The sequence below is a fragment of the Gossypium raimondii genome, chromosome 6, assembly GCF_025698545.1.
Source record: "Gossypium raimondii isolate GPD5lz chromosome 6, ASM2569854v1, whole genome shotgun sequence".
Taxonomy (NCBI): domain Eukaryota; kingdom Viridiplantae; phylum Streptophyta; class Magnoliopsida; order Malvales; family Malvaceae; genus Gossypium; species Gossypium raimondii.
The window spans coordinates 4,494,800-4,566,888 of NC_068570.1; the positions used below are offsets into that span (position 1 = coordinate 4,494,800).

Sequence of the window (72,089 nt, forward strand, 5' to 3'; positions counted from 1 at the left end):
TATATTAAGCAAATCCTTTAAATGTCAAGGACAACATGTAAATTTTGCAGAAAAATGACTAATTCCCCCTCATTCATCTCATTCTCAGAAAGGAAAAAGTAAATGGTACTTCGTTTCGGTTCCCATAATTAGACGACTGCTTGCAGTTTTTTCTTGTGTATAGTTTGTTTTAACAATTGATTTTTTGAATCAAAGGATTAAATGTTCAGAATAGCTGATGAAATATATGATTCCCTTAAAATAAATTATTCCTAAAATATGTGAGAATTGTTGAGTGTTTTTCTGTGTGTCTTTTCTGATGGATTAATTTTGCACATTTATATGATACGGTTATTGTTCATAGATATAATATACTAGGTAAGTCTCAATGCTTGATGACACATACACTACCTTAAGGTTAACACGTGTATACTCAAAGTAGATTGGCATATACAAGGTTCGCACCATGTGTAGGCGAACTCATATTACGAGTCCTTTTCTTGAGTTCGCTCACACTACGCATGTGTGAATACTATGCATGTACAAATCCATACAGAATGCAGGTCAAAACTCAATGGACTAACGGGGTGATGGGTCAATAATATCATAACAAGAATTATTTTCGTTCAACAACCGTACCAAGAACGAATTGTTGGATTGTTTATCTTAAAACGATACGTGCTTCCCTTCAAGTAAATTATATTCATGCTCATTTGTTGCCTTTCGATTTACCTTATATGCTTATTGTATAAGATGCAAATTTGATAATTGTAATGGATCTTAATAAAACTAAAATAAATATTATGAAATGTACTTCAATCAATCCAATAATACAAACAAGTTGAAGTCTAATTTAAAATATCTTTCGATATATTTATATCTATAATGGTGCACGTATATAGACCACTATATTTTCAGATTTTCTAGATATTCGTTTCTTATTTATACATGATGTATGGAGGATGTACTAATTGCAGTTGTCACCCAATTTTAATTTGTACACATTGATGATCAGCATAATTTCAATAACTTGGTAACCTTTTATCTTTTATTTTTAAAAGATTTTATCTTTGTTCTATTAGTTAAAAGGATGGTTTAAGTAGTGCTGATCATAGGGGACTTGTTCCTATGTAATTGGCATGTTCATTTGAACATTTACAAAATTTATACTATGATCAATTCCATTACTATTTCTATACCATATCTCTCCTTTGAACATTAAGAAATCAAGCTCTTTCCCATACACTTTAAACTTAATTATTCAAACTGGTTTGTCTTAATTCCTTTTGTCGAAACCGCTTTTTGAAAAAAAAAATTAGTTTCGACTTAAAAATGAAAATTGGAGTCACCACCAATCCTTTATTGAGGTGTGATCGGATCACCGGAAAACGACTTTGGTCTATGAGCTTTAGAAAAAAATAGGTTCGAGAGTCAGTTACGTACGAGGAAGGATTAGCACCCTCGTAACGCCCAAAATTGGTACCAAATTACTTATTTAATGTCTTAAGGTCAAATGAATAATTTGCTTTTGTTTAAAAACCTCGTCTCGAGATAACAAAATGTCACATCCAATGAGTTAGGACACAACCCTTTGAAGTCTCGAGAGTAAATTTAAATCTTGAAATGTTTCCAAATTTATTGAAAAAAGATATTCGGCTATTTAAATTCAACGAAAAAACTGAAACCCAGTAAGTTAGGGCACAATCTTCTTGAGAATTTCGAACGCCGAATATTTTAAAAACTCACGTATAAAACAATTTCAGTAGTTTAAACAAATCAGTAATACATCTAAAGAATAAAAATATTTTAATATAAATTGTACACGATATATAAAACAATATTATATAAAACTTTCATATAAATCCTTAAAACATAAAAATATATATAGCATGGAAAAAAACATACGCTGCAAAATAAACACATCAAAATATATGCATTATCTTGGATAAAAAATAATATATTGTAAGATAATATAATAATATATGACAATGATATAAATAGAATAAAATTATGCATGCAAAAGTTAGATAAATAGTTATAAAAATATAATAACAACAGTAATAATAATAATAGTAATATTAATAATAATAATAGTAGTAATGAAGATAACAACGATAATAATAGCAGCGAATTTTTCGAAGCTAAATATACATATATTAAATAATGTAAGAAAATAAAATAATGCAATAATAAATATATTAATAATATTTAAATCAATAAATAAATAAGATGACATAAAGAAATTTAAAAAATAAAAATAAAAACGCACCATGAGTATAAAAATGTTTTAAAGTTTATTTTTAATGCAAAGATTGAAGGAATAATAATAAATAAATAATAAATGAAAATAAGTATAGGTAAATAAATAAAATAATAAGTAAATAAAAAGGAAAAAATGCCTTGGATTAAATTGCAATTTGAATAATACTTTGGGGCTAATTTAAAAAAAAATAAATGATAGTGTCGATTGGGGGATTAAAATAAAACATGCGGAAAAGTGGGGGACTGAAAAGAACATTATTCCCATCACCCATGCGCTTCGTTTCACACAGGGATCTGATTGAAAACTAAACAAGATTCTGGGGCCAAATTTAAAAAGAATTAAAAAATAAGGAGGGAGTAAATTAAAAAAAGAACAAACGCGGAAGGACTGAGGTTGTAACTAACCCATCTATTGAAAACACACGGATCCTCCCCTCGGGTCGGGTCACCGCGTGGGTCAAGGCCTAAACGGCGCCGTTTTGGTGCCTGGGAGGCTTGCCCAAACAACGTCATTTCGGGGGCCTATAAAAGTCAAGTTTTAGACAAAAAATTCATTTAGCCCTTGGTTTCAAAAAAAAAAAAAGGTTGAGAGCTCTCCCCTTCCCCTTCAAAGGGTTTCCAGAATCCGGCCAGCTCCGACGCCGGACCACCGTGGCGGTCGCCGGCGATGGTGCCGCCGTCCGCGATGGCCGAAAAATTTAAAAAATATTTTTTTTTGTTTTTTCGACTCCTGGACTCCAAAAACACCGATTTTCATCGGAATCGGCACCTCTCTCTCAAAAAGGTATGATTTTTCCCTTTGTTTTAATTTTCTTTCGAAATAAAAAATAAACTGAAAAACTACCTTTGAAAAAGGTTTGTACTTGAATCGATTTTGCTCTATATTCTTGTCATTCATTCGTGTCCTCCTTTTCAATATACATAGATTCGGGGTTTTTATAGCCCAAAATTTCCTATTTTCTCTATTTTTTACATTGTTTGAGTTGTTGTTGGACTTTCCTAGTCCTTTTGCAGGTACACACATGGCGGCTTGTGCGAAATGGCGGCGCGCGTAGAGGCCGGCTCCGAGTTGTGCGGTGGTTGGAGTTAGGGGTGGCGGCTGCTGATTTCTTTAGGGTTTCTTGCTTTTCTTTTTTTGTTTCTTTTTGGACTAAGGTTTAGTTAGGTTAGTTGGGCTGTTTGGGTTGTTTGGGTATTGGGCCTGCTGATGTAATTTGAGTTTATTAATTGGGTTTGTAAAAAAAACTGGACTGGGCATTTATTTTATTTTGGTCTTTGTATTTTAATTAGGTTTAGGCAAAATAGGCCTATTACAGCTGCCCCTCTTTGCTCTTTCTCGTGTAACGGGAACAGAGTAAAGAAGGAAAGGCCAATTTTGCCTGGTCTGGCTGACTCTTGACTTTTTTGTGCTTCTTCAAGTTGCTTCTTTCTGACTCAAGGCTCACTTCTTTCAACCTACTCCACTTTAACTTCAGGGAGATAAGACTTGGCTTTGGTCAATTTTAAATGCCAGGGAGATGAGATTCGTTGCCTTCAACTTTAATCTGTTCCGTTACAATGCCGGGGAAATAAGATTTGTTGCCTTCAGCTTTAATCTGTTCCACTACAACGCCAGGGAAATAAAATTCGCTGTCCTCGATCCGCTCTACTACTGCTCAAGGAGACATGATCTGCAATCTTCAACCTACTCCACTACTGCTCAAGGAGATAGGATTGGTGGCTTAAATCTGCTTCCCTACTACCTTGGGAAGATAAGATTCACCATTTTTTATCTACTTCACTACTGCTTAGGGAGACAAGATCTACATTCTTCAACCTACTCCACTGCTGCTCAGGGAGATGAGATTAGTAGCCTAAATCTGCTTCCCTACTACATTGGAAAGATAAGATTCACCGTCTTCGATCTGCTCCGCTATTGCTTAGGGAGACCAGATCTACATTCTTCAACCTACTCCACTTATGCTCAGGGAGATATGATTAGTGGCTTAAATCTGCTTCCCTACTACCTTGGGAAGATAAGATTCACCGTCTTCGATCTACTCCGCTACTGCTTAGGGAGACCAGATCTACATTCTTCAGCCTACTCCACTGTTGTTCAGAGAGATAGGATTAGTGGCTTAAATCTGCTTCCCTACTACCTTGGGAAGATAAGATTCACCGTCTTCGATCTGCTCCACTACTGCTTAGGAAAACAAGATCTACATTCTTCAACCTACTCCACTACTGCTCAGGGAGATAGGACTTGTTATCTTCACTGATCTGTTCTCTGGGGAACATGACCTATATGATCCATTTTATGAACCTAATTATGCCTAATTATTGGGATGCCATGATCAAAATGAATCAAATGCTCCTAACTAGCCATGTATGAGTGATGTTTGCATGAATGCAGAATTTTTTTTTTAGAATGATCCTTCTTTATCGCTTATGTTGCCATCACTCAAAGTTTATTAAGGTCTTATCACTGACATGCTATAACGCCTTCTTGCTCAACCAGCATCTAAAAACTTACAGATTGCCGCATTATAAACTTCAAAGTTCAATCCACTAGGACACAAAATTTGTACCATCTTTCTCCCGCTGTAACCCAAGGGTAGAAAAAAATATGTTTTTTTAATCTCCTCCTATCGCAATCCAAGGATATGGAATGTGAAACTCTTTGACTCCTTTACACCATTCCCAGGATGTCAAACCAGATGCCTATACACAAATGAATGATTCTCTTCTCCAAAGAAACCCCTTTTTATTGCTTGGTGATTGAAGCTTTATGACATCTTGTCATTTTGTTCAATCAATACCTTTGACAACAAGATCTGAAGGGATATCTGAAGGGATAGTCTCAATTTAGACTTTTCCTTCTTAGATATTTCAACATTTACGCTTGGTGTATTCTAAACAATAGTCCTGTTTCAGATTACTGTATTATTTAGAAACTGCCAGAGTAATATGCAAAACTTCCCTCGTGAAAGTTTGATTAGTCCATTAATCATTATTCTAATGCAACATGCTTGTAAAAGATTATAACACTGGAGAAGAATAGGATATCTCGAAGTGAATAAATTATCAAGAAGTATATATATATATATAAACTAATTGAGAACAAATTTCTTGAAAAAAATAAAGCATTCCAAGAATAGCAAAGAATAAAGTATTCCAGGGATAACAAGTTCAATATAAATAGTATTAAGACTAGGTGCCCCAGATATCGCAGCTTGAGATTATCTGTTCAAACTTTCTGCAGACATGTGTTTAGAAGATCTACAGTACTCTGTCGATGCCCTAAACGTCGCATACCCCTTTCCTGTTAATTCAGGTATAGCAAGATCACCACATGCCCCAATCAAAATTTTGTGTTGCTCTAATCACCTCATGTCCCCTTCTGATCAAAATTTAAGCCGCCCTTTTCAGGTTTTCAACTCAAATCCCCTTTGGCCTCAAAGCGCCCTTTGCGGGTTTTCACCTTAGCCTCTCATTTGGTCTCTTTTTTTTTAAGGACTCAAAGTGCCCTTTGCGGGTTTTCACCTTGATCCCTTCCTCTTTTAGGTAAAGTACCTCTTGACTGCATCTGAGTTTACAGGGTTTGGCAAGTTTTTACCATCCATCTCACCCAAGATTAAAGCTCCTCCGGAAAAGGCCTTCTTTACAATATATGGGCCTTCCCAATTTGGCATCCATTTCCCTCTAAAGTCCTTTTATATAGGAAGGATCTTTTTCAATACTAGGTCCCCCTCATGGAATTCTCTTGGATGAACCTTTTTGTTGTAGGCCCGCATCATTCGCCTTTGATACAGCTGACTATGTTGGATAGCTTTTAGCCTTTTTCCCTCTATTAAGTTCAACTGATCGTATCGAGACTGGACCCATTCTGCCTCATCCAACTTTAGCTCAGCCAATACCCGAAGAGAAGGAATTTCAACTTCAACGGGTAAAACTGCCTCCATACCATAAACCAAGGAGAAAGGCGTTGCCCCGGTGGAAGTCCTGATTGATGTTCGATAAGCAAAGAGGGCAAATGGTAGTTTCTCATGCCAGTCCTTGTAAGTCTCAACCATTTTCCCCATAATTTTCTTGATATTCTTATTGGCAGCTTCCACTGCACCATTCATTTTTGGGCGATACGGTGACGAATTATGGTGCTTAATCTTAAATTGACTGTAGACCTCCGCTATTGAACTGTTGTTCAAGTTCAATGCATTGTCAGATATGATTCTCTCGGGCATTCCATATCGACATATAATCTCCTTTTTCAAGAACTTGCTGACTGCTGACTTTGTGACATTAGCATACGAAGCAGCTTCTACCTATTTGGTAAAGTAATCGATAACCGCAAAGATGAAACGATGCCCATTAGAAGCCTTTAGTGATATTGGCCAATTGACATCCATACCCCACATGGAGAAAGGCCATGGATAAGTCATAACATGAAGAGGTGAAGGAGGTGCATGCACTTTATCACCGTAAATTTGGCATTTATGGCACTTTTTAGCATAATTGATGCAATCTCCTTCTATGGTGGACCAATAGTACTCGAATCTCATAATCTGTCTAGCCATTGTGAAACCACTGGCATGCGTTCCACAAATACCCTCTTGGACCTCCTCCAATATTTTCTTAGCCTCCACAGCGTCCACACATCTTAATAGTGCCTGATCTTTTCCCTTTTTATATAAGATATCCCCATCTAGTACATAATCAATGGCTAGTCTTCTCAGAGTCCTCTTATCATTCTCAGCTACCTGGTCAGGATATTCACGATTCTTCACATATCGCAATATATCTTGATACCCAGGGCTATCATCATTTTCTCCTTCTTTGATATTGTAACACTGAGCTGGGGCTTCATAGATGCTCATATGGATAGGCTTCATGTTTTCCTGTCTGTTCACTTTAATCATGGAGGCTAAAGTAGCTAACGCGTCAACCATCTGGTTTTCGTCTCGTGGGAGATAGCAGAAAGTAATGTCATCAAACTCTTCAATCAATTCGAGAACTAGCTTTTGATAACTAATTAATTTGGGATCTCTCATTTCCCATTCACCTTTGAGTTGGTATATCACCAATGCAGAATCTCCATATACCTCTAGTACTTTGATGTCACGTTCTATAGCCGCACGAATGCCCATGATGCATGCTTCATATTCTGCTATATTGTTTCTGCAATTAAAATTCAACTTGCAAGTAAAAGGATAGTGATCCCCATCTGGGGATACTAAGACTGCCGCAATTCCACTCCCACATGGTTCGAGGCTCCATCAAAGTTTAGCTTCCAAATGTGACCCACTTAGGAATCTTCTTTATCAGTTGCCACATACATCAAATCCTCATTCGAGAAATCAAAATTCAAGGGCTCGTAATCTTCTAAGGCTCTACCAGCTAGAAAGTCAGCTATTGCACTCCCTTTCATGGCCTTCTGACTCACATAAACTATGTCAAATTCGGAAAACAAAACTTGCCATCTAGCCATCCTCCCATTCAAAGCAATCGCCTCCATCATATACTTTAGAGGATCTAATTTTGAAATTAGCCAAGTCGTATGGTACAACATGTACTGCCTCAGTCTCTGAGTCGTCCAGATCAAAGCGCAACACAATTTCTCAACAGGTGAGTATCTCATTTCACAATCAGTGAATTTTTTACTGAGATAGTATATCGCCTTTTCTTTCTTTCCTGTCTCATCATGTTGGCCTAGCACACATCCCATGGAATTGTCAAACACTGTCAAATACAATATCAGTGGCCTATCGGGGCTAGGTGGTGATAGTACTGGAGTATTGGTCAAGTACTGTTTTACCCTGTCAAAAGCTTCCTGGCATTCCTCATCCCATGCACCTGGATTATGTTTCTTCAAAAGACAAAATACGGGGTCACATTTCACAGTTAGTTGTGAAATAAACCGAGCAATGTAATTCAATCTCCCTAAGAAACCTCAAACTTCCTTCTGAGTACGTGGTGAAGGTAAATCTCGTATCGCATTGACTTTATCTGGATCGATCTCGATTCCTTTTTCACTGATTATAAAACCCAACAATTTTCCTGACCTAGCTCCGAAAGTACATTTCGTTGGGTTAAGCTTGAGCTGGAATTTCCCCAGTCTTAAGAACAGCTTCCTCAGGACCTGTACATGTTCCTCTTCTATTCTAGATTTCGCAATCATATCGTCAAGGTAAACCTCGATTTCCTTATGCATCATGTCATGGAACAAGGCTATCATAGCTCTTTGATATGTTGCCCCAACATTCTTTAAACCAAACGCCATCACCTTATAGCAAAACGTTCCCCACAGGGTGATGAATTTGGTCTTTCCCATATCTTCGAGATGTATCTTTATCTGGTTGTATCCCGAGAAGCCATCCATAAAGGAAAACAGAGAATACCCCACTATATTATCCATCAGAGTGTCAACATGAGGTAATGGGAAATTATCTTTTGGGCTGGCCTTGTTCAGGTCCCTGTAATCCACGCACATTCTTACTTTCCCATCTTTTTTAGGGACTGGGACAATGTTGGCTACCCATTCGGAGTACTTGATCACCTGTAAGAACCCAGCATCAAACTATTTTTTGACTTCCTCTATTTTTAGCACAATATCAGGCATCATCCTTCGGAGTTTCTGCTGAACTGGCTTACAATCCTCTCTTATAGGAAGGCGATGCACTACGATGTCAGTGCTTAATCTTGACATATCCTGGTATGACCATGCAAAGATATCTTTGAATTCCTGGAGAAATTCAATGAGGTCTTGCCTCGTCTCTGTGGTAATGTCAGTTCCAATATTCACCTCTTTTCCCTCCTCCAATCTCACAATTTCTATTGACTCCTTGTGAGGTAGGATTTGTTTCTCTTCCTGTTCTACGATCCTTAACAAGTCCGGAGATAATCCACAGTCTAGGTCATATTCAAAGTCATGCGATCCCTCTAATCACATGTCTCGTTCAAAATGAAATTCTGAGTTTGTAGCAGCGTCACTCATGTCATTGATATCTGGGGACCTATGGTGGGTACCAAAGAATATACAAAGAATATATGAATTTATGAATGATTATTTGTACAATATGATTATAAATGTAATGAAAGAATGATTTGGAAGACAATCTGAAACAAATGAAAGAATAAAAGAATACTTGCTTGAAGTGAGTGCAAAAATGTATTTTATTAGAATGATAACGTTCAGACATTAGCCTATTTCACAAAGGAATTCCTATCATTTTTAGGCTGAAAACAACAAGAATGTTCTGAACATTACTCTAAATAAGCTCTAAAGACTACAGGGATTTCTTCCGCAGTCTAATTATTTAGCTCGCTCCCCTGTTCGTAAGGGCGAACTTCCAACAATGTTCTTCTTTCAGCCAGGTCTATGGCATTGATTTGAACACTTCTCAACATCTCTTCAATACCTTCTCTCATTGGCGTCTCTCATTCGGAATGAATAATCCCTCCTGATACAAAAGTTTTTGATATATGAGGGAATATCATCGGTTCCCACTTGATTTCCTCCCCACTTATGCGTGCCCTTCTTCTTTCTTGCCTCTTCTCCATCTCCTTCTTTCTTTGTCTTGTACTTGGCTTGTACCCTAAGCCAAAATGGTCATACTTGTCCTTCAACATTGGAGCCTCAACTCTTTCCTGAAGATGTCTTCCCAGTCCTTTTCTCGGCAAGGCTCCTCCTCTTACCATCAACTGTAGACCCATTCTTGTAGCCTTGGACATTTTTGGTACCGGCATCCTGCTCCCTTCGGTAATAAATGTGGCATTCACAAATTCTAAGGACCGAAAAGAACATTCGACTACCTCTTCATTTGTCTTCAAGTACGGCGCATTACTAGTTATGGCCGCAATAATATCTTCCTCAGCATTTATCGTCATCAATCGACCCTCTGATATCAACTTCAGTTTTTGATGCAATGACGAAGGTACAACCCCTGCTGAATGTATCCATGGCCTTCCTAACAAACAATTGTAGGAAGGTTTGATGTCCATCACAAGGAAATCTACCTCATAAACAGTTGGACCAATTAATAATGGTATTTCAATTCTCCCCATAACCTTCCTCTCAGTGCCATCAAATGCTCTCACTATGTTCTGGCACGACTTCATATGCGAGCTATCCACTGGCAACTTGTTGAGGGTGGACAATGGTAGTACATTTAATGTTGATCCATTATCAATCAGAATCCCAGGTAAAGTGTACCCTTAGCATCGGGTAGTGATGTGCAAAGCTTTAGTAGACCCCATACTTCCAGGTGGTATTTCATCGTCATTGACAAAGATGAAGTTATCGGCACTTATATTGCTAACCAACCGATCTAATTTGTTGACAGAGATATCATTGGCCACGTAGCTTTCATTCAACGTTTTTATTAACGCGTTTCGATGTACTTCCGAACTCAATAGCAAAGCTAGCACAGATATGCGAGTTGGTTGTTTATGCAACTATTCTACCACACTGTATTCACTATGCTTTAAGAATTTAAGGAATTCTTTAGCTTATTCCTCCTCTACTGGCTCATAGATTGGCTCGACTGCCTTCTCTTTCCTTTGTTCTGTCATCTTCTGTCCTTTTATGTGCTCTACTTGGGGACTTACCACGTCGTAACATCTCCCACTACGTGTACCTTGATCTTCTTTTGAAGTACTAACTGAAGTGTCCCTTCCTGGGATGGTTACATTGCACTCATAGTTCCACGGGACCTTCTTGCTGTCCTTGTAGGAAAAGGTTGCGGTTTTCTGAATTACAATTTTCGGTGCTACTAGTACCCCTACGTCATTTTTTTTTGGTTTTGAAATGATAACCACAAGATGATTCACCTTTGAAGCCTTCATTGTAGACTCGGACGCACATATACTTCCCTCCTCTTGGATTTCTTCATAGAATTCCACTTCCTTGTCATCCATCATACCTTGAACTAGGGCTTTAAACCATTTGCACTCCTGAATTTTGTGCCCCTCTTCGTGGTGGAACTCACAGTAATTCATCGTCTCTTCACATCTTTCCCCTAAATCCAAAACAATTAACCCCCTTTTGGCCATCTCCTTCCAGACCCTTCTCAGAGGAGTTTTTATTTTTGCAACGTCCGCCTTGATTCTTCTCCCAATAGCCTCACTTATCATGTTTATCCCATTAACATCATGATTGGGTAGCGGGTTCTCTGTACTAGATGAATCGTCAAATTTGACAATACCCATGCTGATAAACCTTTCAATCAATTTCTTAAAAGCGGTACAATTTTCTGTGGAATGCCCCGTAATTCTTGCATGGTAATCGCACTGTGCATTTTCATCATACCATTTAGGGTACAGAGGTTGCAAGGGCTTTAAATAGTAAGGGGCAACAACGTGTGCATCGAACAACCTTTTATATAGCTCCTTATACGACCTTGGAATCGACGTAAACTGGGGTCTCTCATTGTTTTATCTTGTACCCGATTCTTACCTTGATGAGCTTTGCTGATTGGCAACCCCCTTTCCTGGTTGATTTACCGTAATCAACTTCAAGAAACCTTTGTTGTATGTACTCGTGTTGTTTATCTCGTTTTCTTTTTTCCTTGAGGCTGACCTTTTATTACTTTCTCCGGCATCTATCATTCCACATCTTATGGCGTTCTCAATTATCTCGCCATTCATGATTGTATCTGCAAAACTCTTTGTGGCACTCCCCAGCATGTGTGTGATGAATGGGGCTTTTAACGTGTTAATAAAGAGCATCGTGGTTTCCGTTTCTAGGAGCGGTGGCTGAACTTGGATGGCAACCTCCCTCCATCTCTGTGCATATTGCCTAAAACTCTCACTAGGCTTCTTCTCCATGTTTTGTAATGTAATTCTATCAGGAGTCATATCTGTGACATGGCTATACTCCTTCATGAACGCTTGTGCTAGGTCCCTCCAAGACTAATCCTGGTACAGCTCAATTGGTTATACCACTTGGACGCTACCCCCACCAAGCTCTCCTGGAAGCAGTGTATTAGTAGCTGGTCATTGTCAACATATCCAGCCATTCTTCTGCAAAACATAGTGATGTGAGCTTCAGGACAACTGGTCTCGTTGTATTTTTTGTAATAGCCCGAATTTGGGCCTAGTCGAAACAATGGTTTCGGGACCACAAATGTAATATTTTGAAAATTTCTACAATAAGATATTATCCTTGGTATAGTAAAATAAGGAAATAAAGTAACAAAAAGGGAAATTTTGAGTTATGTCAACATTGAGAAGTATATTATGACATATTAATGCAAGGAATGATTAAATCGCAACAGTAAGAAAAGTATTGTTGCCCAAGAGTAAATACTCAAAATTTGAGGGGTTAAAGTGTAAATATGAAAAAGTTGAAGGACCAAAGGTGTAAATATTTTAAGGGTGGAATGATCTAGAATCTAAGGAAAATGGATGAATTAGGACCAAATTGAATAAGATAAGAATTATGAGGGACTAATTCGTAATTTTACCAAATTAAGTGTGACTGAATGATGGAATTTTAAAAGATTATGAAGGGCAAAATGGTCAATTAGAAGAGAGAGAAATCTAGAAGGCAATGATGATGTTGGTGATATTTTAGATTAATTAATTAAATAAATATTAGTTTATTAATATTTTAATATGATTTTTAAATGATATTTTATTAATTTATTATTATTCTATTTAGTATATATATGAAAGGAAAGATGAGGAATTATCATCTTCTTCCCCATGCAACCAACGTATGAAGAAGACAGAAAGAAAGAAACTTTCTTTTCTTTACAATTTGGTCCTTTTATAAAAAATTCACCATTTTCACTTTGAAATCAAAAGAATTTCCATATCCATCAAGAGAGAAAGATAATAAGGAGACTATGGGGAGCTAGAATATCAAGTTAGATTCAAGAAATAGAAGCTGGAGGAGAGAGAAAATCAAGTTAAAGATTGAAATCAATTGAGCAATGTAAGAACATCAAGATTTCAATATATTTTTGAGTTTGATATTATTGAAAAGGTATGAAATTGATGTTAATGTAGAGTTTTATTATATAATTTTTATGTTCTTGGTATGTTAGTGAAGAGAAAATAAGAGAAAGTGATGAGAAATAGTGTAGAGAAAGAAAATAAGAGTCTTATAAACTTAGTAATCACTATTTTGCACGAAAACAGTTTGGACAGCAACAGTAGGTTAACTTTGAAAAATCACCAAAATTGTGGGAATTGAATTAGAAGATGAATAAAATATGAACTTAAATATTATTAAGTCTAGTTTCTCATAGAAGAAACTCTGTAAGCAATAGAATTGTAAATCATGAGATATAATAAAATTTGTGAGACAATGTCAGAATGATTTCGGGTTCCCCTGTTCTGAATTTGAAAAATCATAAAAATTGAATAAAAATAATTATGAGTTATAATTTATATGATTATAATCCTTAATTAATCTATTTTCAAATGAAATAAACAGAAACATTATCCAAATTCTGTACAATTAGATAATTCATTTTTAGTGAAGAGTAGTCGGAACTGTCAGACAATAAAATAGGGGAAACTTTAAAGAATAAACTGTACTATTTGGCAAAACCAAAAATTCTAAAAACTTTATGTCAAGAAGATATGTGAGTCTAGTTTCAGGCAAAATTAACGGATCTTAATTTAGATTTCTGTAGCTCAAGATATAAATGATTTAGTGACTATGACTCAAATGGACAGCTTTGAATAAATTTACAAGAAAATAGTGAAATTATAGATAATGTTACTTATAAGCATGTTATGTAAATTAAGGATGTGGAATGGAGAGGAGGAGGAGGAAAATAAATTTATGAATATTATGCTAGCATGGATTTGCATTTCAAATGATTAATTTGCATGATTTGGACTCGATGACTAAATTGAATAAAAGTAAAACTTTAGGGACAATTTTGGAAAAATGTCAAAAATGACCAAATTGCATGAAATGAATTTTTTTATTATTTAAATTACTAAATTGAATGAAATATTAATTTAGACCAAGATTGGGTGGAAATTCGAGAAGAAAAATAGAAATTTTTCAAAATGTCCCTGAATTTTGGTATTTCTGCAATTTAGCCTGGTAAGTTCGTATGAACTATATTTTGTATAATTTTAATTGAATTGAATGCTATTTGGAAATGAATATTATATATATGTGTGTGCTTGGAATTGAATTATTATTGGATGTTTTGAAATGATTATCGGAAGCTCGATTGGGTTGGAAGCTTGTTGGAGATATATCACATTATCCATTGGTTCTATCGGAAATTTTGGAATGATTTGATTCTGGTTATTGTATAAGTTAAATTGGTTAATGTTAGCTCATAAATGTTTTGATTTTGATTGGTTATAAATATGAATGTTTGATGAAATGAAATGTCTGAAAATTAATTTGTAAACTCCGGTAATGCTCTATAACCCTATTCTGGGGAAGGATACGGGTTAGGGGTGTTACATTTAGTGGTATCAGAGCCAGGTTTAGTCGATTCTCGGACCGAACGAAGCATATGTGAAGTTTGGAAAAGTTATAAAATATGCCATAAATGTGTGAATAAGTGAAAATTTTGGATTGAAATTGTCATAAAATGGTTCAGCTAGTCCTAAAATGCTAGGAAATTGAATAAAAATTATTTTACGAGCCTAGGGGCAAAATTGTAATTTTGTGAAACTTTAGGGGCAAAAATGTAATTTTTCAAAGTATGGTTTTTGGACTGGAATGAATAGTGTGGATGTTAAATAAGTCAAATGTGTTATTATAGATCAAGAAAGAAGTGGAATCGACCTTGATCGGAGAAAAGAAAAGAAAAGATTTATGACTATATTGCAAAATTTTTATATTATTGCACCAAAGTAAGTTGTATGTAATTAATACATTGTTATAATTATTTCATTATATTTCGTGACAATATATGTGAAAGGGTTGATACTGAAATAGTTATATTAAAGTTAGAAATTTGAAATCAATAATTGATTTGTTTAAAATCAGATTGATATATGGATATACCAACTGCAAGTAATGGTTGAAGTGATTCAAATCGAATTATTAAATTGGTTATGGAATTGAGTGGAAAGATTGATATTATAATGTGCTATGGAGAAATTGTAAATTATTGGGAAGTAAGAATCTTCGTGGAACTGTTGGAATGGTAAAGATTTGAATAAGGTATCGATGAACACATGTGTAGTACTAAGTGAAGGCTACTATGTGTACCGAGAAGCTTTGGTCACGTGTGTAGTACTGTGTGAAGGCTACTACGTGTACCGATAAATGATGGTCATGTGTGTAGTACTATGCACAGGCTACTACATGTATCGGAATGATGGGTCGCATGTGTAGTACTATGTGCAGGCTACTATGCGTACCAAATAGCTTTGATCACGTGTGTAGTACTATGTGTAGGCTACTACGTGTATCAGATGGAAATGGTCACATGTGTAGTACTACGTGTAGGCTACTATGTGAACCGGTTACCATTGACTATAAAGGTGATTGCTAAGTGCTAATCCCATTGTATCTTAAATGTGAAAGGGGTTGCTAAGTGCTGATTCCCCGATTCATTAGTGGTTGCTAAGTGTTGAATCCACCGATAACAGATAACATTCCGAGTGTTCAACGGGAAAATTAGAAAGGTAAATATTTATATATGGTGGACAAGGTTATGTGAGGAATATTGGGGTTGATACTTAATCAACCCATGTGTAAGGTGAAAGGAAATACCAAAACCTCAAAAGAGCAAATTTAAATACAAAACTGTTGTGAACAACAACAGTTGGGAAAATTTGAAAAATCACTATAAATGGTGGAAAATGAATTAAAAGTTGAGTAATATATAAAATTGAAGCTGAATGAGTCTATTTTCATGTGGAAGAAAAATAGGAAGCAAAAGAGTTGTATATTTGGGGATATTTGAATTTTACTGAGACAGGGTTGAATTGATTTCGAAATCCCCTGTTCCAAATTTTTAAAATCACCAAATATTGTACAAAAATAATTATGGCTTGGAATTTACATGCTTGGATTCCTTAATGAGTTTATTTTTAAGATAAAGAAACGAGAACATTGTTTGAATTCTGTACAGGGAGTTAAGTAAATTTTAGTAAGGAGAGGCCAGGACTGTCAGGCAGTGAAACAGGGGAAGGTTTAATGAATAAAATGTACTAATGGACTAAACCAAAAATTCTGAAAATTTTATGGTGGAAAGTTATATGAGTCTAGATTCATGGGAAATTTATGGAATTCAATTTGGAGCCCTATAACTCCAGATAAAAATAAATTAGTGACTGTGACACAGAAAATTAGATTGCTGGAAATTGAATTGGAAGATTAAATTGTGTAGAACGCCGGAATGAGTACTTTCGTTCAGTGATATGTGATGAATTGACGGAAAAGACCATGGTTTGACCATGGAAACATGTGAACATGTGATTATATGATTCCGTATAAGACCATAGCTGGGCTATGGCATCGGTAAGTGATATGTGATTCCGTGTAAGACCATAACTGGGCTATGGCATCGGTATGTGATTTGTGATTACGTGTAAGACCATAGTTGGGCTATGGCATCGATCTGTGATTTGTGATTACGTGTAAGACCATAGTTGGACTATGGCATCAAGAAAACGAAGTACTCAATTCCGTAAGACGTTCTCTAATTTGACAAATGTCGGTAGGTAAAATAGAAGCCAAGTATTGGAATTTAATTAGATATTAATATTGAGCTCGAGTAAGTAAATCTGTTGTGTGAAATTGTGAGTGACAGAAAACATTCGTAATAAATAGATGTGTTAATTTGCTTGGAATGAACTATGTGGTTATGATGGTATTACATTGATGATGAAAGCTAAGTTATATATATATGTATTTATGAGAGTAAGTTAGAGGTTTTACGACCTCACCATCACCCCCTTATCAGTATTGCTTTATGACGAAATTTTTACGAGAATCATGTTGAATAAGCTCATAAATGTGAACTAAATAAGAAGTTAAATTTGATGAGACAAAATATTAAGGTGTGATAACTAAAGAATGTATGTATTAACTGGAAGTTCTTTTGAATTGATTTTTGTTAGTGAATGGAATAATGTGAGGTTCATGATAACAAAATTTTTAGAGAAATGATAATTAAGTGGTAAAGATGTCTGTGTATGACGGTTACAATTAAAATGAACACGATAATCTTTCCGGATATTTTATATATTCTTTTATCCTCAGAGATATGTGTATAATTTTTCAGTTTCTAATGGAGTTCTTATGCTATGAGAATGTTAGCTAATTATGATGTCAGAAGAAAGCCCTATTGGATTTCTGTACAATTAGATAATTCATTTTTAGTGAAGAGTGGTCGGAACTGTCAGACAGTAAAATAGGGGAAACTTTAAAGAATAAACTGTACTATTTGGCAGAACCAAAAATTCTAAAAACTTTATGTCAAGAAGATATGTGAGTCTAGTTTCAGGGAAAATTAACGGATCTTAATTTGGATTTCTGTAGCTCAAGATATAAATGATTTAGTGACTATGACTCAAATGGACAGCTTTGAATAAATTTACAAGAAAATAGTGAAATTATAGATAATGTTACTTATAAGCATGTTATGTAAATTAAGGATGTGGAATGGAGAGGAGGAGGAGGAAAATAAATTTATGAATATTATGCTAGCATGGATTTGCATTTCAAATGGTTAATTTGCATGATTTGGACTCGAGGACTAAATTGAATAAAAGTAAAACTTTAGGGACAATTTTGGAAAAATGTCAAAAATGACCAAATTGCATGAAATGAATTGTTTTATTATTTAAATTACTAAATTGAATGAAATATTAATTTAGACCAAGATTGGGTGGAAATTCGAGAAGAAAAATAGAAATTTTTCAAAATGTCCCTGAATTTTGGTATTTCTACAATTTAGCCTGGTAAGTTCGTATGAACTATATTTTGTATAATTTTAATTGAATTGAATGCTATTTGGAAATGAATATTATATATATGTGTGTGCTTGGAATTGAATTATTATTGGATGTTTTGAAATGATTATCGGAAGCTCGATTGGGTTGGAAGCTTGTTGGAGATATATCACATTATCCATTGGTTCTATCGGAAATTTTGGAATGATTTGATTCTGGTTATTGTATAAGTTAAATTGGTTAATGTTAGCTCATAAATGTTTTGATTTTGATTGGTTATAAATATGAATGTTTGATGAAATGAAATGTCTGAAAATTAATTTGTAAACTCCGGTAATGCTCTATAACCCTATTCTGGGGAAGGATACGGGTTAGGGGTGTTACATTTTTCAAATTCTGGCATTTTGAACTTGTACGGGAGAACTAAATCTAGAACCAAGCTCAGATCCTTAGCGTCAATTCCCTGATGACTATCAACACTTTCCATCGCTTTGAATTTTTCCTCCAGCCATCTACACCAGTCCTCTAGCTGTTTCTGCAGTTCCGCCTTAGCTTTCTCCTTTTCTGCCACCTCATCAAAATTGGGGATCACTGGATTAGCCGGGTTATTTCCTGGATTTTAATCTGACCCAGTTTGAAAGTTCACTGGCATTGAAGCACCAGCCTGAGGCCTAATTGTGAAGGATGGTCTCTGCGGGTACATCTCAGCTTGGACTTGTACCTTAGGCGGAGTAAAACCTGGAGGATATAGTGGCTCATCCATATCCTCACTGGGGTTGGTCATAGGGCCTTTCACTTTATCTTTTCCCCCAGTCAGTAATTGGGTGAACTCGGTCATCATGCTTTTTTGAGATTCTATTATTTTGTCCGTTATTTCTTGTTGGATCCTATCCAACCGCTCTTGCATTTGTGCTTGTAGCTGGTCTTGCATCTCCTTTTGCAGTTGTTCAAAATTTTCTAATCTTTGGTCCATGTCTTTTGTCTTAGCTCGGGTACCGTAACGATGTTTGGTTGATAGGTTTTTTGCCGGTTGCCAAATAAACTGAAACGATTTTAACTAATTAGGACCTTTTGGTGGACTTTTTAATGCATATAATGTAATGTAATGCAAATGCATGATGTGAATGCAAAAAAGGAGTCAATTTAAATTCAATTCCATTTAGAAAACTTTATCAGAAAACAAAAATTCTTTACATAAAACAAATTACATATATGGCTCAGCCCTAACACTTAAGGCCTTAATTTTTCTAAGCAGCGAAGCTAACTCTTGCCCCCGGTCTGATTCCAGCGCGTACTTTATACTCAGCATATCAGCTTGTACTGCCAAAGTCTGTAAGTAATCTGCTACCTCTCGAATCTGAGTTACAGCCTCTCCCATAATGTGATCTCTGCTTCTGACTTGGTTCTGACAACAAAGGAGCTGTTCTTTTTGTCGCTCTTCACTGGCTTCAAGGAATTCAATCCGCATTTCACAGCTTTGTAATGCCACTTCTAATTCTTTCACTATTCTTTTCATTTGCTCAATCTTGTCTAAGCTCGCTCTTAGCTCCATCATAGAATTACGGTTTCGATACTGATAAAGAGTTTTCTTGAGTTAGCCACTCTAACTTTTAGCTCACCCTTTTCATTTCGACTTTCTAACAAACTCCTCTCTAAGGTCTCGTTTCGCATCTAGGCCTCCTGGAACTTCTTTTCCCATCTATCAGCCTTGCTCTTTTCCTTTTGAATTTCTTGATACTATTGCTCTGAAGTTTTTCCCAACCCGGTAGCTTTCATCGAACAACGCAACCTCTTATAGTCTGTTTTCAAATTATTCAAATCTCCCTCAGCCTTATTCTTCCCTTTTCTTAATTTCTCGGTTTCTAGCTTCTGAACATCCATGTCTAGTCTCAAATTCATTTTCTCTTCTTCCATTTGTTCTATCTTCTTTTCTAACTCTGCATTCTTTCTTTTAAAATCCTGCTTTATAATTTCTAACTCGGATAGGACAACTTGCGGATGTTTTGTTACCGGCTGACTGTCTCCCTAACTTGGCCTAGAGATGTTATCATTAATCCTTCTACCCCTGCACTCGATATATTCCAGGGTCATTATCAAACCTACTGCCAATCTCTTCATCTGTCGAGTCTGATTCCAGGAATTGGACATCTCCTGAATCTTCTTCTTGTAACCATCACCTTTATATGAAAATTCACACTGAGCTAGTCCTTGAGTTGCAGGTACGAACTGCCTTGACCTATACTGTCTTAGTACTAGCAATGGTGCATAGCCAACAGCTCCCCAAATCCCAAGTAGTGGAACCCAATCAAAATTACTGCATATAATATCTCGTCTGGAAGCATCCAATGAGCTCTCCATTCGATATCCTCTTCTCCAAGATTCTAAAGAATTTACATCCATTTTTCTTTCGGGATGTCATCTCGCCTCGTTATAGCCACTATCTCCTTCATAGGTGAATAATTTTCAGAGAAAACCCGATAAGAAACCTTCTCTACTTTTCAAAAGTGACTATGAAACCATGCTAAAAGGAGCTGCGCACATTCGATGAATCTGCCCTCGCCTATTCTCCGGCATCCGTTCAACGACCTGAAGGTTTCTGCCAAAATTGCCAGGACTGGTGTAACCCCCTTATCAAGTTGGTCAAAGAGATCAGTGACTGCCTCATCAACTTCTCCCAGGGCCTTGGGAAATACAACTAAGCCGTAGACACTCAAGGCAAAGACATCAACTTTCTTCTTCGTATCTGGGTGTGCTAGAATTAGATCCCTCAAATTCTTCCAAGGAATACATTTGTTATCCCCTTTTCTGCTTGATCCGTGCTGCAACCCATTGCTCACTCATCCCGGTAATATTTATCAACTTCTTCAAAAAGTTTGGGACATTGACAGCTCTCGAGTAAACTCTATCTGCTTGAATCTTCGAGCAATGAAGTAAAGCCATGTACTCCTCTACTGTAGGTACCAGATCACCTCTCCCAAAAGTGAAACAACTGTAAGCAGGATTCCAAAACTGGGCGAGGGCACGAAACAAGTGTTTGTCCACCTTTATGTCAAGCAGATAAGGCAGATCTCCATAGCCAGAATAAAAAAAGTTGCTTGACCTCATCATTCCACTGATCCTAAATTTCCTTTAATTCCTGCAAACTATTATGGGTTACACTAATAGGAGTGAAGTCCCACAACTCTGATACATATCCTTCGGCCAAACTATCACCTTTTTCCCGCTGTATTGCTTCAGACCAGGTTTGGACGGCCTCATTATCTTCTACTTTATCAAGAAATCCATTTTCCATGATAAGCTCTCTATCTAGTAACCGAATATGAGCCGATGCCTTTTAGGATGCAATGCCATGTAGTTAAAATGTCATGCAATCAAAGCAAAACACACAAAAGTTAGTACCATGTATAAAAACAGAGTTCAACATAAACAATAAATAGTAAAAACACCTATTCAGGAATCGACTAGGGTTTGGTATAGTTCTACCTAGGGCAAGTTCCTAAGGTTCACTATATGAGGTTTTAGCTTCTAGAGCAAAGGTACCCGAACCAACAGATTCCTCGATCCTCACCCATTATAGGCTCATATGGACCGAGTTCAGTTCAGTGGAATACATTTCCCTATGGCTGCACGGAGATGAAAATCTCACGAAGACATAGGTACGGATGTACCTCGAAAGCAGTCCACTATCCTGCACGGAGGTGAAAACCTCACGAAGGACTAGCTTCTCACTCCCACTTAAAAGGGGTAAATTTGACCAACTTATGTAATGCAAAATGCAAATTCACAGATTTAAACCAAGAAAACATACTATAACAGAAATGAGATTGAATGCAAATGAGAAACTATGAATTTTAAAAAAAAAATTAATTTTCCAACCATAAGAAAAAAAATAATTAATTTATGGCTCGACTCTCGAAAATCCCCAGCGGAGTCGCCAAGCTGTCGAAACATTTTTGAAAACAAAAATTACTTATCGACTTATTTTAAAAAAATGTAAAAGTTGGAGTCGCCACCAATATTTTATTGAGGTGTGATTGAATCACGTAAAAACAATTTTGGTCTACGAATTTTAGAAAAACAGGTTCGGGAGTCAGTTACGTACGAGGAAGTATTAGCACCCTCGTAACGCCCAAAATTGGTACCGAATTAATTATTTAATGTCTTAAGGTCGAATGAATCAGATTTAAAAACGATTCTCCTTTTAAAATCTTTATTGAAATTTACTAATTTGAAAACTAAAAATAATTTGGTCATCTTGTTTCTATGAAGAAATCGAAACCTCGTAAGTTAAGGTACGATTCTTTGAAATTTTGACAACCAAACACCAATTTGCTTTTGTTTTAAAAAAATCTCGTCTCGAGATAACAAAATGTCGCATCCTCTGAGTTAGGACACAACCCTTTGAATTCCCGAGAGTGAATTTAAATCTTGAAATGTTTACAATTTTATTGAAAAATGATACTCAGCTATTTAAATTCAACGAAAAGAATTGAAGCCCAGTAAGGGCACAATCTCCTCGAGAATCTTAAACACAGAATATTTTAAAAATTTACTGATAAAATGACTTCGGTGGTTTAAACAAATCAATAATATATTTAAAGAATGAAAGTACTTTAATAAAAATTGTACATGTATATATAAAACCATATTATAAAAACTTTCATATAAACCTTTAAAACATAAAATATATATAAAATGAATTTTAAAAAATATACTACAAAATAAAAACATAAAAAATATGCATTATATTGGATTTTAAATAAAATAATACATTATAAGATAAAATAATAACATATGACAATGATATAAATAGAATAAAATTATGTATGTAAAAAGGTTAGATAAATTGTTATAAAATGTAATAATAATAATAATAATAATAATAATAATAATAATAATAGAAATAGTAATAATGAAGATAAGAATGATAATAATAACAGCGAACATTTTAAAGCTTTAAATATATATATATTAAATAATATAAACAAATAAAAAGTGCAATAATAAATGTATTAATAATACTTAAATCAATAAATAAACAAGATGACATAAGGAAAAAATATAAAACCGCACCATGAGTATATAAAAAATGTTTTTAAGGTTTATTTTTTAATACAAAGATTGAAGGAATAATAATAAATAAATAATAAATGAAAATAATTATAGGTAAACGAATAAAATAATAGATAAATAAAAAAATGCCTTGGATTAAATTGCAATTTAAATAATGCTTTGGGGCCAATTTAGGGGAAAAATGATAAGGTCGATTGGGGGATTAAAACAAATTACGCGCAAAAGTGCGGGGACTAAAGAGAAAATTATTCCCATCACCTATGAGCACCGTTTCACACAGGGATCTGATCGAAAACCAAACGAAATTCTGGGGCCAAATTTAAAAAAAATAAAAAAGAATAAGGAGGGAGTATATTAAAAATGAATAAATTCAGAAGGGCCAAGGTTGTAAATAACCCTTTAAGGAAAACGCGCAGATCCCCTGGAGCGGGTCGGGTCGCGCGCGGATCATAGGGCTGAAACGATGCCGTTTTGGGCATCTAAAGCCAAACCCAAAACGACGTCGTTTTGGGTGTTTATATAAGTAAAAAAAAACTTTAAAAAACATTTGCAACCCCATTTTAAAAAAAAAATTCTCTCTTTTCTCTCAACTCTCTCTCAACCTTTCAACTTTTTCCAGAATCCGGCCATGGCTCCGACGCCGGACCACCGTGGCGGTCACCGGTCGCCGGCGACGGCACCGCTGTTTGCGGTGGCCGAAAAATTTTAAGAAAATCAAATAGACTAACATGGAAAGATTTATAAAAAAACATCTCATGATCCTTTGATCTACAATAAACCAATTTCTTTAACTTTCCTAGTATTCGTCTGCAATGAAATCCTTCTTGGCTAGTGCAGCTTCATGAGCTACCCCCAACTGTTTCCTAGCCTGCAATTCCATCTTTAGATCATCTAAATCAAAGTTCCACAATTCAAAATCATCACCAGCTGCTCCAGAAAAGTCATGAGAGTGGCCAAAGTGCCGCCCCTTCCCCAAGGTCTTGTGTTGTCACTATACTTGCGATTCACACTATTAATGGTTGATGGTCACTAAACTAACTATAATTATGATAAAGACAAGCGCACCTATCAAACAATAGTATAACTATGGTGAGTAGGGAATATCATATCCACGAGGACTAAAAGTAATAGTAATTACCGTTTTCCTATTATTTAGCCGACAAATTGGAGTGATTGTTTTTAATCTAAAATTACTAAACTAATCTAACTAAGAATGCAACAGAGAATGAAATAGGAAAATAATCGAAGATAACCAATGAGATAAATAATACCCTAGAAATAATCCACCTAGACTTCACCTATTATTATGAATCTAAATTAAACGATTTATTCACTTGTGTCTTGATCCGTAAAAATCCTAAATTATGTTAATATCTCTTTCGAGAGTAAGAACAACTAATTCTAGGTTGATTAATTGAAATCTCTTTCTATTTAAAACCCTTATTGTCGCATTAACTCGATCGATGAATTCCCCTATTAGATTTGACTCTAACTCGGTAGATTTATGTTGTCCTATTTCTAGGATTGCATGCAACTCCACTCAATTATGCTAGATCTACTCTTAAACAGGGACTTTTGCTCCACTGAAATAAGCACATTAACCTTGAATTAATATCTCAGAAATATTAAAATAAGAAACAAGCATACATAATTGAGAACAAGAATAAAGTATTTATCGCGTAAATCAGAAATCAAATAATAAGATTCATCATAGGTTTCATATTCCTTAGGTATCTAGGGAATTTAGTTCATAATCCTGAATGAAAACATCTCAAAGTTAGAATAACCACAAGAAATAAAAAAACTCAATAAAACTTCAAAAGAAATTAAATGGAGATCTTCGATCTAGACGGAGATCCGCTTCTGAGTTGATTCTGATGGCGTTCTTCGAGTGCTTTCTTCGATCTTCTCTCTGTGCCCCGTTAAGTCTTCTTCTAATTGGTATTTATAGACTTTAGAATGCTCAAAAAGTCTAAAAATTGAGTTTTTCTGCATATTTAGGAAGCAGGGTGCGATATCGACACAGGCTGGCACATGGGCGTGTGACTAGCCCGTATGAGCGGCCAACCTGTGTGGAAATGCCCAGGCTATGTGGATCTTGGAAACAACTTTATTTGTCCGATTTTGGCTCGTTTTTCGCTTCTTTCACTCCCAAATGCTCTCCTAAGTATAGAAACATGAATTTAAAGGATTAGGAGCATCAAATTTACTAATTTACATAATTAATCATCCAAAAACACATTAAGAATCGGATTAGAATATGTTAATTCTACAGCTTATCAAATATCCCCACACTTAAGCGTTTGTTTGTCCTCAAGCAAAATCCTCAACTCACATTAAAAATAATATTTCTCAACTTGTAATTCCCATCAATAATGTCTCAAAATAATCCATAAATAATCATGCATTGGCAATTCAACTAAAAGAACACTAAAGTCTCAAACAATCCAAGCTAAAATTTTTAAACACGAAAACATAGGTGTTTCTCCTTATCTAAGTAATTACCTTTAATTCAAAATCACTCAAAGTGTTTAAGGTTCAAGAATAAGCACTCAATAGTCAAACAATAAAAGTCTTTACCATAGGCTTGCATGAAAATCAAATCTCCACCACTATAAAATGATATGTTACATAAATCAAAAGGTCTTTAAGAGGTTGTAATGGGGCTTAGGTTAAGGGTGTGGAGAAAGGCCGAAAAAGATGGTTAAAATCGAGATCGAATTGATAAATCAAGAACTATTCAAGAATAAGAAAACGAGCTTCTTCTCAAAATATGAATTTAATTGTTCAAGCTCATAGAACTAAATAATAATCAAAATGTAAATATATATATTTTTTCGATTTTTTTTCGGTTTCTTTTTTTTAACAATAAGAATTAATTCAGCAAATCAAACAAAAGAGCATAGTTAGCCAACTAACCAAATCAAATCTCGACAAAAAGGAAGTCAGTAAAACTGGAAAAATTCTCAATGAACAAAAAATGAGTTATGGGTTAACATTAATGGGTAGTTTAAGAAACGGTGTGTTAGGCTCAACGGGGTTCACTAAGGGTTAATTATGTAGGTAGGCTTTTTATGGGATAAGTGGGTTAAAATCTAAGTACCTTTATCATCTCAGTGTATCAAATCAAAATGTGTGATCTTGACATGTATAATCGACGCAAGTTCTAGAATAACAAATCAAATTGACACACTCAACCAATAATAGAATGAGCAAGAAAAATGTATGCTCTAAAGGCTTAAAATCTCACAACAAATCATGGTTTTTGATGTCAATCTTGCAAATCTCAAACTTCAAGATAATACGTCAATTTAGAGAAACAACCTAAAAATTTTAATTTCTTAAACATAGCCTATCATGCTTGATTCTCTCATGTCTTCAAGTTTAAATCAACCAATACACAATTATCTACAAATTAATCCAAAACACATCAATAAAAATTTCAAATCGATAAAAAATCATTCTAATAGAAGTATGAGAAAATTACTTAAACACAAGACATAATTTAGCGATTTTCTAATAATTATATAAATAACCTTCCCACACTTAAGATGTGCATTGTCCTCAATGTACAAACAAATATAATCACAAGATAAACAAAATATCATAAGAGAGGAGAAAACTGAAATTGCCTTGAATATTGGATGAAATCCTAGAATAGTGAAAAGCGAATTGTAGTCAAATCTAAATGTAATACATGATTCCAAGCAAACTAATAAAAAATAAACACAAATAATAAAGAAGATTAATGGGTTATAACTCGATTAGACACAACCATAAAAGTATATTTCAAAAGATAATAATTAAAATAAGTTTAAGAAAATAAAAAAACAACTAAAACAAAATTAAAAAGAAAGATAAATAATAAAATGAAAACATAAATAATAATAAACTCAATGATACCAATAAACTTAAAGGTAATTGTAATAATAATAATAATAGTAAAAAATACTAAAAATAATAGAAATAGCAGAAAAGTTAAAATAAATTTAAAATCTGAGAATAAGAATAATAAATAAAATAAAATAAAAAAATTAGTAAAATAAAAAATAATAAATATAACAAATAATAAATAAATAAAATAAGCATAATGGGCGTGTGGCCAGCCTGTGTGGCTCACACGAGTGTGTGGCTAGCCCGTGTGGAAATGCCCAGGCCGTGTGGATCTTGGAAGCAGCTCTATTTGTTCAATTTTGGCTCATTTTGCGCTCCTTTCGCTCCCAAATGCTCTCCTAAGTATAGAAACATGAATTTAAAGGATTAGGAGCATCAAATTCACTAATTTACATAGTTAATCATCCAAAAACGCATTAAGAATGAGATTAAAATATGTTACTTTTAGAGCTTATCAATGGTTTGATTAACAAATCTTTTCGTAGCCAATAATTCCTTCTTAAGTTTTTCATTTTGCAGTGAAAGCCTGATCACCTCAACAGCTAAATTCTTAAACTTAAAAGCCACTACATTGTCAATTCGTTCGTATATGAAGCTTCTTCAGTCAATTTTTTATTTTGGAAGCATAACTCATTGTTCTCTTCTCAAAGTTGCACCTGTTCCATTTTTAGTTTTTCACTCTTGATCTCCTAAGATTGAATTTTTTCGTAGCTCATTAGCATGCTATTTAGATATTTCATGTGCAGAAGATGATAGTTTATCATCAGAGAGAGATGCCAACTGTTGCTCCAAGAGAATTACCTTTGCATGCAATTCCTCATCCTCAAAACACTTGTTTTGCAGTTGCTCTTGCAGGATACGACTGTCTGCCAATTTTATCTCAAGCTCAAAACTCTTTTCATGACATTGTATCATGAATTTCATAATTTTCTATTTCATTTTTAAAATGATGCATTAGAGATTGAAGCTTCCCCACTCTCAATTATGTGTTTTCAAATGCCCTCATTTGATTCCTTTTTTCTTGAACCCCTCTTTCTAAATTTTGAAGCTGAGATTTCGAGCTATTAGGATCATTTGCAAACTGGTCCAATAGGTATTTCAGGGTATTGGAGCTAAATGCAATCTCTACAACAAGCACCTTAACTTGCTCAGCAAGAAGGTCCGTCTGATCTGATGTCATTCCTTCCCGACACTTGGATGCCACTTGCTCCACCTTAAATGGATTCAATGTGAAACTCTTGTTCTGCATCTTAATCCTAAACAATTTATTGCCACTAGAGTCAAGGATTAGACATATTCCCTCTTCAAACATCACTTTGAATTTCTTCTCTACTAATTTCCCCACACTTAGCAAGTTTTGATCAATCTTAGGTACAAACAGAACATCTAAAATCAAATTAGTTCTAGCACAACTCTCTATTACTACTGTGCTTTTTCCCTTCACTTCTAGGTACTCTCCATTTCCTATCCTTACTCTTGACTTCAATAACCTGTCAATGTCTTTAAACAACTTCTCATCACAAGTCATGTAATTGGTGCAACCACTATCAACTAACCAACTGTCACATGGAGTGCCTGATGAGAAGTAAGAGACACCAAATAATTGGTTCTCTTTTTCTTTAATTACAGCATGTGTTTCACCATACTGCTGATTTCTTGATTCCTTACAGAACTTTTCAATGTGCCGTATCAAATTGCAACTTCTGCACTTCACATCTGGTTGTCTCCAACACCTGAAATGGGGATGATTCTGTTTTCCAGAATACTTACATGAAGAATACTTGTTAGAATTTCCAATACCATTACCTTTTTTAGTAGCTTTTGAACCACTATTGCCTCCACTCTTCTTCCCATTCCACTTCTTATCCTCTCCTACTTCACACTGCGACATCTTAGCTTTCAAAGCTTCTTTTATGCTTCCTTCTTGCCTCATTAACCTCCTCTGCTCTTGTGCTTGTAAAGCACTGATAAACTCCATTACTCTCAACTGAGTCAAGTCCTTGGTGTTCTTCCAAGAGGCAATTTTTGCTTCATACTTCTTAGGCGCAGAGACTAGAATTTTTTGCATCTATCTAGAATCAGAGAGATCAGTCCTAAGAACCCTTACCTTCTTAGCAATATCAACCAACTTGTTAGAGTATTCTTTAATTGACTCAGATTTCTTCATCTGTAGCCTCTCGAATTCTCTAATCAAGTTCAATTCCTTTATGCTCTTGATCCTTTCATCTTATTGATATTTAGCCTTGAGGCAGTCTCATATTTTCTTTCCTAATCCAAAAGTCATAATTCTATTGAATATGGCTAGTGAAACTGAAGCATAAAGGCAAGCCTTTGCCTTAGTTTTCCTAGTTGTTCTCTCATTGTACAGTTTGATCTAGTTCATAGTTGGATTGTTGGGAAGTGGAGTCACCTCATTGTCTTCCTCAACAACTTCTCAATAATCATAACCCTCCATGTATGCTTGCATTCTCACAGCCCATGCTTGATATTTCTCTCCATCAAACACAAGTGGGGCTAAGACAGACAAGTTACTTGGTCCCAATTTCAGTAACCTCAATTCCTCACAAATGTATCTCACAGTTTTTCTATCATAACTTCACATAGCTTTTCTCAAAGGTCCCTCAACAAAAAGAGCTCTGATATCATTGTTGGTTTAGTAGAGAACTAACTGAATAATATGAAATAAGAATGGAAAGGATTATTGAATTCATTAACCAAAAAGTCATGATATCCATGTCTCAACTATCAAAATCAACCAATTTTTCCTACTTCTACTAACAAGCTAACAACACCTAGCTTCCTACTCCTACGAACAAGATAATGACTCCTTACAAGTTAACAAATTTCACTAGGATTTAGTCATGATAAAAAACTCTGCGGCACTAACAAGAACCATCCAAATTATTTGGGTTGTATATTGAATTCTTGATAATACTCTAAAATGACATACTTTTATGTGTTAATTGCATATATATTTTGAGTATGATCCTACTAATTTGGACTTTTTATGGTTTTTTATCTTGTAAGGGAAGAAAGTTTGGGGGTAAAAGTGTGAATTTAAAGTCAAAATGGGTCAGCGTGCGAAATAAGAAAGAAGTGGTGCAGAAAATACAAAGTGCAAAAGACTTAGGGCAAAAATTCAAAGAAGAGATTTATGCACATAAGACTTTGTTTAAATTTGAATTTTAGGATTATTGTTAGGATTATTATGATATTATTTAGATTTAATTTCAGATTATATCTTTATTTATCTTTTAGAGTTTAAATAGGAATAAACTAGGTTTCCAATGTACTATAAATAGGGGATGGAGTGACATGAATAGACACTCATCTTTTCTGTAAAAAACTCCTTCCCCCAAGGCTCTAGCCTTTTTGTTCCTTTTATTTTATTTACCAATAAAAGTCCATTCCATTAAACTTGTGTTCTTTTTCACGAAAAACATGAGCCACTAAACTCATCTAGCCAAAGGTTATCAAGATTCCCCAAAAAAGGTTCATGAGGCTTAGAACCCGCACTTAGCCTTCTCAATGAGTATTCATGACTTCTCCGCATTACGAGACTGACGTTTTCGCCCATGTCCTTCCAAAGGTGATCTTTTCATCTTGTGATCTTGTCAGTTCGCTAAATTACTGCGTTAGTGGCTGTCGAGCCCTAGAGACGAAATGGCGTGGTATTCACCTTTGAGAAATGATGATCTAGTGTAAGACGGTCCCACAAAAGTGACGGTTGGCTAGAGTCAGGTTCTCTCTAAATCGTAAGCCTAAAATATAAGTGGAGCTGGTGGCCGTAGGCGTCCTCTTCCACTATAACTGGCTTATTCTGTCATGAGAAGGATCATCTAAAAGTCTAGGATTGAACTCAAGGAGGATCGAGATAACCGAAGGCTGGAACCCCTCAAATCGAAGAATCCCTTTCCTCAATTCTGTGTGTTTTTTACAATTTCAATTTCAATTTATACAATTTCAACTCGTCCATATTTTTTTTCTGTGATCTTTTTTTTTCCCAGGTACACCGTTTTTCTTGGGCACGACTGTGCCCTTGTCCTACTTTGCATGTAATCTCCACCTTCATTTGACAACTTTTTTTGGTAGAATGGTGGCTGCAAATTTTGGGTAGAAAGAAAACAGTTTCAGATGCTGGCAATCAAACCCAGACTTGTTTGATGTTATCTCTCAAAGGCCACTGTATGAACGAAATAAACGTTGATGGTATGTGGGAAAAAATAATAGCAAAATATGTTTGCACCAAACTTGATACCCAACAAAACAATTTACTTAGAAAAAGTACAATTGGTCGAAGGGAAAGAGTTCAAAGAATTTGCTCTTCAATCTTTCTTTTTAGTTGGAACAATACTAACGTGATAAAGAGCAAGGTAAATTTCCATAAGTATAAATATACGGGTTGAAAAATGGTTGGAGGGGGCACCAAAAGTTACATCGAATTATGTTCTCTTCTTGGCTTATGGAAATGACAAAGTTGGTTTTTTACGAGTTGTAAACTGGGATTCCCCTTCATGATGTAAAAGCTTCACTTTTGCAACAGTGACCCCTTTTTCCATATGCTATCCTTTGCATGAAAAAATAATAGTTATTCTCGTCCTCATAATCTCATAATCTAAAACATTGTGATGTTATTGCTTTACTATGGCGATTTGTGCGACTCTTTTACGCAATTTTGACCCCTAGGTGCAAGGTTGACCATACATAAACAATTAATAAGATAAGTTATAACATTTTTATCCCAACATTGAAACATTTGCTACTGTTATTTCTTCATTCTTTCCTTCTACCCTCTTTCAACTACCATATTAAGTCGGTTTAAGGGTGTAAAAAGCGCTAAATTTTCTCAAAAAAGGCAATTAAGCCCCTACATTTTTCTTTACACTCAATTGAATATTTGAACTTTCAAAATACATCAAAAATACCCTAAAACTAAAAAAATAATAATTAAGCCCCGCTTTTATTAAAATTAGAAAAAATTAAAATCAATAAAAGCTATAAATATTATTAAATTTTAATAAAAATCAAATATTAAAATTTTTGTACCAAAAGAAGCATTTTATGATTTTTCTATAACCCTTATTGAATTTTATAAAAATAGTAAAAATTATAAAATATATTGAAATATAAAAAATTATAAAATTTTATAAAGTCATAAGAAAATTATACAAAATGTAAAGAAATATAAATTTCAGTAAATTTTTTTATAAAATTATTGTACCAAAAGAAACATTTTATAATTTTTCTATAACTTTTATTTAATTTTAGTTTTTTTATCATTTTTCGTCACATGTCACGTTGTGTTGCGATACATAATGACTTTAATTGAAAAAACTGGGTTTGTAAATTTTTTATAATTTTATAAAATTTTACAATTTTATAAAAAATTCTAATTTTAATAATTATTAATTGTTTTATATTTTTATTAAAATTTAATATTTTTATAAAATTTAATATTTTTATTTTTATAAATAAGAGCAGGGGCTTAATTGCTTTTTTAAAAAATTTTGAGGGTCTTTTTTATACATTTTGAAAGTTCAAGTATTCAATTAAGTGAAAAAAACAGGGGCTTTATTGCTTTTTTTGAAGAAGTTTGAGGGCCTTTTTGATGCATTTGGAAAGTTCAAGTGCTCAATTGAATACAAAAAAAAGGGACTTAATTGCTTTTGTTGAAAAAATTTGAGGGCTTTGTACACCCTTAAGCCTATTAAATTCTATAAAATCCAATTATGCTAAACACTAAAAGTAAAACACATTTATTTATGTGATTGATTTTTAACATTATAAAAAATCTACAATATTTTGATTTGCACACCAACCCTTGTTCGCAAGGAATAAGCTAATCCTCATGGAATGAACCTTCTCTTGCAAACATATCAATTTCGGAAACCAATTATTATATCTATCTTCATCCAACTCCAAGGCACATGTCTCCATCTTTAACTCTTTCGAACCGTCGGTAACCAAAGTATCGGACTGGCGGCTCCCATTTTTGGCCCCCTGAATCAGGGTATCTCTACACGTTCTATGAGTCATCTAGTTCTTGCTTGACCCCAAACATGTCCTTGATTCCTAGTTTTACTCCTCCAACCTTGCAAAATTCACCCTCAGTCTTCTGTTTCGTCATCATCGACCCATTCATCTTCCTAATAGCAAATCTTAAACTGAAAAAGAAGCCTTCAATAGAAAGAACCTAAAACCTAAACATGATCACAAGTTACAACATAACTTGACGAAGGATTATATTATTGAAGGCTTCTTTTTCGGTTTCTACCAAACATTTTAAGGATTATATTATTTCAAACTTGTAATTGTTTATTTTAAGGATAATTTTGAATTTTTGTTGGATAATGCGATATCTTATAGGAGTGTGAGATTTTATAATTATCGGTTTCCTTCGATGGGTTTATATGATTATATTATTGCTTAATAACCATGATACCCTTTAAGATAGATGAATTAGTTTATTTTCCTCTTAGATTCATACCATGTTTTTGAAATATGGCTCAGAAAAACAATAGAAATATTGACTCGATGAACGACTTTTTATTCATAAATATTACAAAAGACTTTAACACCCAGAAACAAAGCAAAATAAAGACAAAATGATGAAAGCCGATCAAAGCCGACATACAAAAGACTTTAGAACCAGAAACAAAGACAAAATGGTCAGAAACCTCACCAAAGAAACACCCAACCAAACATAAACATTAATTAACCCCAAACAAAAGGAACAACTTGTTAGCCTTATTCCATTGCTAGAACTATTATAGCAGAACATCAATGTGCTCTTCGGGTCCATCTTCCAAATCACCCATCATGCTCCACAAGTTGTTATCTATTATGGGTTTAACCAGTTATGAGTTAACCTGTTTCAATCATTGGCAAACATGCATCACCAGTTAATATCAATCAATTACAGAATCAGTATCAAAGGGTGGCGATTGGATCTCTCTAGTGTAGAGAGTACAGTAATATAGAGAGGGTTAGGGTTAAAGGACTAACTGACGAAGTTTCTTCTTCAGGTTTTCATTCTCTAGACCAATTAGAAAGACTTCAAGTCGAAGCTCCTGAGATAAACAAAAAGGATTTTTAGTTAAAACGTTCTTTTCTTTTTTGGCCAACAAAATATTTGGATACAAATATATTACCTGCAACTTACTGTTGAGAGGTGTAACAAATGGCAAAAATAAGGAGCCAAAAGAAAAAGGAAACAAATATATAGTTAGAACTTGAAACTAAATTAAGATTTACAATCAGGATTAATATTTAATTACTCACTAGTGAACCGGATAATAATATGTTATCAAAAATTTTAAATTTATTTTTTGATGATGTGTTATCATTTAGTTCACTAGTAGTCGAAATCATCGATGTATCAAATATTAATCTTATAAAGGGTAAATAGTAGATTTGGTTGCGTTGCGAGATAAACCGAATCATCATATTGGCTAGTTCTTGAGTTAAAGCGACTTGAAATTCCAATTGCCTGATCTCCTGTTTCACGTAAATGGCACAATGCAAAACTATAGTTAAAATAATATCTATTTAAATTTTTTATAGGAAAGAGATGATTATTGAATTGATAGGCTTATTATTCAACAAATCATCCACCACCTCTTCTTCCTTTTTGTCTTCAGAATCTTGTTCTTCAAAATATCCATCACTTTCAAGTCCAATATCACTATCATCCTTGCTGTTCTCATCATAAAACCACCATAGCAAAAGGAAAAAAAAATCAAAGTAGAACTGAAAAGTGCTTCTTTAAAAATAAAAACAAAAATATATCTATAACTTCACCAGGCCTACAGCCAAGAGGTTACACAACGTTATATTAATGTTTTTAAAAGCATAAATACAATGTTATTATCTCCTTGCTTCTGTTTGTTGAATATATGAAGAAAAAAGGATATGTATATATATATAATATACCTATTGACGGGGAACCAGGGGTGTGGAGGGAGCACGTTAAGGTTAGCCCTAGGCATGTTGTTTGCTTTTGAGCGTTGCTGCTGCTCTTGAGGAGAATTCTCCTCCTTGCTATTGGCTAGTATCTCACTCATGGATGAAAAACAAGAGAAGAGAAAGAGGCTAAGGCTTGTGTGAGTAGTGGAGTGAAGCATATTGGGAGAAAAAGCCTTGCTTTTATAGAAGAAATGAAACATCGGGCCCTGTTAGGTGTTTGCTATGTATGGCAAGTTTCACATGTTACCTGCCTTTTTTTTTTAAAATTTTGCATGGGTCCACTCAATTTTTTTATTCTTTTTAAGTATTTGGATAACTGATAAGATTATATTATAGTATTAACAGACATTTGTTGTGTGTTTTAATAATATCGTCTCCATTGTTTGAATTTGAGTTTTCTTTTTAGAAGTACAATGTGTTTTATTATTGCATTTAACGTTTGTTGGTTATATAAGTAATGATTGTATTAATTTTATACGTATGAGTAACTTAGGTGAAACACATCACCTTAGATTTTCAAATAAGAAATCGATCTTCATTAAATCTTATGTCTGTTCTTAATTTTGCACGTATTTTGCAAAGAAAAATCTTATAATTTATTTAATTTATTGGCTTCAAAGATAAATTATTGTATTCATTCATTCATACGCAGTTCTTAATGTTACACATACTTGTGAAGATTGATCCTATAATTGAATTGATTTTTATTGTTAAAATACATACCATAGTCCTCATTTGTTCTTAAGCAGTTCTTAATATTACATGTGTTTTGCTAATATCGATATTATAATTTATTTAATTTATTGAGATTCAAATATAAATTATTGTCTTCATTTATTCATATGTAGTTCTCAATATTACACGTGTTTGTGAAGATCGATGATATAATTGATTTGATTTTTAGAGTTCAAATACAAACCATCATCTTCATTTATTCTTATGCGGTTCTTAATATTACACGTGTTTTACAAATGTCAATCTTATAATTTGTTTAATTTATAGAATTAAAATAGAAATTATTATGGTCATTCATTCATTGTTAGTTTTAAAAGGACACATGTTTGTGCAAACGAATTGCAAAATTTATATAATTTATAGGGTTAAAACACAAATTAATTATTTTTGCGGTTCGTAGAATTACTTGTAATTCATAAAAGGCCTAAGGCATAATTTAGTACTTAAGTTGGTACCGTGTTAATTTTAGTGTTTAATTCTGATTTTAAAGTTGATTTGATGAAAATTATTAATTTAGTTAATAATATTAGCAATTAATTTTCATCAAATTAATCCTAAAACCTAAATTAAACAACATATATCAAATTGTATTTGACAAATTAAACGCAAAATTAAACAAATCATAAGAAACTCAATCCTAGCAACAAAGATTTAAGATTAATACTTATCTTGGTTTAGTTTGTAACGTTTAATTGGCTATGTATGGAAATATTATTAGCTGAGTTGTCCAAAAATAACATATATGGTTATGAATCCAAAATCACATATTTAGTTATGAATATGTCCAAAACAAAAAAAAACACATATATAGTTAAGAAAATCAGGATCATTAATTTTAGACAACTCAATTAATACTGCTTAAATTTTTATTGTTTTGTGAAATTTTAATTTTAATTTTAATTAATGGGTAAAATTAGTTGGTATATTACTTTATACTAAATATTAATTTGTATTATCATGCGACACGCTAAATGAGTTGTATATATTACTTTTCTAACTTTTTTTATAATATTAATTTTTGTTTACAACTTTTAATGATTTTTGAAATAAATTGAAAAGGAAATGTAATTAAAAATATATTTAAAATATTTAACTAATTTAGAATAAGGTATATTAATCAAGATAAATCGATTTTTTTCGTTTTCACAATCATTCTCTCTTGTTTTTTATTAGTTATTTGGTAACTCTTTTTTTTAATTTGTAACGTTTAATTGGCTATGTATAGAAATATCATTAGCAAAGTTGTCCAAAATCACATATATGGTTATGAATCCAAAATCACATATTTGATTATGAATATGTCCAAAAACAAAAGAAGACATATATGGTTAAGAAAATCCGAGTCATTAATTTTAGACACCTTAATTAATACTGGTTCAAATTTTAATTTTTTGTGAAACATTAATTTTAATTTTAGTTAATGGGTAAAAATTAGTTTGCATATTACTATATACTATATATTACTTTTTATTCTCGTATGCGATGTCGAATCATGTGTATATTATTTTTATAAATTTTTATGATATTAGTTCTTTTTTATAACTTTTAATAAAATTTTCAAAAATCATTAATTTATTGAAAAGGAAATATAATTAAAATATTTAACTAATTTAGAATAATATATGTTAATGCTATTTAATTTTAAAATATTTAATATTAAAATAACACAAAATTCAAAATAAAGAAATAATTTATTTAAAATCAACATTATATTTATTGTATAAAAAATTAAGAAAAATGTTAACAAAATGCATGTAGTAACTTAAAATATTAAAAGACAATGAGTAAAAGAATAATGGGTAAATTTAACCAATAGTCACTCAACTTTGATGCAGCTGGCAAAACAGTTACTCTGGTTTCAATTTAGTCACCAATTTTCATAAAATAACAAAATAGTCCTTTTAACCATTTTCTGTTACAAATGTAACAAAAAGGTGACATGGCATTTAATGGACGGTTAGCTATAATTTAAACAGCCCCATAGCCCTAGGTGGGCAGTAGAAAAGAAAAAGAAGAACATAAGAAATGAACATACCTTAGCTACGACCGTTTTGTTCCTCCAAGGTGGAGCCACCACTCAGTTCGTTGCTATCCGTTGAATCTCTGTCCTTTTTTTTCTTCTCTTTTTCTTTTTTTTCCTCTTAACTCTAGTTGTCGTCGTTCATGGCCTTCTCTGGCCAACCGTCATTGCCAAATTGCTCCTCTTTGCCTTTTCTCAATCTTACTTCAGATTCCTTAATACACCTTCAAAATCCCAAGATTAAGACCTCAAAGCTTCGAACAAGGCTTCAACGAATCTCTGCTATCCACCGTCGGATAACTACCATATTCCGGCCATAACTTTTATTCGACTAACTATGACTTTTGACCACTCGGATCATCGAACTGGTGGCTCGAGTTCTCCAACTCATAAAACCTGTAACACCCTTTACCCGTATCCATTGTCGGATTTGGGTTACGAGGCATTACTGTACAGAACATAGCTCAAAACAGGCATTCATTACATTTCATGCTTCAAAATTAAACTACTTTACTTAAATATATATATATATATATATATATTATTCAAAATATACAATCATTACATACATGATATTCGAATACCTAATTTATAATCAAACATATTCCACTTTATAAACCAAGTGCACATATTACAACATTTATTTATAAGATATTATAATGTTCATTTGACATTCATTGACCCTTTTCCATGAACTTAATCGAATCAAAACATACCACTTCCATATGCTTTAAATCATTCCAAATTTCATTCACACAACTAATTAAATGTTTGATTTGCATATGTGAGTGATTATATAATTTGGTTTAGTAATGAAATGAATGAATGGAAGCATGTATTGATTGTAAAAAAAAAATAGCTAATTGTGTCGGGTTGGAATGATAAGTTTGCATGGATATTTGGTTTAAAAATGGTGAACAATTGTTTATGAAAATATTCGCTATGATTTTGAATTTAATTTGATAAGTACGAAATATGATATAGGACGTGTATAATCTTGAGTGTTCTTGGTTGATTTGAGGAATGGATTTGATGTATTTAGTATAAAAGTAGAATTGTTAACCGAATATAGAGATTTTGGATATTCTAGTATTTGAAATTTGACATGAATTATTACATAAGATTTAGGTAATGTTTTAATTCGGTCTAGGTGTTGAGTTTGGTAATCTATTAAAGGTAGGTTAAATATATGTTATATGAAAGATTTATTAAATGACCGATTATGAGATAAGTTAGCTTCAAGTACGCCACATGCATATATAACATGTCTATTACCTAGTTAATACGTATTTTAACTTAACTAACATCTATTAATTAATTTATTGCGAATACATAATCAAACATCACCTTATATGAATACATAATAGTATTTTCTGAATGAACTTAAGCCTTAATTAGTTTCAATAATTAACAATACATATCAAATTCATTCCACCTATATGCTATAACCGAATTTATATATATATCAAAACATTTACCACATTATTAACAAAACATAGCAAACATTTTTCACATGTAAATAAGCCATGATCGAATCATTAAAACCAACCACATCTATCATTTGATTAGTAGCATATAAAAAAAAACTAAGCTTAACAAAATAATAAGCCATTTTCGCATGGCTCATATTTACATACCCCAAAATTGAATATATTAACTAGACTATACATGACATAAGTTCGAATTCAAATTTAATAAAATACCGAAAACAGTCGATAGTGTAATAGACTTCTCTGGTGATCCCCGAGCTCGTAACCAACTCCCAAAATCTATAAAACGAAAAGCAAATACACACAGTAAGCTATCATAGCTTAGTAAGTCATAAGCAAATAAACATTTAATCATTTACATAATTTAAGCTAGTTAAGTAGTAATAAGCCATTATAATTTCATACACAATTTAACATATCATCTTATATATCAAAGCATATATAACTTGTAATAACTTTCCTTTGGCCGAATACTCAATTGAACCTTAGTATATTTAACCTTTACTTTCAATAATACAACTACATCATTAGGCCGAATATACCTACTCTCACACACACATATATATATACACATAGTTCACATTAACATATAGCATCATATCATCAATTTAAACATTCAACTTACCTTATTTTCATAATTTAGTATGAATACATACCTAAGCCTTTCTAACTCGATTTTACGCTCAATCTTAACTATATCATTGCCCGTTAAACCATTTAGAATTAAAAAGGATACTTGGATAGTCGAACATATCGTACAATGCCAACGTCTCAGACATGGTCTTACATTTAGTCACATAACGATGCCACTGTCCCAAACAGGGTGTTACACGTAAACACAAGTCGATGCCAACGTCTCAGACATTGTCTTACACGATAACACATAACGGAATCCTATGTCATGACATATGTATCCTAGCTATTCCTAAGGTTCGTACGAGACTTTCGAACATCGTAACTCGATCGAATCAATCTCGTAAACATAGCTCCCAAGCTTATAAACATTTGGCCAACACTTATATATATTCATAAAATTCAAATCAGCATATAAAATTCATATATATATATATATATATTCAAAATTAATAGCATTTATTTGCTTATAAACTTACCTCAGATGTCAACGGACGGAATAAACGACTATTCAATTATTTTTGTTTTCCCCCGATCCAAATCTGTTTTCTTTGGTTCTTGATCTAAACATATTCAAATTAAACTTATTTAAACACCATTTTATTCAATTTAGTCTGAAAACACATAAATGGGCAAATTACCATTTTGCCCCTGACATTTTACACTTTTTACAATTTAGTCCCTATTGCATAAAACACAAAATATGCAAAATTTCAAGGTCCCATGCTTGGGCTGAATTTTACCCATGATTATAAAAGTCCATATATTTCATTTATTTCACATTTTAGTCCCTCAATTTATTATTTTTACCATTTAGCCCTAATTACTCAAAATCATCAAAATTTCCAATACAAAACATATTAATCCAAAACATATCTTTCATAATCTATCATCTAACATCACAAAGCTCATAAATTCATCAATTTTTAACTCAAAATATTCATCAAAATCAAAAATTAAAGCATGAGCTAGCTAATATTCGAAGCAACGATCTCAAAAACATAAAAATTATCAAAAACCGAGCTAGTTACATACCTTAATCAAACTTAGCTATGGCCGAATGTGGCTTTCTTTTTCTTTTTCTTTTCTTTAGCTAGTTTCGGCTATCCCAAAGATGAACATACATGTATTTTATGTTTAATGTTTTATTATATTATCATAATTAATATAATTACTAAATTAACCTTTTTATTTCCATTTAAAATCCACTAACCATTGGTTTTATGTCCATCCAATATTTCAATGGTATAATATCAACATAAATACCTCCCACTAAAAGAACAAATCAATTTAGCATTTTAACAAATAGTTAGTAACTTTTACTTTTTACACGATTAAGTCCTTTTATTAAATCGGACACTCAAACGGTAAAAATTAAATCACAAAAATTTCACAGATATCAATTCACACGATATAAATACAGATAATAATATTTAATAAATTTTTTTGGATAATAATATTTAATAAATTTTTTTGACTAGGATTTGTGGTCCCGAAACCACTGTTCTGATTAGGGTTGAAACCGGACTGTTACAAAACCCAAAATGGATGTGGGTTTCTTCTTTTTTGATTATCTTCTTTTTTTTTTAGTTTTTTTTAGTTCTCTCTTTTGATGCAGGACAATTTAGGATTCTTGTTCTTTTTTTGTTGGTTTGATTTTGGATGCTTGCTATTTGCTGTTTTTGTTTTTTTTTGTTGTCAATTTTGATTTGAAGCTTCATAGCATCGCCAAAGCAGAAGCTCTGACCAAATTGGTGTTGATAAACGGGCTATGATTGGATCTCCCTTGACATTAGCCCAAGCAACTGTTTCAATGCTAGCCTCAACGTTTTCACCATCGATTTTCAATTTTCACTACCAAAGAAAGAATTTTTCCAGGTTCTGTTAGGGATTGTGTTTTGCTTGCTTTGTCACTAACAAAAGAAAATTTCCCAATTTTTTTCCCATTTTGGGTCTTGATTTTGGGTAAATTTTGGGTAAACTCCACGTCAATCTGCCACGTTAGTTAATTGGGTTAATTGGGTTTCCAACGTGGCAAGTTAACTAGTCATATTAGCTAGTTAATTGACCATGTCAGCTGTTCCGTTAAGCCTGTGACTAATTTGTCACTTTTCACGTTAGCGACTATTTTGTTATTTTTTGAAAGTTAAGTGACTGAATTGAAACCAGAATGATTGTTTTGCTAGCTGCATCAAAGTGGAATGATTGTTGGTGTAATTTACCCAGGAATAATTTATCCAAATTGTAAATAAGTACTTCAAATAGAGAGTGTCAAGTGTTAAAAAAATTGTAATGTGAACATGATTATTTATTCCCTTTTCTTTATCCTCTTGGCTATAGTGTGTATATATATGAGATATAATTTAGGTAAAACTTAATTATTTTTTCTTTAAGAAATAAAAGGTGTGTTTTAGCAATACAATATTGGAACAACAATAATAATCTAAAAATTAATAAATCCTAAAATAAAATATATGGGCCTTTACTTGCCCTTAAGATAAATCTAGTCCTAATTAATTCTTTAAAGAAATATTGTTGCAAATAAAATAATTATTAATAGAATCCAAAAATCTAGGCACTATAATTCTCATGCAAAATCTTTTATTGTAGCCTACAATTCAAACTTGTTTTCTGCACACTGGACAATATTGTACTTACAAAAAGAAATTATCAAGAAAGAGCCAAAACTAGCACAACTCATGTCCAACATTAATTAACATAAATAGTAAAAAATATCAATTAAGCACATTATCAATTACTTGTCATCTAGTGTATGCATCAAATCTTAAGCCTTAAATGAGTTAGGAGCATTTGAAGGGACTACAGGTGTAGACAAGTTCAGTAGACTCATAAACTTTTGTGCAATGTCAAGGTCGAAATTTATCATATCTAGCATAAGTGGTTGTGTCAGAGAAGGAGTTGCATTTAAAGAACCGACAAGTTCTCCATTGGTTGGGCAAGTTTGGCCGCTTTGAGAGATTGGACAACTTGGGAAGTTTGATAACTTTGGGAGATTGAGAAAGCTTAAGCAGCTTCCACATGTTTTCGCAGATTCTTTTCGTTTGTCGAGTTTGGTAGCATGTTAAATCAAAACAAGCTCACATATTTCTCTTTCTACAAATTGGTTCTACCCATCTAGTTGGAAATTGAGGATGCTATCTTGGCTGATTGAATGTAGGTCTTAAACCATTAGTACTAAGGCATGAACGGCGACAAATTATCGTCCACAAGTAATGTACCTTGGTTGATATATGCTAAAGGCATGTAGCCCAATGCAGGATAATTTGGTTATAAATAATCACCTAATTGTGCTTGATCTTGGAACACAAATCAAAATTTTAAATAGTATCAAGATTAATTTAATTCGATGGAATGTGTCTGACCATACTGGACTTTCATAAAACTTTGTCTTTATGATGCTTCTTGACAATGGAGAAGCATATAAGATGTAGGCACATTCTAAAGACATGGTCGTGCACATTTGTTCCATCGATTGTATAGATGTAATCACATTATCTAGAAGCAACATGCACACTAAATGCAAAAAAAATAAATTAATACTGTAATACCCAATTATTGCCCGGGGCCCAAAATCCTTTACACGGCCCAATTAGCCTAAAGCTTCAGAGATCCAAATTTAAAATTAGAAGTCCACTACTAAACCCAATTAACCCAAGCCCAAATTGTAACCCAATTACATTAGCCTAAAGCCCAATTACATCAAACCCACTAGCCTAAATTACCAAAAAAAAAAAAAACAGTAGCAGTTTCAACGGTGCCGTAATCATCGGGTTCTCACAGCGCGTGTGTGCCAGCGGTTGTCACTTTCTTCGCACGTCCTGCACGTCTCCTTCAGTGTCCCGGAAACAGATCAAAAACGGCAACAAAAGGAGAAAAAAAGGAGAAATGGCGGTGACGAAAATTAAGAGAAAAGAGAAAAATAGAGAAGAGGGGGTTGACATTTTTGTATCAGAAAATTATTGAGAGAGTGGATAAAAATAAGAAATTGGAGCAAAATATGGGATTGAAAGATTAATGAAATACAAGTAAAGAATCAGAGGAAGAATTTTGGAAAGGTGATCGGTTTTGTTCTTTTTTTTCCTGTTCTTTTTATTGTTTTTTGATTTTATTTTGGGGTTTTTCCTTTAATTTTTTAAAACAAAAATAAAAGAAAGAGGAGAAATCCTTACCAAACGAAGTGCGCCGTCGACATCTTTGCTTCTCTTCATCTAAATCGAAGTTGGAAGGGGGGGAGTTTGGCTTGCAAAGCAGAGGAGAGGATGGAGCAGTTCTTGAGGCTGCTGTTACAGCAAAAGGGAATAAGGTTTTAACTAGAGTTTGAAATGGGTTATTTGTGTTTTTAATCCTTCCATTTTATCCTATTATTTCAAAACCATTTCTTTTTGTTTTCAAATTTATCCATGAAATATCGAATCTGTTTTATTTTAGTGCAGTGTTGTGCAGTGTTTTCGGGTAATTTGCTCCTTCGGCCCTCTCCCTGTTGCGCGTGTTTTAAACTACTCCCTTTCTTGCTTTTATTTTCAAATTTAGCTTTCAAATCCTGTTTGTTTTTTAATTTAATCCTTAATTTGCTATTTTTTTATATTTATTAAGTTATTAATACTATTTATTTATATTATTATTACTGTATCGTTATTAGTTTATTATTATTATCATATTATATAGTACTATTATTATATTTATTTATATGCGCATATGCCTCTTAATATACATATACATATTTTTTAAAACGTTTTAAATATATACTATATACATATCATATATTTTATTTTTATTTTATTTTTCTTAACTTTATATTCATATGTATGCGTATATACTTTTATAATATATATATGTTTTCTATATTTTATGATCCAAATATTTTATATATATACGTATACATAGATATATATTATTCTATATCTTTATAAATATATTTTTTAAATTTGTTTTATATATACATGTCCATATTTTTGATAATTACTAATATATTATGTTTATACATTATTATGTTTATTTTTTTAAAAATGCACGTACATTGTATTATTGATTCATTTTCGTGATTTTCGTATATATGCACGAGCATTTTATCATGTTTTTAAAGAAAATATATATATTGGTTCTATCAAAGTATTAAAATCGATTTCTTTAAAAAATTTTAAATATTTGGCAATCATGATTCTCGAGAAGGATCGTGTCCTAACTTACTGGATTGTGATCATTTTTTCGATGAATTTAGCAAGCTAAGTATTTATTTCACAATAAATTTGCAATTTTCAAATAAAAGCTTATTCTCGGGAATTCAAAATGTCGGGTCCTAACTTACTGGTCGTGACATTTCGTTATCTCGAAATAAGAATTTCTAAAACAAAAAGCAATACTTGATATTTTGAAGATATAAAATATTGTGCCCTAACTTACTAGGTGTGATGTTTTATTTCTTTGAAATGAGAATGTTTTATCATTTTAATCCATTCACGGGTTAAACATTTCTATTTAAAATCTTTTCAAATTTTCGACATCTAGACATAAAATAATCAAATTTGGTACCGATTTTTGGGCGTTACGAGGGTGCTAACCCTTCCTCGTGCGTAACTGACTCCCGAACCTGTTTTCTCAAATTTTGCAGACCAGAATTGTTTTCTTGGTGAGCCGATCACACCTTAATAAAGGATCGATGGCGACTCCAATTTTTGTTTTTAAAGTCGATAACTTATTTTTGTTTTCAAAAAAAGTGGTTTCGACAAATACATTTAAATTCGTTCCTATAATTTTTGTATTAATTAAATACAAATAATCAAGCAATTTATCTTTTCATATGCGTGCAGATTGATGCATCGTTCTAATATGTTGTATGGTTTGAATTATCGGTCTACATGTGAATATATTAAATGTAACATACAATTATAAAATATTTACAATGTGATGCCTCTTATAATATATGCTTATATTTTTACTTTTAATAAGAGAAAAAGTGTGTGAAAGAATTGAGAACGATATTTAGAAGAAAATTAAGCAGTGCTAGAAATGGTGCTAAAAGTAGTGCTAACTGTTTCAGGAATTGTTAAAGAATAAAGATGAACACAACGATATGTTTATGCAGTTTGATTTCCTTATGTCTACAGGGTCTTGTCTAAAGAGATAGTCCATTATCTTAACGAATTGTACACTAAGTAATTACAAGTTCTAACACTCACCAAATTAACAACATCACTTTTGCATTTAAAATCTAAGTCTCTCTCCTTTAAGTTTTCTCCCTGAAAACTTATGCTAAAAACCTAGTAACTCACTTATTTTCACACTTAATGCACTCTTAATTACAAGTTCTTTACTGAACGAATAAGTGCTAAATCTCTCGGTATAGAACCTATACAAATCTAAAGTATTTAAATTACTTTTGATTTGTCACTGTTGGAATATGCCCAAAGACCAATCATAAGATGATTTAATCACATACTTGTTCACTTAGTTTATTTATAAAAGGCATTGTCATTATTATTTCAATTTCTATTTTTTATTAAATAAATTGTTTAATAATTAAGTCATAAGTATTATTGTGGGCTTGGATAAAATAATGCATTGAGACCGATATGTAGTTGATTAATTACAAAGTATTGTCATTGACATAGGGATTATTATGTAATAGTCACAACATTTCTTATAGTTATAACTATATGTATGATCCTTAAACTTGAGATTGTCAATATTCTAATATCGTGAGTCATATGCTTTGACACAATCAAACATCTTCCATAAAAGGTTGTACTATAAAGACTAATGTTGTGTGTGTCACAATATATATAGTAGGATGTGAGTGATTAAGATAGGATTTGTCTCTCCTACATAATGGGAGAAATATCTCTAACCTCTTGATCTAGTGAGGCTAGAAATGCTTGATCATGCTCAAATTAGTTGATATGAGATATTACACTATTTGTTTATCTTAATCTACTTGAGGATCAAGAAACAAGATATTGGACTATACAAGTGTGACTATTCCATGACTTGTGTTTATCTAGATATAAATGGCAAAGAGATATAATACATAATAATGTTATCTTAGAAGACCCTGTCGAACCACGACTTCCTATAACTTGGGTAGTAGTTATGCATTGCTAAATGTCATTATATGTTTGTAACATTAGAATTATTTTAATGTTTCTGCCAATGTTCTAAGATTCCATAGGATCACACCCTTTTGTTGGGACTAGAGGTGTTCATGGGCCGGGCCGGGCCCAACCAAAATCTTAGGCCCCTTTGCTAGGCCGTCCCTGCCTGAAAAATGGGCCTAAACTTTTGCCCAAGCCCAGACCGGATAAAAATGCTAAAACCCGGGCCTAGTCCGGCCCACCCTTATTAAATTTTTTATATTATTTTTAAATATATAAAATACATCAAAAATAATAAAAATATATTTAAACAAACATTTCCGTCCAAATTGAAAATAAATTTTAAAAAATATGTATACTTAAATAACTTTTAGTTAGATGCAACCTAACAAGAAAGTAATAACATAATTAACAATAAAACAAGTGTTATACAATATCCAAACAATAACGACAAAATAGTAGCAAATAGTAAAATGGTAGCAAAATAGGGAGAAAATAGCAAATAAAATAGCAAAAAAGTAGCAGACTTTTTTATCTTTTTGTGAATTCGGGCCAGGCATGTCTCACATAAGGCCCAGCCTATTTTTTAAACGGGCATTATTTTTTTGCCGAAACCTATTTTTTAGGCCTATATTTTTACTCAAACCCTCCCACTTTTCAGACGGGCCTCCGGGTCGGGCCGGGTGGCTCAACCCATGAATAGGGTCTAGTGGGACGGTCAAAATGCAAATTAAAGTTAGGATTATGTTTAACATGTCACAAAAGGTAAATTGATTATAGAAAAGTTATAATAAATAATTTTATTTGACAATACTAAAATTAAACATGATATGTGTACATATTTGTTGCACATATGCAAAGGGTTCGATTAACATAATTTCACACAATGCGATAAATTTATTTTATTGAATTTTATTAAAAAATATATTTAATAAAATTTGATAAATAAATATTAATTTTATTTTGAAATGGAAAGGAGTATATCACATTTTCGCCATAAATTGTAATATTTCTCTAAGGTTTAAATTTCCATTCGAAACAGTTTTGAATAAATGGAAGGATTAATCCCAATTTTAGGGTTACCAAAATTAAAACTAGCAACAAAATTGGTTCTCTCCAAAAAAGTTTTATAAAATTTTACTGATAAAAATCTTTCAAGTGGATCACGTAGAGGCCAAGATTTTACGTTGCGGCTGGGATTTCGACATAAAAAAAGGTCCAATTATTTCGGTAGTAGTAGCTTTAAACGCCACACATATCGCTTTTGTACAGGCATGCCAAAATAGTTGACTTTTAACTATAAGTTCTAACAATTGGAGATATGCAATGAACTTTGTTTCTAGACTTTCCTAGAGTTAGAAGATGTAAGTTGTAACATGCAATCCCATTTTGTAAAGAGTTTGTCCAATTGATTTTCTAACCATATTACTCATTTGGTTCCTATCGTATCCTTATTTTTTAGGAATGCACCCAACGATTTAAGGAGTAATTTTGGAAAACGATTTAACTAGGTTTTGTTATTGGTAAACCAAAAGTAAAATAAAACCTAATACCAATTGCGTATATTTTTTAAATATTTATTCAAACAAATTATTAAAACCAATACATAATAATATCAATACCAATTGAGCTAAGACTCATTCAACACAATTTGAAATTTTTATTTTATGGTAGAATTAAAGGTAGTTAAATGAAATAAAATTATATTTTTTTCAAAATAACCTCTTTAAATTAAATTTTGGATATAGAATTTGATTTGCACCCTTTTAAACTTTTTAAAATTTTAAAACTTTAGATAGAAATAAAAAATGGCCTTGCCTCGTCTCTTTTCGTTTTCATTTCTACTAATGACTAATTTATCATTGAAGTTGGAAATTACTTTTGAAAAAATTGAAATGCTTTCAAAAAATAAAATATTTATTTTAAGCACGATGTTGTGAAGTTAAAACATACATTTAAATGATATTCAAATTCATTAACAGTATAATATATATGTGTGTAATATGTAAAGTTAAATGATAATAAAATAAGAGAATGATGCATTTAAACCGATATAAAATTAAAGTAAGTTTACAAATGTTCATATCTATTTGTACGATTAATATAATTATACTTGTAATCCGATACTAAAAATTATTATAAAAATTGTATTTATTAATTTTCATAACGATGTAACTAGATCTCTAATCTAATAAGATAATCTATTAAGTACAAAGGAAAGCACGTTGTTATGTTTATGCTGAACGGTGGCGTTTAACACCAGACCAGGGTAAATTAAACGAATTTTTTGGGTTCCGTTTGGGGAAAGAGAAAGGAAAAAGGAAAATGGGAGCGGAAGAAGACCAGAGAAAGCAAGAGAACGAACAACCAACCAATAATCCAATTACTGAATCCCAATTCCTCGCTTGGAAGCGCCAAAAGGTATCTCCTTCTTTTCCCTCTCTGTCTCTATTTTTCCTGTATTTAATCTTTAATTTTTCTTTCTAATGATTTAATGCCAATTAGGGTTTTACGTATTTTCCACTTTCTTATTATGTGTTGAATTTAATTTCCAGTTTATGCCCCAAAACTAATGGAACTAAGCATTGGATAATTTCGATTTAATATTATATTAAAATTTTTGGGGCAGCAGAGTCCTAAAAAGAAACTAAATTGTCCAGTTTTCTTAATTTTTGTTCAATTACTTCACTTTTCATATCGTTTGTTCGAACTCAGTTTAGGTTTTTTTTTCATGTTACAATTCATGTCATTTTGCAGGATGCAGATACATCAGCTAAGAAAGCTGAGGCAGCTAGAAAGCGTGCTGAAGATATAGCAGCCGGAACCGTGCAAATGAATGGACGGGAGCTTTTCTTACATGAACCTTGGGTGTTTGATAACTCCCAATATTAAGTTAGTTTCAAGGAATGACCATGAAACATTGATTTCAGTAGGTGATACTGCATAGATGCTCTGCCTCTCGAGTTCCCGGTCTTAAATGTCTGTTTCTTCAAGAGAAAGTAAAATAAGTCCTATTGGAAAAACAGGTACTTTCTAGGTTTCCGGTTACAGTGTCGACAATGTATTAAATCATTTTACTCTTTCCCCTTTGTTGATGCTTAGACTACCTGGATCAATTTATTATTGCCATATTGTTCGATGAACTCTTTTTTGTTACTGTTTTATGGATTTAGCATTTGATTGCCATGTTCATGTATATTGTGGTTTTTTTATATTGTATTTAGGGTTGTCATGACTAGCTTTTATACTAAATAAAATAATAATAAAAGAATAATCTTGATGCATACAAAGGAATTTCTTATGAAACTTTCCTCTGGATTCAATTCTAATTCTGCGTGCAATCGATATAGTTTTCTTAGTCCATACTTGAAAACAGATCTCATTTCAAATTCTTGTTCAGCTAAAGTATGAAGTTGTCCATGCAAACGCAGAAATAGGCAGTGGATAAATGCGGTTAGATTAGCAGGGTTGGGTTGATTGGTGCTAGCATATGTTATAGCAGGCAGTTATAGGATTCAGGGCAAGAAAGAATAGGTGATGAGGTCTAATTTGTGAAGCAGGATAATTAAAGCTTACAGCATTTGGTGATATAATTATGCATGAAAACTTTGATTGTAAATACTTGTATGTTTTTTAGAAGGTGATACTCTGTCATGACTTAACTGCATTGGTATCGTAATGTGAATAAAGGGTACTCTGCCTTAATAATATAAGTTCGGTATACTCAATGCCCCCGAATTGGATATGGGCGAGTTCATAAATTAGAAGCTACCTGGTTGGTTCATAACAGTCTCTTCTTTTCGGATCTTGTTTAGCATAGCTTCAATGCACTTATGGTCTGTTTAGCTAGGGGAATTTGGTTTGCTCCATAGAGAGGGTAGATTAGAGTTCATAATGTCTGTATGATGGATAGAATGGCTAGAAAGTGCTGCCCTAGAACCCTATTGATATTGAGGAATGTTATATGGTTCATTTCTCTTAACCTGCGTATCTAATTGTTTTGGTTAGTATTTGATATACCATCAATAGAATTCAAATACAAATTAATTATTATTGTGGTTTGCAGAATCATGTAAAATTCATAAAAGTTTAATATATAATTTGGTAACTAAGTTTGACAGTTTTTTAATTGTGATACCTGCATTATTTTTTGATCCAGTGTGGTACTTATATTTGACTAAAGTTATACATTTTGGTATCTGAAGGTAACAGTGTTAACTTTTAGTGTTTAATTCAGTTTTAGAGTTGACTTGATGAAAACTAATAATTTAGTTAATAAGATTATCAATTGACTTTCATCAAATAAATCGTGAAACCTAAATTAAACAACATCCATCGATTGTATTTGACAAATTAAATGTAAAATTAAACAAACACACAAAATAAAACCTAATAATATTAGCAATTAATGTTCATCAAATTAACCCTAAAATTGAGTAAACACTAAAAAGTAATACTTTTAGTACCAAAAATATGTAACTTTTGTCCAATATAGGTATCAAATTGGACAAAAAATAACATGCTTACCACATTAAAAAAGTGTCAAACTTAGATACTAAATGATATATTAAACATTCATAAAATAATAATTTTAATTGAATAAGAATAACAAGTTAATGCAAAAATAAATCAGAAAATATTAATGAAATATTCCTTAATAAATGTCATTTTCAATCTGACCCTATAAATCAAAATCCAAAATATATTCATAAAATTGGCTAAAGCTTTATTTTTTGGAAAAAAAATCTTTTTATAATTTTATTACACTAATTAAAATTACATAATATTAAAAAACTTTTTTAATTGTTGTGTATGGAAGTTAAAATTGATTTTTTGTTTCCAATAATTTGTAACGTTATTTGGTAACGTTTGTTTTGATAGTTATTTGGTAACATTTTCTTTTTAATTTGTAACGTTTAATTGGCTATGTATGGAAATATTATTAGTTGAGTTGTCCAAAATTTATGAATATGTCCAAAAAAAAAGAAGAAGAAGACATATATGGTTAAAAAATCGGGTCATTAATTTTAGACACCTCAGTTAATATTGGTTCAAATTTAAATTGTTTTGTGAAATATTAATTTTAATTTTAATTTATGGGTCAAAATTAGTTGGTGTATTACTATATACTATATATTATTTTGTATTCTTGTGCAATGTTGAATCAATTGTGTATATTGCTTTTGTAATTTTTTTATAATATTAGTTTCTGTTTACAACTTTTAATTTTTTGAAATAAATTGAAAACGAAATGTAATTAAAAATATATTTAAAATGTTTAACTAATTTAGAATTAGGTATATTAATGCTATTTTAATTTTAAAAATATTTAATAATAAAATAACACAAAATAATATAGGTACCACATTAAAAGAGTCAAATTTAGATACTAAATGATATATTAAATCTTTATAAAATAATAATTTTCATTGAATAAAAATAAAAATTAATGCAAAAAAATAGAAAATATTAATTAAATATTCCTTAATGAATGTCATTTTCAATCTGACCTTATGAATCCAAATCGAAAATACATTCATAAATTTGGCTAATGCTTTATTTTTTGAAATAAAATTTCTTTTATAATTTTATTACACTAATTAAAACTACATAATACTAAAAAAAATTTAGTTATTGTGTATCGAAGTAAAAATCGTTTTTTTTCGTTTTTCCAATCGTTCTCTCATGTTTTTTTGGAAGTTATTTAGTAACTTTTTTTAATTTCTAACGTTTAATTAACTGTGTTGTCCAAAAGCATATATATGGCTATGAATATGTCCGAAAAGAAAAAACAAACATATATAGTTAAGAAAATCTGGGTCATTAATTTTAGACACTTTAATTAAAATTTTATTGTTTTGTCAAATATTAATTTTAATTTTAACGCACAAGATTCAAATATAAATTATTATCGTCATGTATTCATATGTAGTAATCAATATTATTCGTGTTTGTGAAGATCGATCATATAATTGATTTGATTTTTAGAGTTTAAATACAAACCATCGTCTTCATTTATTCTTATGCAGTTCTCAATATTACACGTCCTTTGTCAACATCAATGAAATAGTTTATTTAATTTATAGGATTAGAACAGAAATTATTGTTGTCATTCATTCATATGTAGTTCTTTAAATTACACGTGTTAGTGCAAATAAATTTTAAAATTTATATAATTTATAGGGTTCATAAACAAATTAATTATTATTGTGGTTTGCGTAATTATATGTAAAATTCATAAAAAATTTAATATATAATTTGGTACCTAAGTTTGACACTTTTTTTTTTAAATTTGGAACCTGTGTTATTGTTTGATTCAATGTGGTACCTATAGTTGACCAAAGTTATACATTTTGGTACTGAAGGTAATGATGTTAACTTTTAGTGTTTAATTTGGGTTTTAGAATTGATTTGATAAAATTAATAATTTAGTTAATAATAGTATCAATTGACTTTCATCAAATAAATCGTGAAACTTAAATTCAACAACATCCATTAGGCTATATTTGACAAATTAAACGCAAAAATAAATAAATAAATAAATCAAACCTTATAAGATTAGCAATTAACTTTCATCAAATTAACCCTAAAATTGAATAAAAACTAAAAATTAACACCGTTACTTTTCAATACCAAAAATATATAACTTTTGTCAAATATAGGTACCAAATTGGCAAAAAAAAAATTAGTACCACATTAAAAAGAAGTGCCAAACTTAGATACTAAATGGTATATTAAACCTCAATGTATAGCTACAAATGAAAGGTTATAAAAAAACAAATATTCAGTGTTCCATTTATGTGTCCAAAACTTACCTCAACAACAGTTGAGAAGTTCCACACTAACCCTTATTCGCAAGGCATAAGCTAATCCTCATGGAATGAACCTTCCATCTTGCAAACATAGCAATTATGGAACCAAATATATCCATCTTTATCCAACTCCAAAACACGTCTTCAAGTCTAACTCTTTCGAACCACCGGTAACCAAAGTATCGCACTAGTGGCTTCCATTTTGGCACCCAGAATCCGGACATCTCTATACGTTCTATGAGTCATCTAGTTTATGCCTGCTTTAGTCCTTGCTTGACCCCAAACATATCCTTGATTCCTAGTTTTCTTTCTCCAAACCTTGCAAAACTCACACTCAGTCTTCTATTTTGTAATCATCAACCCATTCATCTTCCTAATAGCAATTCTAAAACAAAAAACAGAAGCCTTCAATAGAAAGAACCTAAAACCCAAACATGGATCAAAAGCTACAGCACACATTACAACATAACTTTATGAATGATTATATTATTGAAGGCCTCCTTCTCGGTTTCTAACAGACATTTTTTATTCTATTAGAAAAGTGTGGATTATATTATTTCGAACTTCTAATTCTTCATTTTAAGGATTATTTTCGAATTTTTGTTTGATAATGCGATATCTTATAGGAGTTTGAGATTCTAAAATTATAGGTTTCCTTTATTGCTTAATAACCATGATACAATTTAAGATGGATGAATTAGTATTGCTTAATATCTTATAGGAGTTTGAGATGTTTGTCATTTGTCTATTGTAATCCAGTTGTCCTTGAAAGAGGTTGGTGGCTCCAACGTCTTTCTCAGTTTACATTATTTTACCTCAATCGAGGAGAAAAAACAAGAGTTTATTTTCTTCTTAGATTCATACCATGTTTCTGAACTGTGGCTTAAAAAAAAACATCTGGAATGTTGTCTCGATGAACGACCTTTTATTCAAAAATATTAGTCTCTTACAAAAGACTTTAAGACCCAGAAACAAAGCAAAACAAAGACAAAATGATGAAAACCGATCAAAGCTGACATACAAAAGACTTTAGACCCAGGAAGAAAGCAAAACAAAGACAAAATGATCAAAAACACCCAACCAAACAAAAGGGTTGAAAAGAAACAGCTTGTTTTGACTTATTCCATTGGTAGAACTACTATAGCAGAACATCAATGTGCTCTTCGAGATCATCTTCCAAATCGCCCATTATGCTCCACAAGTTGTTACTTGTTAAGGGTTTAACCTGTTTCAATCGTCGGCAAACATGCATCACCAGTTAATATCAATCAATTAAAGTATCAAATGACAGAAAATATATATATGAAAAAACAAAAGGTAATGGTTGGATCTCACTGGTATAGAGAGTACAAGTAATATAGAGAAGGTTAGGGTTAAAGGACTGACTGACCCATTCTCCTCTGCAGGTTTTCGATCTCTTGACCAATTTGAGAGATTCCAAGTTGAAGCTTCTGAGATAAACGAAAAGAATTTTCAGTTAAAACGTTTTTTTTTTCTTTTGCCAACAAAATATTTGCATACAAATATATTACCTGCACCCTACCGTTAGAGAGGTGTAACAAGTAGATAGAAATAAGGACCCAAAAGGAAAAGGAAACAAATATGTAGTTAGAACAAAGAAATAAATTGTGATTTATAATCAAGATTAATATTTAATTACTCTGTGAATCAAATGATAATATGTTATAAATTTGTTTTTTTATGTTTTTTAATAATGTATCATCATTTGGTACATTGTTGAAAAAATTATACATCATCGATTATCAAATATTAATTTTTATACAAATGATAAATAGTAGATTTGGTTAGGTTACAAGATAAACCGCATCATCATATTGGTTAGTTCCCGAATTAAAAAGAGCTGAAGTTGCAGCAACTTGATGTCCCATTTCACCTAAATGGCACCATGCAAAACCATAGTTAAAATAATATCTATTTAAAAAAATTATAGGAAAGAGATGATTATTGAATTGATAGACTTATTATTAAACTAATAATCCACCACCTCTTCTTGTTCATTGTCTTCGTCCTCAAAATATTCATCCCTTTCATATTCACTATCACTATCATCACTGATGTTGTCATCATTGAACCACCACAACAAAAGAAAAAAAAAATTTAAAGCAGAACTAAAATGGGCTTCTTTAAAAATAAAAGCATATATATATTCAGTACTACCTGCTTAAGTATGCATCTCGAAAATTATTAGGGACCAGAATAATTTCATCAGGCCTACAACCATCAGGTTACACAACTTATATTAATGTTTTTGAAAATATAAATACAATGTTATATGAAGAAAAAAGGATATATATGTATATGATATACCTATTGATGGGGAGTCGGGGTTGTGGAAGGAGCACATTAAGGTTAGGCCTATACGTGTGGTTTGCATTTGAGTGTTGTTGCTGCTCCTGAGGAGAATTCTGCTCCCTGCTATTGGCTGGTAACGCACCCATGGATGAAAAACAAGAGAAGAGTGAGAGGCTTAGGCTCATGTGAGTAGTGGAGTGAAGCATATTTGGGGCACATCCCTTGCTTTTATAGAAGAAATGGAACATGGGGCCTTGTTAGGTGTTTACTATGTATGGAAAGTTTCACATTTTACCTATCCTTGTTCAAATTTTGCTTCGGTCCACTCAATTTTTTATTTTTTTAAGTATTTGAATAACTAATAGGATTATAGTATAAACATATGTCTATTGCCTCTTTTAATAATATCATTTCCCTTATTTGAAATTTGAGTTATCTTTTTGGGAGTACAATGTATTTTATTATTACATCTAATATTTATTAGTTATATAAGTACTGGTTATATTAATTATATATAGTGCGAGTGGCTTAAGTGATACACGCCACCTTAGATTTTCAAATAAGAAATCGATCTTCATTAAATCTTTAATTATGCTGTTCTTAATATTGCATGTGTTTAAAAGAACAATCTTATCATTTATTTAATTTATGGGATTCAAATATAAATTATTGTGTTCATTCATTCATACGCAATTTTTTACGTTACACGTAGTAGTGAAGATTGATCGGACAACTGATTTGTGTTTTAGTGTTAAAATACAAATCATAGTCTTCATTTATTCTTATGCAATTCTTAATATTACACGTGTTTTGCGAAGATGGATGTTATAATTTATTTACTTGATGAGATTCAAATATAAATTATTATCGTCATGTATTCATATGTAGTTATCAATATGTATAATTGATTTGATTTTTAAAGTTCAAATACAAACCATCGCTGCATTTATTCTTATGTAGTTCTTAATATTACACGTGTTTTGTCTATATCAATCATATAGTTTATTTAATTTATACTATTCAAATAGAAATTATTGTAGTCATTCATACGTAGTTCTTTAAATTACATGTGTTCATGCAAACAAATTTCAAAATTTATATAATTTATAGGATTCAAATACAAATTAATTATTATCGTGGTTTGCGAATTACGTGTAATATTCATAAAAAGTTTAATATATAATTTGGTAACTAAGTTTGACACTTTTTTTAATTGTGAAACCTGTGTTATTTTTTTCAACGGGACAGTTTTGGACAGCAGCAGTAGTCTAACTTTGAAAAATCACCAGAAATCATGAAAATTGAATTAAAGGATGAAAAAAATATGGAATTAAAGCTTATTGAGGCTAGTTTCTCCTAGAAGAAATGGTGTAAGCAATGGAATTGTAAATCATGATTTATAATAAATTTTATGAGATAAGGTCAGAATGATTTCGGGTTCCCCTATTTTGAATTTGAAAAATCATAAAAATTGGAAAAAAGTTATTAGGGGCTTAAATTTATATGTTTAAAATATTTAATGAGTTTATTTTCAATAGAAATAGACAAGAACATTATCTGAATCTTGTACGAGGAGATAATTAATTTTTAGTGAAGAAGGGTCAAAACTGTCAGACAGCAGAATAGGGATGAATTTAAAAAATAAACTGTACTTATTGGCTAAACCAAAAATTCTGAAAATTTTATGGTAAGAATATATGTGCGTCTAGTTTCAGATAAAATTTGTGGATCTTAATTCAGAGTTCTGTAGCTCAAGATATAAATAATTTTGTGACAATGACTCAAGTGGACAGCTTTGAATGAACAAATAAATAGTGAAATTATAGATAATGTTATTCATTAAAATGGCTAATTTGCATGTTTTAGGTTTACGGACTAAATTGAATAAAAGTAATAATTTAAGGGTAAATTTGTAAAATGTTAAAAAGTGACCAAATTGCATGAAATGAATTGTTTTATTATTTAAATTAATAAATGTAATGAAATATTAATTTATATCAAGATTGAGTGGAAATTGAGAAGTTAGAAAATTACCAAAATGTCCCTGAATTTTGGTATTTCTGAAATTTAGCCTGGTAAGTTCATGTAACTTGAATTATATTCTTAGATGATTGAAATATATATATTGGATTGAGAAATTGATTTGAATTGTGAACATGAGAAATTGTGAATTGAATGAAATGGAAATGAAACTTTGAATTACATGTGTAAATATCGGGTCTCGTAGGCCCTATTTGTTATGAATATAATGTTTCGGGGATATATTGTAAAGAATTATAAAAGAACGTTAATAATTTAAAAGTTTTAATTCGGATGAAATTTTGTAACTCAGTTTAATATGTATGCAAATGTATGTCTTCTAGTAATGTCTCGTACCCTATTCCGGGGTCGAATACGGGTAAGGGGTGTTACAATGTGACATCGCCAGATTCGGTCATAACGTTTAGACCGGGTTTCGGGTGTTATACTAGCGAACTCCAGTTTCCTTCTTCAAATGCTCGAATCTTGTAGCAGCTAATGGTTTGGTCAGTATGTCAGCAAGCTGATCTTTCGAGCAACAGTGAATCAAATTCACTTCCTTTGACATTTCTGCTTCCCGCACAAAGTGATATTTGATCTTGAAATGCTTAGTCTTGCCATGAAAAACTGGATTTTTGGCAATGGCAACAGCTGATTGATTGTCTACCTTAATTTTTGTTGCATCCTCCTGATCAACATTCTTGTTAGATAGCATCTTCCTAAGCCAAATGGCCTGATTCACAGCAGAGGCAGCAACAATATACTCTACCTCAGCTGTGGATTGAGCTACTGTCTATTGTTTCTTCGAACTCTAGCAAAAAACACTTGAGCCAAGAGTGAAGAAGTAGCCTGATGTGCTCCTCATGTCATCAGTTGAGCTAGCCCAATCATTGTCTAAATATCCAACCAGCCTGAGCTCCTCAGCTCTTTCAAACTTCACTTCATAGTTTAAAGTCCCTTTGACATACCTTAGGACCCTTTTAGCAGCTTTAAAATGTGTAACATTACAACAGTGTATGAATCTCGATAGAAGGCCAACAGCATACATGATGTCTGGCCTTGTTGCAGTCAAGTAGAATAGGCAACCAACCAGGCTTCTGTAGCTCTTTTCATCCACTCGATCTTGATCACCATTGCTTGAGAGCTTTTCTCCTAGTGCCACATAAGTGCTAGCAGACTTGCAGTTTGTCATGCAGAACTAGCTCAAGACCTTCAATGCAAAAGCTTTCTGGCTATTGAAAATACCAAGCTCACTTTGATTCACTTCCATACCAAGGAAGTATGTCATCAAGCCAAGATCAGTCATCTCGAACACACTTTGCATTTGCTTCTTAAAATTCACAATTAGCTCACTTTTGCAACCAGTGACCAACAAATCATCAACATATAGAGACACAATCAGCAAAGTCTCCTTTCCAGCCTTCTTGACATAAAGAGTAGGCTCACTAGTGCTCTTTGTGAACCCGAGCCTTGTCAAATAGGCATCTATCCAATCATACCATGCCCTTGGAGCTTGTTTTAGGTCATACAAGGCCTTCTTGAGCTTGTAGACTTTCTGTTCCTCACCAGGAATTTTGAAACCTTCAAGCTGTTCTATAAAGATTTCTTCTTTGAGAAATCCATTGAGAAATGCTGATTTGACATCCAATTGATGCACCTTCTATTGCTTTTGAGCTACCAAAGCAAATAGCAGCCTAATGGTATCCAACCTTGCAATAGGTGCAAAGGTTTCAAAGAAATCGACTCCTTGCTGCTGACTGTACCCTTCACAACCAATCTGGCCTTGTGTTTGTTCAGTGACCCATCTGCATTGTTTTTGGTCCTGAACACCCATTTGACACCAATGATCTTTCTATTTTCTAGCCTATCAACCAGCTCCCAAGTGTTATTCTTGTGGATCATTCTCAGCTCAACTTCCATAGCTTCTTGCCAGCAGCTTTCTTTTGCAACTTCACCATAACAGGAAGGCTCAACCATGGTCACAACACACCTTTCATAGATGTTTGCTAGTGTCCTAGTGCCTCCAACAGGCGTATCATCATAGTCATCTTCAGTTGCATCTTCAATTTCAGCATGTTGAAGATCAAGATCATGTTGGTCTTGCTCAGTTAAGCTTGCATCTGTTCCATCCCATTTTTAACAACTCCATTCATTGAACTTCACATCTCTGCTCACGACAACCTTCTTGGTAGATGGATGAAAGATCATATATCCCTTTTTTACATTACTATAACCAACAAACACTCCTAGCATGGACTTCCTTTCCAGCTTAGTTCTTTTCTCTGCTAGTACCAGTACATAGCACAAGCAACCAAACACCTTACAAGTGTGACACAATTGGTTTCTATCCAAACTAAGCTTCAAAGGATGTTTTTCCCTTAACAGCATTAGTTGGCAATTTATTCAGCAAGTAAACCGATGTGTTTACTACTTCAACCCAAAAATTGTTGGGCATTTTGGCCCCAAACAGAAGGCATCTGGCCATATCGAGGACAGTCTTATTCTTCCTTTCACAAACACCATTCTGCTGTGGTGTGTAAATGGTAGTCAGTTGGTGTAGAATATCAGCTTCATCACAGATCTTTTGGAACCTCAGAGACACATACTCAGTTCCATTATCTGACCTTAAGCATTTAAGCTTACAATTGGCTTGGTTCTTAGCCAAAGCCTTGAATTTGCAAAAGAAATCAGCAACATCTAACTTTTGTTTCAAGAAGCTTACCCAGTAGAACCTGGTGCAGTCATCAACAAATAGAGCAAAATTCCTGCTGCCATTTAAGGAGGAGGTCTTCATAGGTCCACAAATGTCTGTATGAACCAATTAGAGCCTCTCTTGGGCTCTCCATACTTTGTTGACTGGAAAAGGCAGTCTAGTCTGCTTGCCAAGCTGACAGACCTCACACACTTCCTTCTTTGGCTCAAACTTGGACATGTCTTCAACCAAATTCATTTTTTGCAAATGGCTAAGTGAATTGTAGTTCACATGCCCCAGCCTCCTATGCCACAAGCTTGCTCCATCAGCCTGAGCTGTATGTGCCCTTGCTTGCAGTTGATTCACATCCACAATGAAGGTTCTATCATGCATAGCTACTGTTGTTAGCACTTGGTCAGTAGTATCTTTAATCACACAGGTTTTCCCTTAAAAAAAGAGAGAATAGCCCTTTTCCAGTAGCTGACCAATACTTAGTAAATTTTGATCAATGTCAGGTACATAAAGAACCTCAGAAATGGTTTTGTTACCTGACTTGGTCCCAATCATAGCCTTGCACTTGCCTTTGGCCATGAGGAGCTCACTATTCCCAATTCTGACTTTGGACACAAAAGAGGTATCTAGCTCCTTAAATATGCTTTCATCAAAGGCCATGTGGTGTGTACATCCATTGTCAATCAGCCAAATCTTGCTAACCTTGCTAGAGCTTGCAAAACAAGAACCTATGAAGACATGCTCTTCTTGTCCCTCAACATCCTCAGCAGCTTGAGCTTGATTTAGGTTCTGTTGCTGTGCTTTTGGCTTATTTTTGCACACCTTTTTAATGTGGCCAAGTTGTTTACAGCCTCTGCACTGAATATCAGGCATGTGTCAGCAGTATTTTTCAAGGTGAGTGGTCTTCTTGCAATGAGCATAAGGTGGAAACTTCTTCTTGGCAGCTTCTTTCTTCCATTTTTCTTTCTTCTCTATCCAAGGCTTCTTGCCTTTGTAATTTGAGCTAGAGCTTGAGCTTTCTCTGCTTCTAGCCTAAAAAGCTCCCTCAAAATGCTCCTCCATTCTGTTTACTTTTCTCTGCTCTTGTGCATAGAGAGCATTTATTAGCTCTGTCAAGGGAATGGCTGATAGGTCCCTCGAGTCCTCCAAAGAAGAAATATTTGATTCATACTTCTCTGGTAAAGTTGTTATGACTTTCTCAACTACCTTTTGGTCACTAAACTCATCCCCAAGCAGTTTTATGTTGTTGACAGTGGCCATAATTCTGTCAGCATACTGCTTGATGGTTTCTGAGTCTTTTATTCTCAGATTCTCAAAGTCCCTTCTCAAGTTGATCAGCTGCTGTTGCCTGGTCTTGTCTAACCTCTGAAACTCTTCTTTGAGTTTGTCCCATGCCTGCTTTGGAGTGTCACAAGCCAAAATCCTTGTGAAAATTACATCTGAAACTCTATTTTTAAGGCATGACATAGCCTTATACTTCTTGGCACAGACTTCATTGTGCTACCTGATTTGAGCTATTATTGGATTAGCTCTCAAAGGTGGTGGCCCTATGTCATTTTGAACAACATTCCACAGGTCATGTGCCTGTAGATATGTTTTCATTTTCACAGCCCATATGTTGTAGCTTTCACTAGCAAAAATAGGTGGAGGTGGTGGTGAAAAGCTCATCTTCACACAACTTCCAAATAAGTCAACAAAGGCAGCTCCTGTTTCTTCTCTTTCAAGCATGAATCACCTACAAACACAGCACACAATAAGAGGCCCTCAAAGACAACAGGCTTTCAATACCATTTGTTGGGTTATTCAATCAACAACAAAGGAACAAAACAAATATTTTGTGTTTGAAAGATTAAAATAGAAGCAAAAAATAATTTTCAAGAAAAAGATGAACAAATATTAACTTCATTACCTGAATAAGTACATGGTTACATACATAAGTAGTTCAAATTACATAGAAAGAAAACAAGACTTGCTTGTTCAAGTATCTAAACTATTACATCAACATAATGACAACCTAAGTGACTACCAAATCAGCTAAGCACACAATTAAACTTTAGCTGAACAAAATAAAAATGATTACAACATAAGCTAACAAAAGTCAACTGTGCAAAGGCTCTACAGTCGAATTACACCATGGACATTAGCATGCTTCAGCTGTGTTCCTGGTTCTTTGCATGCTGCAACTGTCTTGCATGGTTTCTTCCATGTTGTTGCTGTGTTGCCACCTTTGAACATGTTTAAGGCCTCCAATTACGTTGCTTAAAATTTAGGAGTTAATTGCAAAGTTAACAAAACATGCCCAAAACACTCACCTAGCCACGTCGAGACAATTTTTCACGTCACAACTTTGTCTGGATGGGGGTCTTCATCTCAAAAACGCTAAAGCAGTTTCCTGATGACCACTTCTCATTGCAACGTCATTTAGGGCTCATCACAAGGTCAACTACAGGATTTTTGTGTGTGCAGAAAATAGCCTTAAACGTGCATATGATACTTTACACTCCATTACTGATACCAATCGTGTTTTCATGATAATTACCCTATTCTAACATGTCATATGGCATACACATTTCATACAAATCATGCTCAATTACACTAAAACATACATTAACATACTTTAGCATTCAATCAAATTACCTATGCTAGCATGCTTTCTAAAGTCCCAACTCAATCTACTATCATACCAGATTTGCATATAAGAGAATTTAAAGTGCATTATAGCTCCATACCTTTCCATTTGATCATTTTGCATCTGTCCAAGCATTCAACAAGTTATTTAAGCATCTATAGCCACAAATTACTATGACATTTTGGATGACCGTGTGACGTCACACGTTAACAATGACCTTTTCGGTATTACACCATTCGTTGTTTTTTGAGGTTTTCATTGTAGACTTAGTCGTTACCTAAAACGACATTTAGAACGTGAAACTTATGAGTGATATGCTAATTTTCAAGTCACCAATTTGATCACAAACACTAACTATTCGACTTAAACTTTGAAATTTGGCCTTAAAAAGGGCATAGACCAGTTACCCTTGAACGAACAGCAACTTCTCTTGACACCTTGATCACCGGAAGAGAGTTACGCGTCTCGAAAACCTTACCTAACAAAATCAACATGATCAATCCATCAAAACTCCACCGACAACAAATGAATACGAGCCCTCCAATCAGAATAAACGACCTTCCAACAAAACAACTATGAATTACAAAAACTTACGCTACTAAATCACCTCTTAACACGCAAATAGCAGCAAGAATGGAGAACCAACAAAAGAGAATAAGAACAGTGAGGAGAACAATAGAGAAAAATGTTCTAGTAGCCAAATGAGGAAAATCAGGAAAAATTGGAAATGTGGGAAGAATGGGACAACAAATTGTAGGAGAAATTTTAGGGGATTATCTATCTCAAATTTTAATAAAAAAATCTGATAAAATCCTACCTAACTACTAAGTAACCACCTATCAAATTTCACAACAGTTGAATTTGACTTAAACTCTAACCTCCTAAACGGCACAAATTGGGGAACCAAAAATATTTTTCACTTTGCACACATTGGGATTCAAACATAAGACCTCTAGGTAAGTTAAGACCTTACAACTGAAACAACAATCTCATTTTTATTATTAATTGAACAAAAATAATATATAAGCTAGGTCTTCAAAGTCAGAGGTTGGAACAAAATTTTCAATGAAAATTATTTGAACACAAGACCCCAAACAAACATAACCAACACCTAGCCACTACAATAGGTTAATTACTTGACATAATTTTCACGTTAATTACTTGACATAATTTTCACAAACTTAATTAAAAAATAGGACGTGATCACTAGCCCAATTTCTACTAATCTGGTTTTTGGGATGTGACACTAATCCTACGGCATGCTAACTATATCCAATGATTTCAAAATATCACAGTCACATCACTTTCCACATGTTCATATCATGCACTTTCAAGTGTAATCACATTGCTCCTTGATCCACATACACTTCATATAAGATGTGTGCATAAAACTAGTAGATCAAAAGTTAATTTCTGACATATTCACACAATGTGCAATCATATTAACACATCATATACATAACAGTTCACATATAAGCTTAGGTAAGAATACTTACTCTTAGGGCTGAGGATAGGTTATTACGCCACCTAAGCCCTCATTTAACTTGCTAATTTTTTCATTAATTATAGTATATCATATCATTCATCTTTGCTTCAATGACAAAAGCTCAAGTAAGCTTTTGTTTGCCTTTTTCATTGTTTGTAGAAGATCACAATTGATTTGTCACTTTACATATACATAAAAAATACAATACAAACACATTACCAATAGCAACAAGCACAATTAAATCACTTTAGAACCATACATCTAAGCTTCTCATTCATAATACCAAAACTAGCTAGTTTTGCTTAAATAAAGATTTCAACACTTAGATCTCATTTATAAGCCCCAATTTCAATTTCAAACAATTAAATATCATCTAATTACATAGATCTAACTTTTCAAAAAATCAAGCTTGTATGAACATTAAAAGGAAACATCCAGTTCATTAAAATTCATTAAGGATTTGTTAAATTAAGAACAAATACCTTTTAAATCAAAATGAGTTAGAAATCACTTTAAAACGGTAGATTAGCTTAGTATTACGAAATCTACCAATTTCAATCCAAAAAGCGATTTAAAATCATTAGATTTTCTAAAATCTTGATTAAATCAATTAAAACTCAAATTAAAATAACAACATACTTAGTTTAATCATAAAAAAGTTAGAATGTTACCTCAATTTGGAGAACAACGAGTTGAGGATCTAATTTGAGCTAAAATATGATAAGAACAATGGGGAAATTGAAGGAGAAAAAAATGAGTTTTCTTTAAAATTGAAGAAGAAAATTGTGTTTAGATAGCTAGAAAATAAAAAAGGATGAATCAATTTGTGAGAGAAATGGGAGGGAAGAGATGTGGGTGGTCTTTAAATAGCCAACCAAATTTTAAAAATTGGACAGTTTCTCTTTTGGCCACCTCCAGTTTCTTTCTTTTTTCAAATCAGTCCTTATTTTCAATTGAAACTTATTTTTCTAAATTATTTTCAAATCCGATCTCATTTTAAAAATTCATTTTAAGGATATTAATTCCCGAACACCTAATTTTAATTTCTTAACCTAAAATTTTAATTCTAATTGTTTTAATATTTTATTTTAATTATTATTTATTTTTTTGAATGACCCAACCTAATTTCGATTCACTAGTTCTCGATTTACTAACTTGATTCTACTAATTCGATTTTTGGAATGCCACATTAAATCTGTATCTTAATGTTAATTTAAAGTTGGTGAGACAATCCCTCCTTGTAGTTGATTAGAGTTGTTCGCACTTGATGAAGAGTTGAAGTACTACCAGTTTCATGCATTTTAATGTACATATAGCTCATTGATGAAAACACCTCTAAGGCACAAGGATCTACGATATCACTTAGATTCTCAATTTTAACATTAAATCGAAAATCAAAATTTTAATTCATATTGCATAAGTCCATGGATAAGATTCATCATTTCGCCTTCAATTATACTATTTTCTTCATTTTGATAATCCAAGTTTATAATTGTCCTTCCAATAATGTCGTCTCCAACATTAGCACCTTCTTTAAATCGATAAATTATTTTCCTCATTTTTGGTTTCTTCCCAACAATATCATCTCCAACATTAGCACCTCCCTTAAATCGATAAATGACTAAATAAAATGTAATTTTAGATATTAAAGTCATTAAAAAATTAACATAATAAAAAAACAGTATAATTTAGCTTAAGCTTAATACATTATAAAAGAAAACTAAATCCAATTGTACCAAAACATAACATCCATAATGATAACATAACATGATAATGCAATTTTTAAAGTTGGACACAAATTTAAAACTAAAGTTCATAACATAACATAACAATGTCTCGACATCATCGAAGAGCAAACTTCATGAAGCCCACATTCCTTCGCTGGTCAAATCCCTTGCTTCTTCCTAAAAAAATGAAGGCAAATAATCAAACTACTATTGTAATTCATCATTTCCATGATTATGTATAGAGGATGCATATCTAACATAACTTTGATGAAATTAAGCATAATTACATGGTGGCAAACATCCTTAAATGCGGATCAACAGGCAGTCCAATCCCCTTAAATAATGGATCATACAATGCATTTTTAATTGGCCTGAAAGTAATAAGACTTTCTTTTAGTAAGGATCTCATGATTGAAGAGAAAAAGTATTAAGGATTTCAAAGATAAACAAAATGGAATATGTAGAACAACCTTGGACTGGAAAGGTTTCCAGTGTTGGAACTATTGCCAGCTTCATTGTGCGTCGATAAAAGGTTCCAATTCTCACGTTCAGCATCAGATGCTGCCATTTGCATTGGCAATGTGGATGGTTCTCTCTGTGGCATTGGCATTGGCAATGTGGATGAGAATGATTCATCAAATCCAGAAAGGATTAGCTTGAAACCACTCTTAAATGTTGCAGACAAAAACCATATATTTAGAACATTTTGAAGCTAAATTTGAGTATTTTGGACAAATCAATTTACCCTAAACCGCTTGAATGTTGATGATGATTCTCCCAATCCATATCTGGTCCTTGCAGGAGCTGATTGTCGTCGTTCCGAAGTTCCTCGCTGAATCAATTCAAAAATATAAATTTAAAAGTGAGAGGAAACAAATTAGATTTGTATGTTGACGTTAATTTAATGTTGGTGAGACAATACCTCCCTGTAGTTGCTTAGGGGCGTTCGTACTTGATGAGGAGTCAATGTATTACCAGTTTCCTGCAATCATATACATTCATTGTTCCATGGAAGAAAAGGTATTTATTTCCAATAAATCTTGTTAATGAGAAAGGGTTTTTCTTTTACATTCTGAGGTAATGAATTCATGACAATGCTTGACAAGGAGGTCCCGGTCCCAGTCCCAGAGATAGGATATGTAGGAGTGGGCCTAGCAGGTTGATTCAACAATCCTTGTTGTTGTTGAAGCCTTTGCAGAATTGAACTTTCAGGCAGATTAGATTTATAAAGGTCTGAATTTGATAAACAGGGCATAGAGAATTCACTACTTGCTTGCTGATGACGAGGCAACTGATAGGATCTGCAATTCAAAATAGAGAGTGGTTAATTATGTTTAAAATGATTCCATATGTCATTTGAACAAAACTTAAAAGCAAGCAAACATCAGATTTAACCGGTCAATATACCCTGAATGCATAGAGTTGGGAAATTGAGAATCTGGTTGATTCGTCATCAGATTTAACCGGTCAATCTGATGATCTTGGTAGTCATTCAAATCTTTGAAGTTGTACCTCCCACTAAAGAGAAAAAAAAGGGTTGGAGATAAGCCTGTGAATCATACTATTGCAAAACCTTAAACATCTTAAACAAAACAACTTCTTTATAAGATAAGAAGTACCTCAAACTGGAAAGCATAGAGGATCTTGGTTGTAAACAGTGACAACATCGTAAATCTGATACATCGGGTGGATTGGTTTGACGATTAGGAGCAAGTGTTGAAGTCCTAAATCCAGCAAACAAGGTGAACCACTCAGCATTTATCCATTTGATATTAAAATTTAGAAAGACAAACAAGAGGTACCTTAATGGCATGGAAGATTTAGCCAATCCAATGTTATAAGTTTGAGGATTATATGCTCTGGGTGTCATTGAAACTTGATCATGTTGATAGGAGAAATTCTGAGACCTATAATAGCAAAAGAAACAATAGAAAAAGTTGATATTTGCACATTACAAGATGCATTTGACCTATAATTGAAACAAGGATGATGAAAATACATAAGCTGGGAAGGCATTGAATCCTTAGTCAACATGGAATGCTGGAGAAGTGAGTTAGATGCATTTGACCTATTCGAGACTTGATTAAGCAGTTGTGATGGATTGTTTAACTGCTGCTGGGACCTGGATTCAATATACAAAGATCCCATCACAATATGGTGCTAAATATCATGTGTTGATGTGTATCATGCATATGCATATGATACAAATATTTAGTACCTTGAAGGTGTAGAAGATCTAGGTTGAGTGAAGTTGTAAAGCTGAGAATCGGAGTTGCCAATTGATTGGAACTGATTAGCTTCTGACCTGAAATCCAAAGAAAGGAAACATTAAGAGCATCATACTTATTGTAGTTTATTGGTGTTGCATCAACTCGATACCCTGATGAAGCCAAAGGCCTATAAAAGTCATTCTCTTTGCGCGAGTTCCAAGTCGGTGCTTGCCGGTTGATTTGCGTGGATCTTCCATGCAAAAGTCCAACCTCCCCAGTCTGCTCAGTCCAAAAAAAGCGCAGTTAATGGCCTTATATGGTGAGACCTTATCGATATCGACTAATTTTAAGTAAACAATTAATACTCACTGAGTTTTGAGGGGTCAAATTTGGGTAGTTAAATGCTTGCTGATTTCCATCGGAATTATTGTTTCCATTGTTCTGTTGAAATTGATCAGAAAACGTTATCCTCCTGCCTGGATTGGCTGGTTCTACCCTTTGAGGCCTATGGCTATGTCAATGTTAGAAACATTTTCTATTTTAGTATAATAATATTTCATTAAACAATTAAGAAAACAATCAAGAACATACTTTAGAAGCTCAGCTTGAAGGCTACTTCCAATATGACCATTGAGATGATTTGTTTGAACTGAGTTAACCCTATGCTCCGAGGAAACTGGTTGAGAAGTATAAATTCCATCTTCTGGAAGGCTATTTCTAATATGACTATTGAACTTATTTTCTTGAATCGAGTTAACCCTATATAACTTATTTTCTTGAATCGAGTTAACCCTATATCCCGAGCAAACCGATTGAGCCGTATAAACTCCATCTTCTGGTAGGCTACTTCCAATATGATTATTAAACTGGTTTGCTTGAACTGAGTTAACCCTAGATTCTGAGTAAATTGGTTGATCTGTATAAACTCCATCTTCTGAGAGCCTTTCTGCCTGAACAAAATACAAGATAAGATAAAAAATAAATAAGAATAATACAGTGTAATTTAAATTATTTATATTTGAAATTATTTATATCTGATAGGCATAGAGTTTGAACTACTTTACAAGTGGCAAAGGGAATGAATTTGTTCGCTCCATTATATGAGGACTAAAAGGAGGTGATGTTGTTTGATGTTCATCATTATCATTGCCTTCAAAACCTGAATATATTGGCTGCTCGAAGTTCGGATCGGAGCTCAGACCGTGAAGGAAAGATTCATTAGGTATGTCAGGTGATGCTATCAATTGATCTAGTGGCACCTATTGGAAAAAAAAGAAAAAAAAGGATAAAAGCTAGTATTACAACAAACATGGAAAGGGTTTGAGTTATTATGATGGCTAACCTCTCCGAATGTATCGAGATCGACATTCATTTGGTCGAGCTGAGTCTGCTCATTTTTTGTTAATGGAGATTGAAGTTCCACTTCTACATTCGCCTGTTGCATTGGAAACAAAGTTTTGATTAGAAAGGATAACACGACATATCGTTGTAGGCAAACCATGAATAGAAGTAAATGTAAATGTTTGCCCTGTAATTATGCTTAAGTTATAATCAAAGGCATTAGCTTTGAAGTAAATGAACAACATATATGGTAAAATTGACATAATGTACTGAGGTATTGGGCATCTGAGATGGTTCAAGTGCTGATGGAGATTCATGGAGTTCATTGACAGAGACTGGCAAATTTTGGTTGGAGTTTAGCTCATCTATTACAGGTTGATTGTTATTGCTTCCACTGGCTGATCCAATGTCAATCCCCTAAAAGTAAAACAATAGTTAACACAGATATATATATATATATATATATATATATAGCTTTAAATTACTAAAGAATTTGAGGTATAGTATAAGTAAATAATTTTCTTAGTTACCTTTGATAAATTTGTAGTTGTTTCATTCACCATAATATCAGTGTAGTTGTCCGTAAAGTCAAAATCATGGAAGTCATTGAAGTCATTAAAGTCATATAATGGGTATTCCATTTAGCTGTCGCTTTACAGAACCACTTGAAATTACTGCTTCTGCTCAAAACAAATAAATAAAAATTATAAATCTATGCTTTCATTATTGGAAAATTAACTTCAAATTACACAAAAACTATAATCCAAACCATATTAAAGATGGTTGAAAATCAAATTAATTACTATAATTTTTATTTTTATTTATAGATTTTAATAATTCAAATAAAATAGAGTTAAGTGTACCCAAGTAAAAAAAAATTTACTTTATTATTATTAGTTATTTTGGTCAAATATATTATTATTAGTTATTTAAAAATAAAATTAAGTGGAGTCAAATAAAATAATTTGCTATCATTGTAAAAGAAAGAATAATTTGGAGTTGTTTAAAACCTAGGAAGGATATAGTTTGTTTACAAAATGTTAAATCTAAAAATGCGAATAAAACAAAATCAAAACCGTAGTTAAAAATGAGAACACATAGTCTGTTTTAAATCTAAAAAATGTAATTAGAATATTGTATACAATGGTTATTTTTAATGGATTATAAATAAAGATTTAAATAATACCATAAGTCATCTTTTAACCTTTTTCCCTTTTAGAGAAGAGGAGTGGATTTATCCCCAGTTGAATTAAAATTAAGGTGTAGGTTACGATTGTATCTATATCGAATGAATGACACGTTTTAATCTAAAAGACATAATTGTTATTTCATACAAAGCATGACATATAGAGGGGAAAAAAAAGATTTGAATTAATTATATCGAATCACTCATATCTTTTTTTCACTTTCCTCAACAGAATCAGCATCAATAATGGGGTCAATGATTGTCCCACTATTCAACACATGACACGTTCTCAGATCTGAGTGATGTAATTATAATTTTGTATAGATAGATAATATATCGATTATCTTGTTTTAAATCATCCTTAAAATTTTCCCCCTAAAAGAAGAGAGAGAGATTTGAATTCTCAAATGAATCAAGATTAAAGGGTAGAATTAGGGAGAATATTTAACAATATCAAAAGCTCCCATTTTTTAGTACAAATCAAAAAAGAAAAATATAGATTTCGAGATATGAAAATGCATCATAATCAAACTAAACTGAAACTAGAATCTAGAGACTTAAAATGTTCTTTTACCTGCAACCCGGGGGGGGGGGGTCTGTCCCCTTTACTGATGCAAAGGAGATAGTAGAAGCAAGCA

General features: G+C 32.7%; 3 protein-coding genes and 1 long non-coding RNA gene across 4 annotated transcripts; 1 reads left to right on the plus strand and 3 right to left on the minus strand.

Moving 5' to 3' along the window:
• Window positions 1-28,054: 28,054 nt before the first annotated feature.
• Window positions 28,055-29,140, minus strand: LOC105771679 (uncharacterized). Its single transcript, XM_012593088.1, has one exon. The coding sequence runs from the start codon at window positions 29,138-29,140 to the stop codon at window positions 28,055-28,057; it is 1,086 nt and encodes a 361-aa protein (XP_012448542.1).
• A 5,090-nt stretch (window positions 29,141-34,230) lies between these two features.
• Window positions 34,231-35,173, minus strand: LOC105774228 (uncharacterized). Its single transcript, XM_052632124.1, has 3 exons — window positions 35,005-35,173; window positions 34,690-34,768; window positions 34,231-34,569 (listed from the first exon to the last, which is right to left on the minus strand). Exons 1-3 carry the CDS (start codon window positions 35,133-35,135, stop codon window positions 34,342-34,344), a joined length of 438 nt encoding a protein of 145 aa, XP_052488084.1. The 5' UTR covers window positions 35,136-35,173; the 3' UTR covers window positions 34,231-34,341.
• Window positions 35,174-43,454: 8,281 nt separating this feature from the next.
• On the minus strand, window positions 43,455-44,299 carry LOC105774231 (uncharacterized). The gene is made up of 2 exons (XR_001127300.2): window positions 44,106-44,299; window positions 43,455-43,765 (listed from the first exon to the last, which is right to left on the minus strand). It is a non-coding gene; the product is annotated as an uncharacterized LOC105774231 (long non-coding RNA).
• A 4,974-nt stretch (window positions 44,300-49,273) lies between these two features.
• Window positions 49,274-50,220, plus strand: LOC105774230 (uncharacterized). Its single transcript, XM_012596632.2, has 2 exons — window positions 49,274-49,445; window positions 49,782-50,220. The coding sequence occupies exons 1-2, from the start codon at window positions 49,350-49,352 to the stop codon at window positions 49,914-49,916; spliced, it is 231 nt and encodes a 76-aa protein (XP_012452086.1). The 5' UTR covers window positions 49,274-49,349; the 3' UTR covers window positions 49,917-50,220.
• Window positions 50,221-72,089: the final 21,869 nt, after the last annotated feature.

Excerpts from the sequence above, each read along its gene's own strand:
- LOC105774230 (XM_012596632.2), top strand. The coding sequence starts at position 49,350 with ATGGGAGCGGAAGAAGACCAGAGAAAGCAAGAGAACGAACAACCAACC. Across the intron at positions 49,446-49,781 it reads TCGCTTGGAAGCGCCAAAAG|GATGCAGATACATCAGCTAA; the intron begins GTATCTCCTTCT and ends GTCATTTTGCAG.
- LOC105771679 (XM_012593088.1), bottom strand. The coding sequence starts at position 29,140 with ATGCAAAAAATTCTAGTCTCTGCGCCTAAGAAGTATGAAGCAAAAATT.
- LOC105774228 (XM_052632124.1), bottom strand. The coding sequence starts at position 35,135 with ATGAGTGAGATACTAGCCAATAGCAAGGAGGAGAATTCTCCTCAAGAG. Across the intron at positions 34,769-35,004 it reads CCCTGGTTCCCCGTCAATAG|CAAGGATGATAGTGATATTG; the intron begins GTATATTATATA and ends TGATGAGAACAG. Across the intron at positions 34,570-34,689 it reads AAGACAAAAAGGAAGAAGAG|GAGATCAGGCAATTGGAATT; the intron begins GTGGTGGATGAT and ends TACGTGAAACAG.